This window comes from Phyllobates terribilis, unplaced genomic scaffold (assembly GCF_046119375.1).
Source record: "Phyllobates terribilis strain yellow unplaced genomic scaffold, ASM4611937v1 Scaffold_2__4_contigs__length_985480577, whole genome shotgun sequence".
Classification (NCBI taxonomy): Eukaryota; Metazoa; Chordata; class Amphibia; order Anura; family Dendrobatidae; genus Phyllobates; species Phyllobates terribilis.
In genome coordinates, this window is record NW_027362762.1 from 251962952 (window position 1) to 252035040 (window position 72089).

The following is a 72089-nucleotide window of genomic DNA, read 5'->3' on the forward strand; positions in this document are numbered from 1 at the left end:
ATTTATACAGCTTGGTACCCAAATAACAACATTAGATGAGCAGATGAAGCAAGTCATGCAGATTTTACGAGGAGATTCAATTTGCTGCAAAGTTATTTGATGCAAATTGAATGTTCCTGATGCTTATGCATTATGCTTAAAAATTAATACTCGCCTCTGACCTGTCCCAGCAGCACGCCATCCAGTTTTCATTGCCTCTTTTTTTTTCCTTCCTCCTTTGCCTGCGTTCTCTTCGGCTTCTTCACTCAAGGCCATGGGTTAAAGAGGACCTATCACCGCCTTTTTTATTTTAATATATTACTGGTAAAAAGTAATAAACTCAATTCTAAATATGTGTCATTAAAAAATCAGCGAGCAAAGGATTTTTATTAATATGGCAATATTATGAAAATTTTAGGCTACTAAAGATCTGAGATCTTGCGAGAAGCGATCTCACTGCTTAGTGAGGGGATAGACCAGGATGTGTTCTCATACATGTGGTCCCGGGGACATTGCTGCACTGTCTGAGAAGACCAAAAACCACTGCTCCACCAGTGCTTAGTATATTATTACAGTTATCCCTACTTGACAGCAGCTTCATTATCTGTCACTATCCCACTGGTCTTTGCTAGATCACAGCATTTTCAAGTCAATCAGAGCACAGACCAGTGTGAAAATGGTAGATAATAAGTTAAACAGGCAGGGAAAAGTCTCCTAATAAAGTAGTAGTATGGACCTGGAAGCAGCGTGATTCTGGTCTATCTGCCGGCGCATGCACATTGGAAGCATGCATAGGTGCAGAGGGATCAGTGAGAAGTCATGCCATCCACAATATGGCAGCACTCTTCTATTGAAAAATAGGTACAAAAACACAAAGACTTTTAGATAGATACTGACTTTCAAAGCACTCAGTATCTTTTTAAAATATGTAAAAATATATATAATTATATTTTTTATATTTCAATAAAAGTAGATTTTTTGGTGTTAGATCATCTTTAAGGCATATCTAGTCCTTTTGGCCTCATGATGTGCACTATGATGGAACAGTAAGTAGGGACTTCAGTTGTCTAGTCATGCTGGAAGAGATGGGAAGCTGAGGGATAGAGGGACAGCTGAGTAGTTAGCTATTCTTACTTTTCCTTTATTCAGTAGTCTGGACCTCTATGGTTCAGAAAAATCGCAGCCGCAGCTAACCACCATTTTCTTAAATTCATGCAAAGGGAATTATGAAAAATCTGTACTCTAGATTTGAAAAATATTTGTAAAAGATGAGAATTAAGTTCTACTCAAATGAATCTGCTCTAAAAAATACAATATATTGTTCAAATAACACTTCTAAAAATCTATCTAAATAGCGATGTCATATAATGCAGCCACAACTGTACTCTGTAAAAATAATAGAAAATATAAACTTGCGGCACTAAAAAAAGATTATCTTGACATCACTTGGGGCCTCGTCAGCATCAAAGGGACCGAAGAGTGACAAAAATTGAAGACAAAAGAGAAGGAGTAGCGAGCCAGCAGCGGACTGAGCCGAGTAGCACAAGGACATGTGAATGGGAGGTGAGTATAATGTTTTTTTTTATGTTTAATATGTCTGGAGATATATCAGGTTTACAAAAATTGTAAGGAACGATGAATTTGTTCTTATCACTTAATCTATCAATATGTTAATAAATGTTAGAAAAAACCTCACAGTTACTAGGCAACTAAAAATTATCTGCAGATGTTGTGCTGGTCAGATGTTAGTATAACCTCTTTATCACCATGTTCCTAATAACAATAGTGTGAGAGACATATTCAGAGAAAATGAATACTGTACTTAATGCAGAAATTACAGCATACAGAAAATTACACATATTCAGTGACTTTAAAGGGGAATGTGAGATAGATTGATTTTAGGACAATCCACTAATGCCATATTTCCTTTTACTGAGCTATCAAAATGCCGGCAAAATACATTTTGACCGGTTTGCTCATCTCCATTGTTTGCACTTCTTAAAAGGCTTTCTATTTTATTTCTCCACATGGACCTAAGATATTTCACAGACCTGATGTATTGTTTTCTCAACTTTAACAAATGGTCTAGATAATACTCTTTGCTGTTACTTACAGGAACATTTTGCTGGACAGGAGGCGTCACCTTTGTACAGTCACACATTTAAATGTGATTCTAAAATGATAAACTGTAGCTTTTAGGTAAAAGTGACAATGTTGAAAAAAGTAACCAAAAAGATCTATTTGCATGATATAAAATTGTCTTTGGTGCTTTACAATGGCACGTGCATACAATCCACCCACAGATAAATTGACTTTCTATAAAACTGTCCTTATTGTGTATATAAAGGTCTGAGATAGGGACATTAGATTGTGCGACTCACTGGGCAGTTCCCAACATTGTCTTGTAGCACATTTTACTGGTCTTGAATTTCACCAGGGTAACATCTATATGGAGATAAGTTAGAATTAAATAAAAGTTGAAGAGTAACTGTAAAGGCCAAAAAACTCTTATCCAAGCTTCATCTGAGTGTCAGCTTAGTGTTATCTGATTCTCTCATATGAGAGAATCGGAGCACACTATGTGGAGAAGATGGAGAACAACATTTCTCCATTGTGTCAGTGCACAGAAATCAAGAAAGAAAGAGTTGTACGGTGTTAGGGAAGCGCTAGAACAACTAGTGAGGGTGGGGATTAAGGTTATCACCTAACACCGCTCCTTGGCTCAACAGGACCAGGTGAGTGGTGTCTGATGTCATCCGAATGCAGTCCGATGTTTTCCATGAACCTGTAGACTTGAATGGGGAGTGGCATCTGATTTCAAAGTGAAGTCACAGAATGCTGAATTTTTTTTCACTGACAGATAGCATTTATCCTATGTATACGCTTGTGTGAGTGAACCCTAATTCAAAGTCTCTAAAACTTTTAACATGGTAGAAGTTTTGATTTTGTGGTTGGGGTTCTTAAACCCTCACTGATCAGTGAAATGAAGGGTCAGAAGCAATTATCTGAGTGCTGCTTTTCTCAGAGACTGAAATGGGACTGAGGGCTCATTCAGATAATAGGTATAGATTTTAGGTATATGTGCTGCCTGTTTTAAAATCAGACAGCACCCTTAAAGTTGACTGAGCAATGCTATACAATAGGGCTGTTCAGATGGCAGTTTTTTTCACATAGACTTACAGAAGTGGTCAACTAAGCGCTGCACTCCTTGAATAAATGGGGTTAGCAGAAGAAGGGCTCATAGACTTTCTCTTAGACAAGCTTAGCTGATCACTTCTTTATCAATAGGGCCTCAGCACTTGGGACAACAATTATCAGTATTTTTTACATAACATTTAATCTTTAATTATAAATAAAAACTATTTGTTTCTGTAACAAAACCATATTTGACTGGTAAATCAATAAAAATATCAGTCTTTAGAAAATTGCACCCAGTAGCTTTATGAAACCACAGGTAATGATTTCACCAATTTCATGTGAAATGACTCAAAAGGTCACTGTAATTTCACCATATGTTCCCTTAGTGAGTGGTATATCTTTATTAGCATAAACTGGTACAAAAAAAACAAAAAAAATACATTTTTCAGAAAGGTTTGGAAAGTTCCAATCTCCAAAGCTTATGAATGTAAAGACACCGAGATGCAGTTTATTCAGCTCTAATCAAAGCAGTTTTATGACTGTAAAATTGCTTCATAAAATCAACCAGTTGTGGTTCGGGATCCATTCTGTAACCAGGATTAACGTTTAATGAATTCTGAAGCTTAATGCTTTATTTGCCAAATGAGTTTTACTTCAAAAGAATATGTAAAGATATGCTACATATAGCCATCTTATTATTTAGTCAACAACTAAAGCTATTCTGCGTTTTCTCTTAGGGATAGGAAACGTAATTTGGATCCCTGGGAACAGCTGGCGTTTCGCATAGCATTTACAGCACTGGTATTACAGGAAACTTTTCAAAAGCAAAAAACAAGTTACAGAGGGAAGCATCAAAGGTCTATGGGGACGTATCAAATAAAATGAAATCAGACTCAAAAGAAAATTTTAGTTAAATGTCTTAAGTACGAACAATCAAAACAAGGACTTATGTAATGTATTAATGTGTTTGATGTAATAATATGCTTGATTTCTTACTAGCTGCGTGGTTCTCCTCATTTTGTTTTTATTTGATCTCTTTTCGATTAAAAGAGGAAAAATTCCCACTCCCAGACAGTTTGAGGATGAAATCATACAATATTTTGCTTTTGTTTTTTTTTCAGTGTTTTTGTTGGTGTTTAACTAATTCCATTAGGTTTAAAGCTTTTTTTTAAGCCTAAAGTTAGACTCTGAAAAGTCTACAAATAAACTGTAAATGTTATTCCTCCTAAATAAGTCATGGTTTGAACATGGGGTTTTCAGGCATTTTTCCTTTATTGTTCTCTATAGCATCGTAGAAAAAAGATGCATGTTTGAAATATTAAAAAATCTAAAATGGCCTGAAAAATAGTAGAAAAAGTCACAAAAAAGTATGGCATTGATTGTTAAGAGTTTAGGAATGCTGAAAATATAGATTATGATAAAAAGTCTTTAGGAGATATGGACACTTTGGGGCATTTGTTTTATTCTTAAATGCATGTATTTGAGCTAAAATCGTTTTTGCAATTGGGTTTCATTAGAAATGTAACCATTTAGTGTCAACAGCGGCTATGCACAGCCTCTTTGGACGTAGCTGCTGCGGAATACGTTTTCTAAAGGTAACATCTGTAACTCTTAAATCATTTGCCTTCTATAGTCTCTGTATTGCTCTGTATGTTGCTGGATACAGAATGAGGTAAATGAGAATCTGCCAGTAAGCTTGCTATTACAGGAAAATATATAACTCCTATCTTCCTTCTGAGTTCCTCTTAGTTGATAGTCATAAATCAGCTGAGTGGAGGTCAGAGGAAGAAAGATAACACTCTCCTGTTAGCACAAGATCACAGGTGGATTCTCAAGTGTCCATATTTTCAAGTGTCCATAGGTTTCATAGTTTAGTGCATTTAAAAAGGTGATCTGCAGACACAACTAAGATAGATAGATATATAGACAGATGGATAGAAAGATAGATAGATAGATAGATAGATAGATAGATAGATACAGTTATATGAAAAAGTTTGGGCACCCCTATTAATCTTAAGCTTAATGTTTTATAAAAGTTGCTGCTTTTGCAACACCTATTTCAGTTTGATATATGTAATAACTGTTGGACACAGTAATGTTTCTGCCTTGAAATGAGGTTTATTGTACTAACAGAAAATCTGCATTCAAACAAAATTTGACAGGTGCATAAGTATGGTCACCTCACCAGAAAAGTGACATTAATATTTAGTAGATCCTCCTTTTGCAAAAATAACAGCCTCTAGTCGCTTCCTGTAGCTTTTAATGATTTCCTGGATCCTGGATGAAGGTATTTTTGACCATTCCTCTTTACAAAACAATTCCAGTTCAGTTAAGTTTGATGGTCGCCGAGCATGGACAGCCCTCTTCAAATGATCCCACAGATGTTCAATGATATTCAGGTCTGGGGACTGAGATGGCCATTCCAGAACATTGTAATTGTTCCTCTGCATCAATGCCTGAGTAGATTTGGAGCGGTGTTTTGGATCATTGTCTTGCTGAAAGATCCATCCCCTGCGTAACTTCAACTTTGTCACTGATTCTTGAACATCATTGTTAAAAATCTGCTGATACTGAGTGGAATCCATGCGTCCCTCAACCTTAACAAGATTCCCGGTGCCGGCATTGGCCACACAGCCTCAAAGCATGATGGAACCTCCACCAAATTTTACTGTGGGTAGCAAGTGTTTTTCTTGGAATGCTGTGTTTTATTGCCGCCATGCATAACGCCTTTTTGTATGACCAAACAACTCAATCTTGGTTTCATCAGTCCACAAGACCTTCTTCCAAAAAGAAATTGGCTTCTCCAAATGTGCTTTTGCATACCTCAGCCGACTCTGTTTGTGGCTTGCTTGCAGAAACGGCTTCTATCGCATCACTCTCCCATACAGCTTCTCCTTGTGCAACGTGCGTTGTATAGTTGACCGATGCACAGTGACACCATCTGCAGCAAGTTGATGCTGCCGCTCTCTGGAGGTCGTCTGAGGATTGTCCTTGACTGATCTCACCATTCTTCTTCTCTGCCTTTCTGATGTTTTTCTTGGCCTGCCACTTCTGACCTTAACAAGAACTGTTACAGTGTTCTTCCATTTCCTTACTATGTTCCTCACAGTGTAAACAGACAGGTTAAATCTCTGAGACAGCTTTTTGTATCCTTCCCCTGAACAACTATGTTGAATAATCTTTGTTTTCAGATCAATTGACAGTTGTTTTGAGGAGCCCATGATGCCACTCTTCAGAGGAGATTCAAACAGGAGAACAACTTGCAAGTGGCCACTTTAAGTAGCTTTTCTCATGATTGCATACACCTGGCTATGAAGTTCAAAGCTCAATGAGGTTACAAAACCCAAAAAAGTGCTTTAGTAAGTCAGTAAAAAGTAGGTAGGAGTATTTAAAACAAGAAAATGATAAGGGTGCCCATACTTATGCACCTGTCAAATTTTGTTTGAATGCAGATTGCACATTTTCTGTTAGTACAATAAACCTTATTTCAAGGCAGAAACATTACTGTGTCCAACAGTTATTACATATATCAAACTGAAATAGCTGTTGCAAAAACACCAATTTTTATAAAACATTAAGCTTAAGATTAATAGGGGTGCCCAAACTTTTTCATATAACTGTTGATAGATAGATAATAGATGGATGGATAGATAGATACATAGATTGATATATGGATAGATAGATAGATAGATAGATGGATGGATAGATAGATAGATAGATGGATAGATAGACAGATACATAGATTGATATATGGATAGATAGGCCGATAGATAGATAGATAGATAGATAGATAGATAGATAGACAGATACATAGATTGATATATGGATAGATAGGCCGATAGATAGATAGAGAGATAGATAGATAGATAGATAGATAGATAGATAGATAGATAGATAGATAGATAGATAGATAGAAAAATATATGGATAGATGATATGGATAGATAGATAGACAGAAGATGGTAGAAAGATAGATAGATAGATGGATAGATAGATGGATATAGATAGACGGATAAAAAGATAAATAGATAGATCGATAGAAAATAGATAGATGATAGATAGATAGATAGATAGATAGATAGATAGATATGGATAGATAGATACATAGATAAACAGAAGATGGTAGATAGATAGATAAATAGAGATAGATATATGGATATATAGATAGATAGATAGAAAGATAGATTGATAGATAGATAGATAGATGGATATATAGATAGATGGATTAAAAGATTTATAGATAGATAGATAATAGATAGATGATAGATAGATAGATAGATAGATAGATAGATAAACAGAAGATGGTAGATAAATAGATAGATAGATAGATAGATAGAGATATATGGATAGATAGATAGATAGATAGATAGAAAGATAGATAAATAGATAGAAAGATAGATAGATAGATAGATGATAGATAGATAGATAGATAGATAGATGCAGTACATAGATTGATATGAGATAGATAAATAGATAGATGCAGTAGATAGATAGATAGATAGATAGATAGATAGATAGATAGATAGAAGATCCTGACGGAAAGCACCAGAGCAGCCTGATCTGCACTGACAGAGTTTCAGCCTGGTGAATATGCTTCATCTATTATTTTAGACTACTATCTGCCTTCCAAACAATTTTTATTTAGATTGGACAATCCCTTTAAACTTTTGAAATCATAAAATCCGACATAATATGCACAGAACAAGGGTAGGAAATCTAGTATCATGAAGATTTTAGCAGACGCAACATCAAAACTATATGGCAAATTTTTTGGAATCTGAAAAATCAAAACAATAAAATATAAAGTTAAATTCTTTGGTTGTATGGAAAACATCATTTTTGATTGGAATTTCTTTTTTCAATTTTGTTCATTCTTTTATGTTGGGCACAATTAAAAGATATAACGCGTGTAAATTTCAGTAATTCTTATAAACATTTACAATGGTCATTATATATGAGGAGAAAATCATAGAAGACTGATTCAAAGACAAAAATAATCTAAGTATATTACCATGGTCACATACAGATGCCATTGTACGTGTATCCTGCTATTGCCTCTGTAGCATTGCTCTGCAATGAGTCAGGGCCGACGCTCTTAGCAAGCATTGCCGGAATATGTGACTTCACAATGCCTTGTTATGTCTCAGTTGTCATTGATGCTGGAGAGTGTCATTTGTTACAATAATAAGTGCTACATTGTATGTATTTATTTTTTTATGGGAAGTGGGGTGGCTCATTTTTTAGCACTATTACCCGTAAGCACAAGGGTCCTGGATTCTAAGATGATTAAAGAGCACCCTACACATTAGTTTGACTGCTCTCCCTGTGTTTTGCATGGGTCTCCTCAAGTTGTCCTGGTTTCCTTCGATACTCTGAAATCATATTGGTTATTCTGCTTCCTATAAAATATGCATTTTTTGTGTTAAATTAGACTGTACTTGCCTTTTGGAAGAATAATTTATGTGAATTGTGCCAATCACTTTACAGCACTATTAATTATGTTGGTGGTACCTAAAGAACAAGAAATATATGGGCAGCATGGTGGCTCAGTTTTTAGCAGTGTCGCATTACAGCACTGGGGTCCTGGGTTTAAATCCCACCAAGAACAATATTTGCAAGGATTTTGCATGTTGTCCCCCTTATTTGCATTGCTTTCCTCCAGGTTCTCCGCTTTCCTCCCACACTCTAAAGACATACTGATAGGGAATTTAGATTGTGATCCCCAATGGGGACAGCAACGTAATGATAATGTCTGTAAAGTGTTGCAGAATACGATGGTGTTATATTAACAAACATAATAATACTAATAATAAAAATGGAAAAATAAGACAAAATGTGGTAAGATTGTAATGCAATAATAATAATAATAATAACAATCTACACTAGCAATAATTTTAATGTTAACATTACCTGAGACAGACCTTGTAATTTTAAGAATGCTCCAGCAGCCACTGGTGTTTCGTTTCCGCAGGTGTCACTGACAGAATAACCTGAATGGATCAATCAGTGCCCAGAAATTGTGTAAGACAGTTTAAAGGGTCATTGCGTTGGTCTAGTTGATTGGCCAATCACAGGAGCTGGTCAATGGACCACTCAATGGACAAGTATGGGCAATAGGCTCTCCCAGTGCTTATTATAATCCCGTGTCCCCTGTCAACTCTGCCAGATACTCATTACTTTTTAGATAATACCATGATGCACTTTTTGGATTGCTACCCTGTGTTCTGATTTCACTGACTTATTGATCAGTCTACTCATAAACCCTTGGATGCTCCCACTAGGATGTTCCCATGGACTGCTGACTCCACTCTGTATTTTGATTTTGCTTGACGCATGGCCTCTGATGCAAACTTTCCCTGACTATGGTTTTAGATCAGATTTTGTTCTTGTCCCAACTCTTTCATTTCAACCTGACCTAATCTCTTAGCACACTCCTTCAGTCAGCAGCTTCCCTGCGCACCCAACCCAATGGCCCCGACAGTGAAGTCCAAGTGCCTAAATAGAGGTTAGAAGATGAAAAATGAGGAACCCCTGGATCCTGCTACTCAGAATGGCTGGCAGCAAGTCTTTTGATGGAAACCTCATTAAGTTGATCATTTTTTTTGCAAAAGGAATATGTATTGTGTAGGTGGAAATGTATACTACCGGGTAATGTTATATGGGGTTTATTAAACAATTTATGTTTTAGGTAGATGTGATTTTCACAATGCTGAACCTATTTATTTTTAATCTTATATAGCTGAACACAACATGTAGAAATATATACAAGGTATTAGGTGTCTAATGGTGAGATGTCCTCTTAGTTTGCATTTCTAGCAGGCAGTCATGCAGATCATTGAAATGCTTCAAAAATATAAAGCGTCTTCCGTACAGAATATATTTATGTGTGTATATAAAGGTCACTGAATAAGAGTCAAAACTGAAAATAGCATTTCCTCCAAATCAGAGCAAAACATGGGTCCTCTGACTCATCTCTAATTGCCAAGAAGAATGAAAATACAAAGAAATACACGTCAATAATGCTATTACACCGACATGGCATTGTGTTTTCTTCTGGCATTGCGCCACTATAAATGATATGATGATTTACCACCAATTAAAAGTTCACGAGGGCACATACATGGATAGGTGCACGCACAATGTTTGTGGAAACGACACTATGTATACCAATTCATGCACATTGCGATATAAACTACAAACTGGTATATATACATGGTCAACCTGACAGACATGTTTGCCGGTAAAATAAAGCACAAATAAAGAGTGCACATGCGTTATACTGTGGCACGTGTGACATATCAGCAAATCTGCTGTCATGCTCTCACAAAATGAACATATTTAGAAAAGGAGCTAAAACAGATCAAAATGGTTCACAAATGATTGTAAATTTGATATATACAATATAAGCAGCGTGTAACCTAGCAACAATGACAGTTTTCAAGAACAAAACTTTTATTCAATGGCCCCATGGTGCCCTTGCATGAAGAAATATAGCAAATAGCAAAAATATTAAAATGGGAAATACTTAAGAAAATAATATTGGATTCTGAAAAATCACATTTTGCCTATGTGCACACTGTGTTTTTGATGAGTTTTCGAGGTTTTTAATTCTCGCGGAAATGCACCAAAAACGCTGGGTAATCCGTCTGCCAGCTAATGCAATGAGAATCCTGAAGCGCTGTACACATGATCAGGAATTTTCCTGCCAGGATTGTCATTGTGTTTAAATCTGCAGCATGTCAATTCTTTGTGCATTTGTGCAGCGTTTTTCACCCATAGACTTGAATTGAGTCAGTCAAATTCGCAGCAAAAACGCAGGTATAAATATATTTGCGGATTTGCTTCCGATGTCTGCTGCGTATTTGACAAGTCAATGAGTCAAAAACGCCGCAAAACCGAACAAAGAATGGACCGCAGGAGACTACTCCTCCCATCATCCCACGGCCATTCCCGCTGATAACAGCGGGAGCAGGCGCAGCTGAAGTGAGAAGTAGTCTCCTCAGGCAGCAGCTGTGCGCTGTGTAAAAAAAAAGTAAAAATAAATCAATATTAAAATAAACACACCATATTCTCACCTGTCCGCCATCCTCACAATGTCCCATGGTGACCCGATCACTCGGCAATACACTGACCGGAGCATGATCGCTCCCGACCGTGTACATCGCTGCGCCGCCGGGACTGAGTTCACCGGAGTTCATCAGCTGAAGATCAGCTGAGAGCTCTGGGACCTCATTTACGATATCGGTGCTGCGTGGGAGTTTTCCCAAGCAACACTGATGCAGTAAATGAGGGCATCGGGGCTTATTAGCTGATCTTCACCTGATGAACTCCAGTGAACTCAGCCCCAGCAGCACAGCAATGTACACTCACAGGAGTGGTTACACTCCTGTCAGTGTTTACAGTGCTGTCTTCTACAACAGTGAGATCAGTGTTTGCTGATGTGACTTCTGTAGAAGTGACCCGGACCGCCGTTGGACACTGGGATTACACCATGACAGCGGACAAGTGAGGGATATGGTTGTTTTTTATTTTTGGCTTCTTACAGGAGATGAGGGCTTTGGGGACTGGGCGTTAGGTGAGTGTACGGTGTTTTTATTCTTAAATAAAAGATTAAAACCATGTGTAATTTTATTTAAATAAAGAACTGTATTCTGGTCATATCTTTATCGAAAAACGTCAAAAACCTTACTACGGGGTGAGTAACGGGGGTGTCTTATAGACGCCCACATTTCTAACCAGGGCTTCATGTCAGCTGCAAATAGAAGGCTGACATAAACCACAACCTTATTACCCCATTCGCCACCGCTACATGTCAGTGGGAAGAGAGGAGGCTAAGCACCTGATTTCGCACATCTTATGGTTGAGCCAGTTCTGGGGCAGCTGAGAGCTGATATTATTGGCCGCAGAGGGGCCAGGATCCATGGCCCATTCCCTGTCTATTAATATCAGCCTGCATCTGTCTGTTTAGCCTTTGATAGTTAAATTTTATAGGGGGACCCTACGTCAATTTTTTTTCTGGGGTCCCTCTGTAATCTAGCCAGTAAAGGCTAAGCAAACAGGTAAGGGCTGTTATTAATAGCCAGGGAACATTTTTGGCTAATGGCCCCTTCCCCGGCTAGTAATATCAGCTCCCAGGGGTCGGCTTTCCCTCTGCTGGTTATCAAAATGATGCTGGAACCCACGCCATTTTTTTTAGTAATAGGTTATGTGCCAACGATCCGGATTTAGCAGCGCTTTGGACGCAGCATATTGCACGTTCTAATTAACACAGGTAAATCCACATGTGTTCACAGAACCATGTGGATTTACCGCATTCAATACATTCTAGTGGTCAAATTTCTATTGCGGAGACTAGCGACTCCGCAAGAGAAATTGACATGCTGCGGTCCTGAAAGACGCGCCACATGTCAGTGTCTGCGGGTGATCCGCAGCCTCAGATGCACACATTTTTCTAGAAATCCCATTCACTATGCTGTAACATTTGGACGCTGCGGGTTTGACTCTGCATAACTATGCAGCTTGAAACCCGCAGCGGCTCCTGATTGTGGTCAATTCATCTTCAGCAAATCAATTTCTGCAGATTTTGAGCAATTGAAATGTCATTATATGCGGTGGATCCGCATATATTGACAACAAAAGAGCGGCATTAGAATACAACATTTTGGACGCAGCTAGAATACGTTGTGTCCAAAGTGCTGATGATTGCTGATCATGGGGATGCAGTTGCCCAACTTTACAGACATCATTGCTGTCCCCATTGAGGCTTATATTCTAAATTCCCTATCAGTATATCTTTGGAGTGTGGGAGGAAACCAGAGAACTCAGAGGAAACCCACACAAACACAGGGAGAACATACAAACTACTTGCAGATGTTGTCCTTGGTGGGATTTGAACTCAGTACCCCAGCGCTGCAAAGCTACAGTGCTAACCACTGAGCCACCGTGCTGACATGTTTATGCAAATGAGCTTGCAAGCTCAGGAGCATGGCCTGTACTTTCAGCTCTCTGGCTTTTCTTCCTTCCCCTTTCTTCTCTTAGCACTCCTCACTACCTGAGATCTCGTGCTGTAACTGTTATTCCTGGCAGTGATGCATGAGCAGATCAATCCTCTGGCTCTCGTAGAGCTATCAGGACCTTATGTGCATGCACTGACCATAGGAATAAAGGCACCTGCATGAGAGCAGGTCACAATGAAGAATTTATAAATTTGGTTGGAAATTGGAAAAGTAAAGACATATTCCCCCCTCATTTAATCCATCCTGCTTGTCTGGAACAAAACAGTCTTGACAGCAGCCAGTGGATAGCAAATTACCCTGAAAGATTACATTCGGTGGTCATAACCTTATAGCAATTTTTCAGAAAAAAAAAATAATAATAAATAAAGTATATTTCCCTTTTGATAGTGGTTACATCAGCCCTGCAATAGACATAGGTCTTCTGAAACAACAGTGACTATTTAATTCTATTTGTAGATTATTATTACTCTACAGGATGAGGTTTTAGTCTAAAAACACAATAAGCTGCTTTGTTGCGGGTTAATTAATGGAAAGGTCTTAGACAGCAAGCCATACTTTACCTACTAACTCCAGAGAAGAATATCCGGTCTGCTATATTAAAAATAAATCTAATGATTGATTATACTTTGCACACTTAACCCGTAAAAGAAAGGAACAAACTTGTACTTGAGAAACCACATGGACACTTGAGGGTGTGATACTTTATAATGTGTCCAATCAACATATTTATTTTTATTGAGTTCTTTTGTATTTCATATGATTTGGTTTTAATGGTCCTGATATTGTTTTTCCTAATCTCAATGTGGAGCTGCAATGACTTTGAGAAATCACCCAACACCCACTTGTAATGAACCTGTAGTTCAAGAGCAACCACCTGTGCAGTATTCAAATTATCTTCTGGCTTTATCAGCTCACTGAGAAATCACTGTGGGTAGGAATTAATGAAACATTTTTCTTTATTTGCAATCCATTAAAATGCATAAGGACACATTAGTCCAGAGGGACCAGAGCTTGAATTCACAAATGCTGAGGCCAGATATGTATTGTGCCGAACATGGACTTGATTGCTGTTTTTTGCAGCACAAAGAGAACACTTTAGACTCTTGTATATGTAAAATAAGCAATAGCTGTAATGGGCACAAAAAAGCACAAATACTGTATATTAAAATTATACATTTATCCAATCACACATCTCATAGAGGCTTGTTCAGATAAGTGTATGATTGGTCTGTGTATTGCCCATGTAAAGCATATGGATCAATGCATGTGAATTAAGCTAAGCAATTTTTTATATGGATTGAGTGTCCTTGCAAATAAAAAAAACAAGCCATAGTCACTTGTTTTGTGGATGAGACTCGCCCATAGAACTTAATGGATGTGAAAAAACAGATCGATTTGTGAACCTCCAGTCCGTCGAAAGGACAGCTGTCTTTGGTAGCTGGGTGAGAGCTCTGCAAATCTCTTATCTTCTGGGCATGGCTTGTGATTAGCCAGGCTGGCGCAATGTCATTATCGCGACATGATGCATAGATGGCATCACGCCAGCCCGGCTAATCTTAAGCTTCTCCAGTGATTCCTGAACAATGTATGATATTTACAGAGCTCATGTCCACTGGCTAGAGACTACTGAGCTGGCAGATGGACCAAAGTCCTGCAAATTGCTTTGCCCAACTCTAATAATAACTCTATCTATATGGAATCCATTTCTAATTGATCTATTGCTATGATTACATATAAAAATAAATTATGGATGAAAAATTGTCAATTTTTCCAGACAAAAAAATAAAAAAAATTTCATATGTTCTTCTGAATTCGGTATCTATATTTGTTTGCGTTCATACTTGACATGTCGATTGACAATAATGTATATGACAGACTTGTCACAGATATTAGGGCAGCATGGTGGCTCAGTGGTTAGCACTGCTGCTTTACAGCACTGATTTCTGGGTTCAAATCCAACCAAGGACAACATCTGCAAGGAGTTAGTATGTTCTCCCTGTGTTTGCATGGGATTCCTCCAGTTTCCTCCCACACTCCAAAGACATACTGATAGGGAATTTAGATTGTAAGCCCCAATGGGGACATGAATGACATTGTCTGTAAAGTGCCGTGGAATATGATGGTGCTATATAAATGAGTAAAATAAATATTAAGTTCCATTTATCTGAATAGTTACTTCAGTAAACCTTATTTGGATAAATGAGATAGGCAATAAATCAGCAGCAGGTAAAATAGATATGCCATCAGCCATTTTCTATGTATGAAGTATTTAGCAACAAATAGTACTGTGCTACAGAAAATAGTGTTGAGCATGAATTTCACTAAATAATAGTGAACCTTTTACTTCTCCAGCTGGGGCCTTCCTGACCTGACATGTTTTTGGAGACCAGTAGAAGCTCAGTATACAATGGTACATGAAAATGAATGAATTAAGTAGTTTAAAATGAATACAAATCAAACAAAAAACCCTGTGTCTGTGTGAAGTCGGACAATGAAATTCAATGCCTGTGGCACTGAGCGCAGACACATTTTGGGTTTGACATGCTTTTGGGAACCTTAGCGCTGAAACTGCTCTACCATAAAGAATAAAAGGTACATGACATCATAACTTTGTTTGGTCTCAGAATCTCAGCTTGAAAATATTACTGTGTAGGCTGCATGAATGTAATGAATTATTTAGCATATAATTAGGCCATTCTTACTGCTTGGGTGTAAAAATGAGCCCTTTGGCTCCAGTCGCAATTTTGTCTTAGACAAACAACTTTGCTGTGAAATAGTGTGTGCATATATATTTATATCGATATATGTACACTGTGTGCAGAATTATTAGGCAAGTTGTATTTTAGAGGATTATTTTTATTATTGATCAACAACTATGTTCTCAATCAACCCAAAAGACTCATAAATATCCAAGCTTAATATTTTTGGAAGTTGGAGTGGGTTTTTTTTAGATTTGGCTATCTTAGGAGGATATCTGTTAGTGCAGGTAACTATTACTGTGCAGAATTATTAGGCAACTTAATAAAAATCTAATATAATTCCATCTCACTTGTTTATTTTCACCAGGTAAACCAATATCAGTGCACAAAATTTAGAAATAAACATTTCTGACATGCAAAAACAAAAACCCAAAAAATTAGTGATCAGTATAGCCACCTTTCTTTATGATGACACTCAACAGCCTTCCATCCATAGATTCTGTCGGTTGCTTGATCTGTTTTCGATCAACATTGCATGCATCAGCCACCACAGCCTCCCAGACACTTTTCCGAGAGGTGTACTGTTTTCCCTCCCTGTAGATCTCACATTTTATGATGGACCACAGGTTCTCTATGGGGTTCAGATCAGGTGAACAAGGGGGCCATGTCATTATTTTTTCTTTTTTTCGCCTTTACTGGCCAGCCACTCTGTGGAGTAGTTGGATGCATGTGATGGAGCATTGTCCTGCATGAAAATCATGTTTTTCTTGAACGATACCGACGTCTTCCTGTACCACTGCTTGAAGAAGTTGTCTTCCAGAAACTGGCAGTAGGTCTGGGAGCTGAGCTTCACTCCATCCTCAACCCGAAAAGGTCCCCCAAGTTCATCTTTGATACCAGCCCATACCAGTACCCCACCTCCACCTTGCTGGCATCTGAGTCGGAGTGGAGCTCTCTGCCCTTTATTGATCCAGCCTCTGGCCCATCCATCTGGCCCATCAAGAGCCACTCTCAATGCATCAGTCCATAAAACCTTTGAAAAATCAGTCTTAAGATATTTCTTGGCCCATTCTTGACATTTTATCTTATGTTTCTTGTTCAAAGGTGGACTTTTTCAGCCTTCCTTACCTTGGCCATGTTCCTGAGTATCGCACACCTTGTGCTTTTTGATACTCCAGTAACGTTGCAGCTCTGAAATATGGCAAAACTGGTGGCGAATGGCATCTTGACAGCTTCGCGCTTGATTTTCCTCAATTCATGGGCAGTTATTTTGCGCCTTTTTTGGCCAACACACGTCTTCTCTGCAAGACATCTCACAATTTTAGACTTTTCAGAGCCCGTCAAATCTCTCTTCTGACCCATTTTGCCAAAGGAAAGGAAGTTGCCTAATAATTAAGCACAACTTATATTGGGTGTTGATGTCATTAGACAACACCCCTCCTCATTACAGAGATGCACATCACCAGATTTACTTAATTGGTAGTTGGCTCTCAAGCCTATGCAGCTTGGAGTAGGACAACATGTATAAAAAGTATCAAAGTGATCAAAATACGCATTTGCCTAATAATTCTGCATGCGGTGTATATATATATATATAGATACATATATGTGTGTGTGTGTAATTATGGGAAGGAGATTGTCTACATAGATATTTCTATAACAATTTATTATTATTAATATTAGTAGTAGTAGCAGTTATAGTAATAGCAGTAGTAGTGTATAGACCCTGTTACTTGTTCACATCTGATTTAGGAGTTTCATACATCATTTTTTGTACATGTGCTATCTGTTACTTTTGCTCATAGATTATAAACTCATTAAAATCAATGAGCCTTTTCATGTGTCCTTTTTTGGGGACTAATTTTCCATCATCCCCCCCCAAACAAACAAACAGACATATATCCTACTATGATCTGTGTTGCGAAACAAACTCCCCAATGCAAGTCAATGGCACCATGATCAAAAATGGATCGTATACTGATGTCATCCATACGCTGTCCGTATTTTACTGTCTGAGCAGGAGAATGAGATGGTGCAGAACATTTTTAAGAATTTAATATTATCAGCAGTAGTATTATGTAGACTCTCTTAATTGGTCACATAACATTTCAGGCACTTTCATACATCATGTTGGGGATAGATTAATAACCCATTACAATGTGCCTTTTCACATATTTTTTTTTCTTTCATAAGAGAAAAATGGAGGGAACAAGTATTGTAATAACTGTTAAAAAATGGACCCAGTAAATTATAAAACATAAAGACAATTTTTCATGCATGCGAAAAAAAACTGATGTGTGAAACCGGTCTTAGTCTTTTTATGCTTGTATTTATGGATTTGCACAACTAACCTATAGGACTATGACTGACAGGTTTTTGCCTGTATTCTTTTGTGCAGCAAGTACATATAATAACTTTATTTGCTATACAGCACTGTAAAGAACTTCTCAATGATTTGCCGATAGATAACTACTACTAAAAATGTAAGTGTCCTACATTCCATGTATTGATAGGAGACCTATGCTTCTTCTCTTCATTTATTTATTTCTTTTAATTTATAGTTAAAAGATAACTTTTTCATGTAGACTATGATGTATTTATATTTTGTTTTATGTATGGACTTCATGTGATAGGACATCAATCTAATTGAGTTGTTACGAGCTTATATAAGAAGATGCCTATGCAGACTCATGCACATGGCTGATGCACAAAGGCCATATGGTCTCCATACAATACTATACAAACCCTGTGCCCCTGCACATAAGCTATAAATCCCTTGTTACCACAATGGAAACCCTAGGGCATGCACAGCAATTGCATTACTGCATCAATAATAATCATCTACTCAATAAAATGTAATTTCTAAAGTATTTGGCTGCATTTTTGTATGGAATGTATAATAAAGAAGAACTAGTATTTTCTATTATTAGGAATGAATTTCAGAGAGAATGAGGAAGATGTGCACATTTTTGTTATATGTTAGTCCCACCCACAAGTCCAGGCCACACAACACCGAAAGTACCTCCACTAATAATGTCATTAAACATCACCATCATACATCCCTACACACAAGGGTGCGTGAACCTTGGAACCTTGCTTAAAATAAATACAAATGCTTATTTCCTGTAATTTCTACATAGAGGTAAGAGTTTCGTTGTTTTCTTTTACAATGTTCTGAGACTATGCTCCTGCAAAGGGTATTTGGTGCGTTTTTGATGTGGCAGGATTTCTGCAGCATTTCTGCACCTGTTAGCTTAATTTTGTCACCCAATGCATGCGGTTTGCAATCTTGTGGTCACATACTGACTAGTCTCATATGGCTTCTTTAAATAGAATAGATTCGACAGAAGCCAGATGAGACTAGTTGGTATGTGACGCAAGTGCGCAAATCATATATGTGGTTACATGACCTTCCAATTGCACAGATAGTGGAGGGGAAATGTGATAGTGCATGCATCGCAGATTATTACAAATCTGAATTTTGCAATCACATAGGGTGACTGCAGACTTTTCTTCTAAGGGCTTGCTCACACGAGCATATACATCGGACGAGTGCTATCTGATGTTTTATGGGGCAGTGCAAATCATACCGATTTGGCATGAGAAAAAAATCAGGATGCTGCGATTTTCAGCACTAATTGGATAGCACGTGCCCATTCAAGTCTATGGGTGTGTGGATGACATTTGAGTGCAGTCAGATTTCCATGAATACAGAGAATGGAGAAGATGAAGAAATTTTGTTCTCTATGTTCACCTCACATTGTGCTGCAAATTTCTCATCTGAGAGAATCGGATCACACTAAGCTGACACTCAGATCAAACCTGGATCAGAGTTTGATCGGAGTGTCATTACCATAATCGATCCAGTTCTCTTGCATGAGAGAATTTATGCTTGTGTGACTGCAGCCTTACACCAGAAAACCTCTTAAAATGCAGTATTTGATTGTACTATCTGTCTTGTTAACACAAGTTTCTAGAGATAATTCCTTACTATTTGGGACTGTTTACACACAGTATTTTTTTTCAGCCAAAAAGAAGGCAATTGACAGAAAAAAATGCAGTGGTAATCCCACATTAAAATGTGCATTTTATTATGCATTTTTTGTCTGTTTCTTGATGCCTTCTTTACTGCTCTGCCTAGTTGATATACATAGGTAAAATAAATGCACGGTAAGTCAAAAAAGCAAAAATGCAAAGAAAATAAAGAAACATTTAAGTAAGGTTTTAGAAATGCAGAAATTGTAAAATGCTGTGTTTTTTCCACTCTAAAGATGAACGGAAAAAACAGCAAAAACACTGTGTGAACAAACCCCATTACTATTATTATTATTATTATTATTATTATTATTATTATTTTTATTATTACACAATATCCATTGAAAACATTTTAATTCTTAGCATTAGAGTGATAGTATCCGATATTGCCGGTCACCACTTACACCTTTCCTACAGTTTCTTATATTTTATCTGGGATAATCCTGTCCCTAGTGTAAGCTTTACAAGTCACCTTGGCTATCTTTGACCTGTGGTCTTGTGCATTTATATGGTAAGTAGAAAATAGCAGAAGAAAATGAGTCAGAAGAGGGGAAGTCGAGGGGTGGGGTAGATGTGCGGAGAGAGGGAGGGATAGAGACAGCGATGCACTCATCTACTTAATAAGGAATATATTTGCTTTGCACAGTGTCTCATGCTCGCTACTCGGATCTAGGAGAGATGAAGACATGGAGTGTTAATATTATATGGAAGCAAGCAGCCATCTTCACACACTGCGTAAATGCAGTAATGCAGATTTGGCAATCCTAAAACAGAAAGACTAGAGAATAGAAGAGACAGAACTTTCCATGTGCCTGGAAGCTGTAATGATGTGATAGAGGATGTTAGTGGTGAAGGGGTTAATGACCCATGCAAATGATATAATTTGTCTTGCACATGGTTGAAATAATTTCATACAGATTGTCAAAATCACTGAAAGGAAGACAAGTGAAGCAAAAGCTCTGTTTTTATTTTAGTGCTAGTAATACAATTAACAGAGCTTACAGAAAAGCTTACTACTAAGAATTGCGAGCCAATGGTGCAGAAAATACGGAGTCCTGTGTTGGGTTTTGGAAGTATATTGTCCTGTTTTCTATATTTCATAATTTCTTTAAAAAATAAACAAGGCCGAGGCTCCGTTCACATCTGTGCCAGTGTTCCCATTGTAGGAACAGAAATATTAAAGCATGGCAGTGCTAGCCCCTTATGGTTGCCAAACTCTACTGGCAGCCAACATTGACTATAATGGGGCAGAATATAGTGGAACAAGTAGCACAGGATGCAAAAAAACTCATAATGGGGGCTCCGAATCAGAAGTGATAGAGTGATGGTGATGATGATGTCTGTAATGCACTGTGGAAATTACTGGCGCTAAATAAGTAAGTAAAATAAATAAAAATTATGCCTAAACAGTTCCTATGGTAATATTTCATGTTACATTTAACAGAATTCTGGCACTAATATGGCCAAAAACTGTTCTCTATGACTTGCATTATATTTATTATGTATGTAAGGCCCCCTTCACAAGTCCATTTTTTATGTCCGTGTGTGGTCTGTATTTAAGGACCGCAAATACGGACACACGCACCCCCATTGTATTCAATGGTGATGTGCACATGTCAAGTTTTTCACACAGATCTTGTGTCCTTGTGAAAAACCTGCAAACATGTCCTTTTTTTTACGGCACCACGGACAAAATGCGTGCCGCACATGTGCATACTGATGATACACGATGACATCCATGTGACATCGATGTGACACGTCCCGGAATTAAATGTCGCAGTGGCAGGGGAAAGGAGTACAGTTAGTTATTTTCCCAGCTGTGGTTGCTGACTACAACTCTCATCATACTCTCCTGGTCTCACTGTGATAAGTGAGACCAGGTGATGCTGATGAGAGTTGTAGTGAGCACCCGCCATCTGTGAATAGCGTGCATGAGATAAATTAATATGCTTGGGGTCCCCCCTAATTTTTCACAAAAAAGCTGACTGTAAAGCTGTCTGCATAGCCTTTTATGGTTATTAAAAAGCAGGATCCCACAAAAAATTACGTGGGGTCCCCCCTATTTTTAATAACCAGCAAAGGCTAAACAGACAGCTGCAGGCTGATCTTAATAGGCTGGGAAGGGGCAAGTGGGAAGAGCCGAGGCTAAGCGCTAGAATAGGCACATCTAATGTATGAGCCATTTCTGGAGTGGCTGAGGGCAGGTGTTATTAGTCTGGGAGGGGGCCATATTGGCCCCTTTCGAGCCAATTAAGATCAGCCCGCAGCTGTCTGTTTAGCCTTTGCTGGTTATTAAAAATGAGCTGTAAGCTGATATTAATAGGCTGGGAACCTTTATGGATATTGGCCCCTTGCCAGCATATTAACATCAGTCTCCAGCTGTCTTTTTACCCTCAGCTGGTTAATAAAGTTTACGTGAGACCCCACGTTATTTTTTTTATTTTTTATTTATTCAATCAATAAGTACAAATACTGAAAAATAAGCATGAAAAGCACTGATCATATATGACACTGACATGTTTCTATCTATCTTCTATCTATTATGTTCCTCATCACTAGTGTTGAGCCACCCCCGTAGTGTTCGAGTTCGGTTCGGTTCGTCGAACACCCGTGTGTTCGCCGAACTGTTCGTCGAACTGTTCGTCGAACACCTTCGAACACCGTTAAAACCAATGGCAGGCAAACAAAAACACATAGAAACACATAGAAAACACCTTCAAAGGTGTCCAAAAGCTGACAAACTGCTCAGAAGACACAACTAACACATGGAAAAGTGACAAGTACATATAGTCATGCGAAAATAAAAGAGGTGGAGGAGTAAAAGGAGGGGGAGACACAGATATAGGCATGTCATGCCCTTCTAAAATCCAAAAAGTGAGAAGCCGAGACGGCCAGTACGCTCCTGCCCGTGCCACCTCCGTGTCGCCGGGTTTGTGACAGAGCCGCGGTGAACCCTGACGGCCAGCCCCCCTCTCCCAATACTGGTGCCTGTCCGCTGGTGGGTCGAGAGAGCCCCCCTGTGGTGGAGGCAGCTCTAAGCTTTTTAATTTAAATTGTCCCTCTAATTTGAATGAATACACTTTAAATCCATTTACAAGGATCTATTGGAGGGCAAGTCTCATGCCAGCAGCCGCGTAATTCCAGCTCCAGTAGCGTCCACTAAAGCTGCTGCAGTTAAAAAGCTTTTATAAGGATCGAGCTCGGCTGTCCACCGCAAGGCATCCTAGTGCCAGTCCCAGCCCCTATGCCTTGGGGTGCCTCCTGATGCTCTTCACTAAGTATCCCGTGGTCCCGAAGCATTTCCTTTGAAAAAATTAAGTGTCCAAACTACAGGTGGTGTAGCTTGCTTAACAGCCGGGATAATCCGCTGACTAGCAGACACTGCTACTAGGCACAAAGTATTTCCTGGGCTAGATGCAGTTAAAAATTTGTAAGTAGATACTCTCGTTGGATGCTGAGAAAGCATTCCATAGAGTCTCCTGGCACGCCATATATGATTCTCTTAAAAAGCTTGGGGTAGGGGTCTAGGGGACCCTTTTATAGCCAAAATCACGGCCCTGTATCACAATACGTCACCTAGGCTGAAGATAAATGGAACTGTAGCACCGAGGGCTCGGTTGCTACAGACGTATTGCACCTCACCCAGAGGTGTGATATCTCACTCTCAGATAAGGATGGAGTGTGGATCAGGACCCGACACCTGCATGCATTACACCACATTGCCGTGGGGCAGGGCGACCAATATGCCCCTGAGATGGGCACGACAGTCCCTGTCCCTGGCTGGAGTGGGGGGAGGGAACACTGAGGAAGGGGAACCCTGCAGTGCAGGAGCAGGGAGGAAGCAGTTCCTGGGTGCATTGAGAAGGGAGTATAAAAGGTGGGCACCATCTTAGTTCAGTGCAGAGAAGTCTGAGCAGAAGTGGCAGGGAGCAGGGGCTCTGCATGAGCTCTGCTCCGGAGGCGGGCCTAGTAACAGAGGCCCAGGCCTGCAAGAGGGAGAAGGAAGGAAGAGGAGCGGAGAAGGCTCCAGGAACGAGGAATGAAGGGATCCCAGGGGTGCGGACGGGCGAGTCGCCACCGCACGCCCGAATCCACCTGCGTGGAGGGGTCAGGCCAAAGGGGGAGACCGGTCCCCGAACTAGTTGAGGCAGGAAACGACCCTCAGCTAGAAACCGGAGGCTCTGACATTTTATGTGGCGCAGCCCCTTGCTCCACCCGCTAGGAAGGCACCACATAGGGTCAGGGAAACTGGCGCCAAGTTTACCAAGAGGAGGCCCGAGGCAGCCGGACAGAAGTGTTGGTAAGAAAGGCCAGACAAAGGACACACAAAGGGGGTCCTGTGAAGCGCTCCAAAGTTATCTGGGAGTTGTCTGAGCCCCTCACCTGGTGAGCACAGTACGACGTGGGCAGCCGTTACCTGCAGACGTGGTCTGGATAATAAGAACTGTGAGTAAAGGCCCTGAACTGCATCACTGACTCCGTGTCGTTACTGCTGCTGCCCTGTACCATCACCCCCATCCTCCGCATACACTGCCCTGAGGCTATACTCCTCCCGTGGGGAGTTATGCTACGCTCTGCTGCACCCACAACACCAGCCTTAGCGGTCTGCCCTGTAGCGGCGGTTCACTCTGACCGCAATCCACGGGTGGCGTAGTCGGACATTTAAACATCAAAACCACATAAATAGTTCCGCCACTGGTTTGACCGCCCTGAGCCACGGAACCGGATCGCCGCCACGAAGACTACAACCACCAGCATCCACCAAAAAGTGTCCGGCTCCGGGTGTCCCAAGGCCCAGGGGGTGCGTCAGAACATTTTCATCACCTTTCACAATCACCAATGGGACAAGGCAGGGATGTTCTCTGTCCCCTCTCTTATACATCCTAGTGACGGAGCACCTGCTCTCATCAATTCGCCATAACCCCAATATTAGGTGGATTGAGGTGGGAGGCACCGAGTACAAGTGCTCTCTATTTGCTGATGATGTCCTAGTATATATCACTCAATCACATATATCCATCCCTGCTGTTATGGCTGAAATAGATCACTTTGTTACATGGTAAAATTTTAAAATCAATGCAGCGAAGTCTGAGGCCCTCGATGTCTCCCTCCCTAAATCCATATAGGATTCCATCCAGTCCAACTTTCCCTTTGCCTGGCCCTCACAGGGTATCAAATACTTAGGAATTCCTATTCATAGAGACCTCTCCCATCTATGTTATCTTAATTTTGGGCCCTTTATTGAACAATTCCATACAGACCACGGTTGGCAAGTTAGAACTGTAAGATTCACTACGTGAACCACTGGTGTTTTGTGGAAAAGCACATGTACACCGCGTTCCAAATTATTATGCAAAAAGTGTTTAGGAGTGATAAGGGAAGAATTTGTTTGTTTGTCAGTTAAACTCATTGATGGTGATGTGTGTCAGGGCTCTTTATATCACTGTAAGCAATTGCAGACACCTGTGCTAATTAGTTTGGCAGGTGTGTCCAATGAAAGGCAAGACTACTTAAGAAGGCTCTCTCACATTATTAAGCAGCCTACATTTTCTGCCAAAATGGGAAAGAAAAAGGATGTGTCGGCTGCTGAGAAGCAACAAATTGTGGAGTGTTTAGGTCAAGGCATGACTACAATCAACATTGTGCAATGATCAGGATGAAGTGTCTTGGCAATCAAGAAGTATGTAGCTGATTCACAGTACACACGTGTGCGTGCTGATAAGAGCAAATTGAGGACTCTTTCCTACAGGCAATTACGTCAGGTTGAAACAGCAGCGGCAAAAAAGCCTTGTCATAGCAGCAGACAAGTTTTTGAAGCTGCTTGTGCCTCCAACGTCCCCCGAACAACAAGATGCAGGGTCCTTCAGAGGTTTGCAGCTGTGCATATGCCATCCTGTCTACCTCCTCTATCCACTTCACACAAGCAGAAACGGCTCCAGTGGGCCAAACATTACATGAAGACTGATTTCAAAACTGTTTTGTTCACGGATGAGTGCCGTGCAGCGCTCGATGGTCCAGATGAATGGAGTGGAGGATGGCTGGTTGATGGACACCCCACGCAAACACGGCTACAGCGCCAACAAGGAGGAGGTGGAGTAATGTTTTGGGCTGGAATCATGGGGAGAGAGATTGTCGGCCCCTTTAGGATCCCTGAAGGCGCTAAAGATGAACTCCATAATGTATGTGGATTTTCTCAAACAGCACTTCCTGCCATGGTTCAAGAAGAAGAACCGTGTATTTCACAGCAAGATCATTTTTCTGCATGATAATGCACCATCTCATGCTGCACATAAAACATCTGCATCTCTGGCTGATATGGGCATAAAAGGGGACAAACTTATGGTGTGACCCCCATGCTCCCCTGACCTCTACCCCATTCAGAACCTTTGGAGCATCATTAAAAGGAGTGTCAATGATGGCGGGAGGCAGTTCACATCTAAGCAACAGCTCTGGGAGGGTATTCTGTCCTCATGCAAAACAATTGAAGCAGAAACCATCCAAAACCTGACAAATTCAATGGACGAGAGAGTTCAGAAGCTCCTTTCGAACAAGGGGTCCTATGTGAAAATGTAACATCACCTAGAATAAAGTTTTGAGTTGAAAACTGTTTGATTTCAGTTTCTAACAACCTGCTAATGTTTATAATTTCAAAAATGACCATTTTTTTGGTCTTTATTAAAATGAAAAGGTTGATCGAAAAGTTTGGGGGATCTAAGAGTGTGGCAACCCAGTAGTCATGATTACTTCGAATTCTGACAATATGAGGGTCATGCTGCAGGTAGTGCAGCAAGAAGGCACTTATGTGTCTTGCGCATCTCGGAGCCCCAAAATTATTTTCCGGGCTAGATGCAGCTAAAAATTATTTTTAATTTTAAATCTGGTGAAGCTTATTATAGATGGCCTAATAGGATCAGTGCTGCACACTGCTACAAAGCCCAAATTATTTTCCAGTCAAGATACAGATAAACATGATTAGTAATTTGAAAGCTTAAAACGGTTGGTAGGGTGATTTTAACCAATCATCAAGCTTTTACTCTCCCCAGGATGACACAGGGGTAGAAAAGTCGTTTCGGATCCATGATTTGTTCATCTTTATGAACGTGAGTCTGTCTACATTATCAGTGGAGAGTCGCGTGCGCTTATCTGTCAGCACACCACCAGCAGCGCTGAACACACGTTCAGACAGAACGCTGGCTGCGGGGCATGACAAGATCTCCAAGGCGTAAGTGGCTAGCTCCGGCCATTTATCCAGATTGGAAGCCCAAAAAGAGCAAGGGTCCAGTGACACAGTCGTGGCTTCAATGTTTACTTGGAGATACTCCTGTACCATCGTCTCTAGGCGTTGACTATGTGTCAGACTTCTTGTCTCCTGTGGCCTTGCAAAGGATGGGCTAAAAAAGTGGTGAAATGATTCCGCAAAATTGATGTTACCAGCAGATACTGTGGTTCTGTTACGGTTTGAGTGCTGAACACTTGACGGTCCCACGGTTGGCAAGTTGGAACTGTGAGATTCACTACGTGCACCACTGGTATTTTGTGGAAAAGCACATGTAAGATTCTGCAACAGTCTCTGCTGATACTCCTGCATGCGTGCATCCCTTTCTATGGCAGGAATAATTTCTGCAAATTTACTTTTGTACCGGGGATCTAACAGTGTGGCAACCCAGTAGTCAGGATTATTTCTAATTCTCACAATTCGAGGGTCATGTTGCAGGTAGTGCAGCAAGAAGGCACTCATGTGTGTTGCGCATCCAGGAGCACCAAGTCCCTGTTGTGTTGGTGGCGAGGTAACAATCATGCTTCCTTCCTCTGTCCTCTCCCCCCAACCTCGCACAACAGAAATGTGATCAAGGTCTCCCTCATCTGATGAGTCTTCCATCAGTTCGTCCTCCACTTCTTCCTGGGCTCCTGCACCTTCCTCACTAGATTGGCTGCTACCATGCGCCCTGGTAAAACCATCTCCCCCACCCTCACATGCCTGCCGCCTTGGTGCTGCCGACCGTCTGGACCTTGCAGATGTTAGCCCTTCCGCATACAACTTCTCCTCCTCTACTTCCTCCACCTCCTCTTGTGCCACCACCTGACTCCGAATTCTGTTTAACATGTGCTCCAGCATGTAAATCACCGGAATAGTCATGCTGATAATGGCATCGTCAGCACTAAACATCTTCGTCGCCATTTCAAAACTGTGCAGAAGGGTGCATAGGTTCCTGATCTGAGACCACTCCTCCAGCGTGATTTGCCCCACCTCTGAATCTCGTTGGCCCAGGCTATACGTCAGAACGTATTGCACCAGGGCTTGTCGGTGCTGCCACAGTCGCTGCAACATGTGCAGAGTTGAATTCCACCGGGTAGGCACATCGCATTTTAGCCGGTGAAGTGGCAGGCCCAACGACTTCTGTAGAGATGTAAGTCGCTGAGCTGCGGGATGCGAACGGCGGAAGTGAGCACACAGCGACCGTGCCCTCTGCAGAAGGCCATCTAGTCTGGGATAGTGGGCTAAAAATTGCTGGACAACCAGGTTCAACACGTGAGCCATACAAGGCACGTGTGTGACATTGCCCCGGCGAAGGGCCGCACCCAGGTTTGCAGCATTGTCGCACACGGCCTTCCCTGGTTTCAGGTCCAGTGGAGACAACCATTCATGAAATTGGTTCTCCAGAGCTGACCACAACTCCTCAGCTGTGTGACTCACATTTCCCAGACATTTCAATGTAAAAACCGCCTGATGACGTTGAGCCCTACTGCCAGCATAGTAAGGAGGTGTGCAGGATCCCTTCTGCACAGTTAGAAAGCTTGTGGCATGACCAGACAGGCTTTGGGTGCAGGTGGAAGACCGAGAGGAGGTTGAGGAGGCAGAAGCAGTGGAGGAACTTTGACATAAAGAGGATTGACGCACAACTCGTGGGGACGGCAAGACTTGGACAGCAGCCCCTTGTCCTGCTGTCACCATAGTTACCCAGTGCCCAGTCAGCGACATGTAACGCCCCTGTCCATGCCTACTCGTCCAAGTGTCTGTGGTGAAATACACCCTGTCACACACAGAGTTTCTCAAAGAAGCGGTGATGTTGTGTGCGACATGCTGGTGGAGCGCAGGCACACCTTTCTTTGAGAAGTAGTGCCGACTGGGCATCTGGTACTGGGGCACTGCGACGGACATAAGGTCTCGAAAATCCTCTGTGTCCACCAGGCGGAAAGGCAGCATTTCTGTAGCCAAGAGCTTGCAGATGGTGAAATTCAACCTCTTAGCTTTCTCATGGCTAGGAGGAAATGGTCTTTTACTTGTCCACATCTGAGGGACCGAGGGCTGGCTATTGTGCTTAGACGGGGTTGATAAGGGTGTCCCCGGCAAACTGCCGGTCTGTGAGGAAGATGCAGGCGGACATGATAGGTTGCCTTGATCCAAAGGTGGTGCTATCGATGTCGGACAGCGCTCAACACCAGCTGGTGTTACCACCTCCAAAGAAAATGATGACCTGCCAATCACGCTGGCTGTTGCGGGTAAAGAGGTGGCAGGTCTGCGCCCCAAAACAGGTGTGACTGCTGTCCCCCCAGTCACAGAGGATGAAGAGGCCGCGGATGCACAAGATATGGCAGACCGTGATTGGCCCGGCCGGCTAGGCCGCATTGTAGCACACTGAGCTTCCCACTGCAACTTATGCTTCATGTCCATGTGCCGGTTCATGCATGAAGTACTCAAACTATGTATTTTTTGGCCTCTACTTAGCTTTTGCTGACAAATGTTACAGATAACACGAGTTGGGTCATCTTTATCGATCTGAAAAAATGCCCAGGCTATGCAAGGCTTAGCACCCATGCGACCTGAAGAGCCACCACGACTTGTGGTGAGAGGCAGAGTTGTGTTTGAGGATGCAGTTGTTGACGTGCTTCCAGTACTACGTCTCTGTCCAGGAAGGCGCAACCTGACCTCGTCGTCACTAGCATCTTCCTCCACCTCCTCTGCTGACCTCATCTCTTGGCTGACTGTGGGTTGACAGTAAGTGGGATCTCCGACCTCATCATCATCACCCTGTGCGTTATCACACCCGTCGTCCTCAGAGCCAACCTGTTCCTGCCCTGACAAAAAACTAAAGTTGTCACTCCAATCAGGTATTTGAGTCTTATCATCGTCTTCATCATTGTCTCCACCAACAGGAGTTACAGTTTGGGAATGAGGGTCTACATTATGGTCAGAACCTTCTGCGTCTGGTCCTGGATCCGACTCATAAAGATTCTGGGCATCAGTGCAGATCATTTCCTCGTCTGGATTCACAGAAGCGCTGGAGTCGACCTCTGATTCCCAGGCTATAGTATGAGTAAACAGCTCTGCAGACTCAACCATCTGTTCTACCTCATACTCAGACGGGCAGCTGGAGATTTGGGAGCTGTGAGGAAGCAAGTGCGATTGGGGTGACACCTTTGAGGACTGGAGTATTTGTGATGTTGAAGTTGATGTGGAGGAGAGCCCACTTAAAGGAGCACTTGATATCCGTTGAAGCACCTGCTGTTTTTGTGCCTCATCTGGAATTTGTAGCGATTGGCGTGGCCGTAAGAAAGGGATCTTATCACATTGTCCGCTAAAAGAAGTAGACATTTTAGTTTGGCTGGAAGATGGTCTTTCTTCTGCACCTACCCCACGGACACAACCTTTTTTCCCCTTCCCAACACGCCTATTCAGCTTTCCACCAGCAGCAGGCCTTTTTCCACTCATTTTGGTGGTTAACTAATTCACAACTCTGGAGTTGTTTGCACAAAAAAACAATGGATGGTAACCGAGCAGAGCTGAGTGGCCAAACTGTGGTATTAGGCCAAAACTATTGGCTGGGCTAGATGCAGAAAAAAATTATTTTTAATTTGCAACCTGATGGAGGTCAGTATAGATGGACTAATAGAACAAGTCCCACACGCTGCTAGAAGCCCAAATATTTTTTCAGAGATAAATGAAGAAAAAAATTATTTTTAATTTGCAACCTGATGGAGGTCAGTATAGATGGACTAATAGACCAAGTCCCACACACTGCTAGAAGCCCAAATATTTTTTCAGAGCTAGATGCAGAAAAAAATTATTTTTAATTTGCAACCTGATGGAGGTCAGTATAGATGGACTAATAGACCAAGTCCCACACACCGCTAGAAGCCCAAATATTTTTTCAGAGCTAGATGCAGAAAATTTTTTTATTCAATTTGCAACCTGATGGAGGTCAGTATAGATGGACTAATAGACCAAGTCCCACACACTGCTAGAAGCCCAAATATTTTTTCAGAGCTAGATGCAGAAAATTTTTTTATTCAATTTGCAACCTGATGGAGGTCAGTATAGATGGACTAATAGACCAAGTCCCACACACTGCTAGAAGCCCAAATATTTTTTCAGAGCTAGATGCAGAAAAAAATTATTTTTAATTTGCAACCTGATGGAGGTCAGTATAGATGGACTAATAGACCAAGTCCCACACACTGCTAGAAGCCCAAATATTTTTTCAGAGCTACATGCAGAAAAAAATTATTTTTAATTTGCAACCTGATGGAGGTCAGTATAGATGGACTAATAGAACAAGTCCCACACGCTGCTAGAAGCCCAAATATTTTTTCAGAGATAAATGAAGAAAAAAATTATTTTTAATTTGCAACCTGATGGAGGTCAGTATAGATGGACTAATAGACCAAGTCCCACACACTGCTAGAAGCCCAAATATTTTTTCAGAGCTAGATGCAGAAAAAAATTATTTTTAATTTGCAACCTGATGGAGGTCAGTATAGATGGACTAATAGACCAAGTCCCACACACTGCTAGAAGCCCAAATATTTTTTCAGAGCTAGATGCAGAAAAAATTATTTTTAATTTGCAACCTGATGGAGGTCAGTATAGATGGACTAATAGAACAAGTCCCACACGTTGCTAGAAGCCCAAATATTTTTTCAGAGATAAATGAAGAAAAAAATTATTTTTAATTTGCAACCTGATGGAGGTCAGTATAGATGGACTAATAGAACAAGTCCCACACGCTGCTAGAAGCCCAAATATTTTTTCAGAGATAAATGAAGAAAAAAATTATTTTTAATTTGCAACCTGATGGAGGTCAGTATAGATGGACTAATAGACCAAGTCCCACACACTGCTAGAAGCCCAAATATTTTTTCAGAGCTAGATGCAGAAAAAAAATATTTTTAATTTGCAACCTGATGGAGGTCAGTATAGATGGACTAATAGACCAAGTCCCACACACCGCTAGAAGCCCAAATATTTTTTCAGAGCTAGATGCAGAAAATTTTTTAATTCAATTTGCAACCTGATGGAGGTCAGTATAGATGGACTAATAGACCAAGTCCCACACACTGCTAGAAGCCCAAATATTTTTTCAGAGCTAGATGCAGAAAATTTTTTTATTCAATTTGCAACCTGATGGAGGTCAGTATAGATGAACTAATAGACCAAGTCCCACACACTGCTAGAAGCCCAAATATTTTTTCAGAGCTAGATGCAGAAAAAAATTATTTTTAATTTGCAACCTGATGGAGGTCAGTATAGATGGACTAATAGACCAAGTCCCACACACTGCTAGAAGCCCAAATATTTTTTCAGAGCTACATGCAGAAAAAAATTATTTTTAATTTGCAACCTGATGGAGGTCAGTATAGATGGACTAATAGAACAAGTCCCACACGCTGCTAGAAGCCCAAATATTTTTTCAGAGATAAATGAAGAAAAAAATTATTTTTAATTTGCAACCTGATGGAGGTCAGTATAGATGGACTAATAGACCAAGTCCCACACACTGCTAGAAGCCCAAATATTTTTTCAGAGCTAGATGCAGAAAAAAATTATTTTTAATTTGCAACCTGATGGAGGTCAGTATAGATGGACTAATAGACCAAGTCCCACACACTGCTAGAAGCCCAAATATTTTTTCAGAGCTAGATGCAGAAAAAAATTATTTTTAATTTGCAACCTGATGGAGGTCAGTATAGATGGACTAATAGAACAAGTCCCACACGCTGCTAGAAGCCCAAATATTTTTTCAGAGCTAGATGCAGAAAAAAATTATATTCAGTTTGCAACCTGATGGAGGTCAGTATAGATGGACTAATAGAATGATGCTATGCCCAAAAGATTTTACTTCACTAGGTGCAGTAAAAAAATTGGTATTCTATACACAGGTGGTATATCTTGCAACACAGATAGGCTACTCCACTGACTAACACACTCTGCAATAGGCCAAAAAGGATTAGCTTTGCTAGATTCAGCCAAATGCTGTGAAAAAAACTTGCACAGCACTGGCACAGACCTGCCTGGCAAAAACTGATAGGAACTGATGTAACCTAGTCCTGAAAAGGACTCCAATTACAATTAGTCTTTACTTCCACAATCTATCTATTTAAGAGCACAGACCTGCCTGATAAAAGTCGTAGGAAATGCTGTAAAAGGACTGCAATCACAACTATTCCCTACTCCCAAGCTATCTGTATATTTGTGCGAAAATTGGCTTGAAATTAACAAGGTATAGCGCACACAGCAACAGCGGTGCCGTCTAACACGCAGCTGCAGCAGTGAGAAAATGGTGGCGACGGGGAAAATGGCTTGGTCTTATAGGGCAAGGACATGTGACATACACTGCCAATCACACATGCCCTTGCTTGTGTGAAAAAAAGCACTTCGCTCCGTGTGTGCGCTGCTGATAGGCTGACAGATTGCACCTCCCCACTGCAAATGCGGGAAAGAGAAAAAAAAATGGAGATCTTCATTGTTCCTGCAGAGATCCATCCCCTGCCCCTCCCCCCGCCCCGCTGTACACTCAAACTGCGTATTAACATTAATTTTCATCATTACTGAGAAAAAATCCAGTTATGATTTTGGTGCACGAACAGTTATCGAACATAACCTCGAACAGCCGAATTTTTCTCAAATTGTTCGTGTTCGCCGACCGGCTCGAACACCGCCCAAAACAGCTCGAATTTGAGATTGGCGAACAGTTCGAGTAGAACAACGCTCATCTCTACTCATCACTATCTCTATTTTTGAACATCTTTAATACATAACACTCTTTAATGTCTATGCTGCATTTCATTCTACACTGTCACACTGACAGCACACTAACAGCACACTAACAGCACATGGACACATGGATACGGACAGCACACGGACACACGGATGTCATATACGTACACAGGGATGGCACATAGACACGAACATCACCAGTAATGATTTTTCCAGTACTGTAATCACCAGGACAAGTGGAGGGGCCTAAGACACATTCTGTGACTTGCATGTCAAGAGAATACGACTTCCTTGAAAAGGGCAATTCACCGAAAAATGCATTAAAAGTAAAAAACATTGCAGAAAAAACGCAGCCGTACTAACCAACAGCAGGCCACAATACCAATGCACTACAGGATGCAGTAGACCCTCCATAATAAAGGCAGGGCAACACAGGTGCAAAATACAGATGATACAACCATTCAGACACCTACCATCCATTGAGAGGGTGGTTGCTTGGTATTGTAAATGCACATGCATGTATAGGGCGCCAGTCACACTGATAGGTGTAGTTCAGTGTCTGGCTTATAGACTATTAGTGACACCCATATTATTAGATCAGACGGGCTGCCCAGCACTATCAGGCGGGCTGCCCAGCACTATACAAGTGCACCCCACAAGGACAGACATTCAAATTTGCATAGTCAAAACTAAAAGGTCTGGCTACATCCTGCAGAATAATGAGATGAAAAACACATATAAAATACATGAGGTATAGGCCGATATTTGGGTAAAAATACATAATCTCGCAATCCTTTTGCGAGTCCCTAATCTAAAATCAAAACACTTTACAAAAAAGGACATTGGCTGAGTAAATTTGGGTGTCTGTCCTTGTTGGGTGCACTTATATAGTGCTGGGGAGTCCCCCTGATCTAATAGTATGGGCATCACTAATAGGCTGCAAGCCGGACACTGTGTGCTAGAGTTATCTATTTGACTAATGTTCTATATAAGCCTTTTCCGTGTTCATTTATAATACTGAGCAACCACCCCCTCCATGAATGGTAGGCATGTGAGTGGTTGTTTTATCAGTAGTTTGTACCTGTGCTGTCCTCGCCTTTGCTGCCTTTTGTCTGTAATGTTTGTTTTTTTATTTTTTGTCCTTTTCAGTGAATTGCTTTCTTTGCATTGCTGTAACATATATAGCATCCCATTACAACACCATTGTGATACCATATACACTATTGATAAATTCCACTATATATTTTCGCATCTCAAAAATGTCATTTCGGTAGTCAAATGAAAGAATATACTTGATTTGATTCTAGGTGAAAGTAGAGATTTCATGGGAATCTCATAATACAATAGCAGTAACAGATCCCACTCTTTAGCTAGAGGATGGGGTCTGGATGGAACAGAGAGGAAAGAAGTCTATGGGTTGACATACATTGACAGACAGTAGACAGTGAGTGGTAAACATTTTTGAAAAAATGGGGAAACATATGTAATCATGTTACCAGAAATATCTCTATAGTGACAAGGTCCTACATAATATAAAATGCAAAATAATAACAGCCAAGATGCCCATAACTGTCACATCCACAGGATACTTATTACAATGATAACATCCAGATAACATAATGGAATGCTACACCTAGATAACGGAAAGCTGAACAAGAGTAATCAGTGCATGAAAAAGTAGTCACTGCAGTTGTGCCACTGTAATATCCCCCCTTTCCTCCTGCATTTTTCCCCAGATGTCCTCGCTGGCTGAAGATGAGGACAAAGTAGAATAATAGTCAAATAATTCCCTAATTCGCAATTATGCCATTAATTTTTCCATCCATGTCAACAACTGCTTTTATTATTAGTTAATAGCGTGCTGACATATTTATCAGAGAAACAATAGGTAGGTGAATATCCGCCTACTGTCCGATTGTATGTTTAGAATGTTGGCTGGCGATATGAGGGATTCATTATACAGTAGATTATATATTTTATGCAAATATTATTAAAATTAATGGTTACTTTCACAATTTGTAATATATTATAACAAATAGGCTGAAAACAATGTCAAACCCGCAGCTATCATTACATTTAATATAGTTGTGTTAACATTTACTAAAACATTGAGTGATTCCGAGAACTTCGGAATTGATAAGTGCTCTTATCAAAACATACTGGAAACCAGTAGAGTGTAAAATTACACAAGATTGGTTTCCAGAGAACACTGCCTAGATCTGCTGGTCAGCATTGTTGATGTACAGTGGGATCTTCCAGTATTAAGTATGTAACAAATTCAATTAAACTCCTACATTTCTATTAGCATATTGGGAATTTTTTACTAACTTATTAATTTAGCCCTGCTTAAAGGCAGAAAATGTTGCCATTATATTCCAGATTATATAAAGAAAAAATATTATGAGTAAATGAAATTATTGGAGCCATAATGAAATAACAAGGAATTACGGAAAAGAAAAATTATAATCGGAAACTGCTTTTATCACATCAAATGCATTAAACTTCTCTGAACCAATGTCCTTTTTATCCTAATGTACTAAATTAAATATCTGCTCCTTGTAGAATTTGATTCATCTAAACTAGATTAAAATCAAATCATGTACAAAATCAATTTCACTTAAAGTACAATAATCTCGGCCCACTGAGGCCCCCTTCTAGTAATCACTATAAACGCTGTATATTTCCCTTTATTTCCTCCCCTGTCTTAAGCAATGTGTGCATACTTTTCAGAGAAGATTAAAATATGACCTTAGATTTCCTTTTCTGCTCCACACAGATTTAAATATCAAACCACAAGACTTATTTTCCAGAAGAAGATACAGTTGGTTTATAACAATATCCAATGGATGAATATAAAATCAAACAACAAGATATGGAAGTAAGTCTCGATGAGCATAGCCAGAAAATAGTAGCAGGCTTCAAACACATCACATTTTAGGAAAATTGCAACTTAAAAGAAAAAAAACTGTATCTTTAAAGGGGTTGTCCACTACTTTTATATAGATGGACTATTCTTGGGATAGGCCACCAATACCTCCACCAATCAGCCTCTTCTGGTACCAGCGGCAGTCAGATGTGATCAGTTACAGAGCTGTCTTGCACAGATCTCTCAACTGTGGCCATGTGCGGCACTGAAAATCCACATCTATTCACCTGAATGGGAGTGGATCTGTAGTACCCCGCTGCAACCACTCTACAGTTGTGCTGTGCTGTTCCGCTACAAATCACACCCTTCCGCTGCCAGCAATGGAAGCAGCTGATCTGTCGGGGTGCTGTGTATCGCACCCCCATAATCTGATATTGATTACTTATGTGCTTAATTTCACATTTAGTGCTGCTTAACAAGATATATACCGTACAGACCAAAAGTTTGGACACACCTTCTCATGTAAAGATTTTTCTGTATTTTCATGACTATGAAAATTGTATATTCACACTGAAGGCATCAAAACTATGAATTAACACATGTGGAATTATATACTTAACAAAAAAGTGTGAAACAACTGAAAATATGTCTTATATTCTAGGTTCTTCAAAGTAGCCACCTTTCGCTTTGATGACTGCTTTGCACACTCTTGGCATTCTCTTGATGAGCTTCAAGAGGTAGTCACCGGAAATGGTTTTCACTTCACAGGTGTGCCCTGTCAGGTTTAATAAGTGGGATTTCTTAACTTATAAATGGGGTTGGGACCATCAGTTGTGTTTTGCAGAAGTCAAGGGTATACACAGCTGATAGTCCTACTGAATAGACTGTTAGAATTTGTATTATGGCAAGAAAAAAGCAGCTAAGTAAAGAAAAACGAGTGGCCATCATTACTTTAAGAAATGAAGGTCAGTCAGTCTGAAAAATTGGGAAAACTTTGAAAGTGTCCCCAAGTGCAGTTGCAAAAACCATCAAGCGCTACAAAGAAACTGGCTCACATAAGGACCGCACCTGGAAAGGAAGACCAAGAGTCACCTCTGCTTCTGAGGATAAGTTTATCCAAGTCACAAGTCTCAGAAATCGCAGGTTAACAGCAGCTCAGATTAGAGACCAGGTCAATGCCACACAGAGTTCTTGCAGCAGACACATCTCTACAACAACTGTTATGAGGAGACTTTGTGCAGCAGGCCTTCATGGTAAAATAGCTTCCAGGAAGCCACTGCTAAGGACAGGCAACAAGCAGAAGATACTTGTTTGGGCTAATGAACAGAAGGAATGGACATTAGACCAGTGGAAATCTGTGCTTTGGTCTGATGAGTCCAAATTTGAGATCTTTGGTTCCAACCACCGTCTCTTTGTGTGACGCTGAAAAGGTGAACTGATAGACTCTACATGCCTGGATCCCACCGTGAAGCATGGAGGAGGAGGTGTGATGGTGTGGGGGTGCTTTGCGGGTGACACTGTTGGGGATTTATTAAAAATTGAAGGTATACTGAACCAGCATGGCTACCACAGCATCTTGCAGCGGCATGCTATTCCATCCGGTTTGCGTTTAGTTGCACCATCATTTATTTTTCAACAGGACAATGACCCCAAACACTCCTTCAGGCTGTGTAAGGGCTATTTGACCAAGAAGGAGAGTGATGGGGTGCTATGCCAGATGACCTGGCCTCCACAGTCACCAGACCTGAACCCATTCGAGATGGTTTGGGGTGAGCTGGACCACAGAGTGAAGGCAAAAGGCCAACAAGTGCTAAGCATCTCTGGGAACTCCTTCAAGATTGTTGGAAGACCATTTCCGGTGACTATCTCTTGAAGCTCATCAAGAGAATGCCAAGAGTGTGCAAAGCAGTCCTCAAAGCAAAAGGTGGCTACTTTGTAGAACCTAGAATATAAGACATATTTTCAGTTGTTTCAAACTTTTTTGTTAACTATATAATTCCACATGTGTTAATTCATAGTTTTGATGCCTTCAATGTGAATGTACAATTTTCATAGTCATGAAAATACAGAAAAATCATTAAATGAGAGGGTGTGTCCAAACTTTTGGTCTGTACTATATATATATATATATATATACATATATATATATAGATATATACATATATCTATATATATATATACACGCAAATATAGATAGATAGAAATATATAAATATAAAAAAGGTAGGCAGCACTCCAATAGTTACCAAAACAAGAGGACTTTATTTAGCCAAATCGTCGCCAAGTCCTCTTGTTTTGTTAACTATTGGAGTGCTGTCTACCTTTTTTATCTTTATATATTCTGAAAAAATCTGGATATTTTGATTGGGAGGTATTTGCACCCACTTAGCATGTGTTAAATGTGCTGTTCCATTTTCTATTTTTGATAGATATAAATATAGATATATTACAGTAAATCAATTTATATATAGCAAATTAATCTTGTAAAGCAGCACTATTTGCACATGGCAACATGGTGGCTCACTAGTTAGTATTGCAGCCTTGCAGCGCCGCTGTGTTCCTGGATTCAAATCCCACCAAGGACAAGATCTGCAAAGAGTTTGTATGTTCTCCCTGTTTACATCGGTTTCTTCTGGGTACTTTGATTTCCTTCCACACTCCATAAACTTCATGAGAGCAAATACAAAGGAATCACCACAAGATGCAAACCATTAATCTGCCTTAAAAATAGAAAGAACAGGTTTAACTTTGCCAAAAGAAATACTAAAGAAGCTAGCACAGTTCTGGAAAAGCATTCTTTGGACAGATGAAATTAAGATCAACCTGTACCAGAATAATGGGAAGAAGAAAGCATGGAAAAGGCTTGGAATGGCTCATAATCCAAAGTACACCACATCCTCTGTAAAACATGGTGGAGGCAGTGTGATGGCATGGGCATGCATGGCTTCTAATAGCACTGCATCTCTGGTGTTTATTGATGATGTGACTAAAGACAGAAGCAGCCGGATGATTTCTGAAGTGTACAGAGTTTTACTTTCTGCTCAGAGTCATCCAAATGCAGCAAGGTTGATTGGATGGTGCTTCACAGTACAGATGGGCAATGACCTAAAACACACTGCAAAAGCAAATCAGGAGTTTTGAGGCAAAGAAGTGGAACATTCTGAAATGGTCAAGTCAATCACCAGATCTCAACCCCATCGAGCATGCATTTCACATAATTAAGAGAAAACTTAAGGCAGAAAGACCCCAAACAACAACAATTGAAGTCAGCTAACAATTGAAGTCAGCTGCAGTAAAGGCCTGACCAAGCATCGCAAAGGAGGAAACCCAGTATTTGGTGACGTCCATGGCTTCCATATTTCAGGCGGTCATTGCCTGCAAAGGATTCTCTACAAAGTATTAAAAATGAACACTTTATTTATGGTAAAGTTAATTTGTCCAATTACTTTGAGCCCCTGAAATGAGGAGGCTTGGTAGAAAAATGTCTGCAATTCCTAAACGTTTCACAGCATATTTTTTGTTAAATTTAATTAAACCTGTAAGTCTGCACTTCAATTGCATCTCAGTTGTTTCCTTTGAAATAAAAAGTGACATGCAAAGCCCAAATCATGAAGAATCGGTTATTGCCCAAATATTTCTGGACCTAATTGTATTTATATGCATGTAACAGACTATCTTTATAACATTCAGAAGATTATAATCATGCAGTATTTTAAGTATTAGAGCTGTATATGAAACTTGTGGGGATTAAATTTGTATTATCATATACTGTAGACATAGAGCAAGGCTTAATAGGAATATTTAATCAGTCATCATTGCAGTAGCATTCAAAACGTATATATTTCCAGGCCAAGCTGCAATACATTGTCACTATATAGGCTACATGCAACAACAGTTACTCAGTAATAAATTAAGCTGAGATGTATCCATCATTGACTTGAAGAGTCTAAATCCCAAGATTGGTATGTTGTCCCACCTGCCACACAGACTAATGTGTTGGCAGATGTGTTCTGAAATAACCCCTTTAATCAGTGATATTACATGCACAGATAAATACATACCTGAATATCAAGCCTCATGATTATGGCTGTACATGAGCTCTCTTTCATACCTAGACATTCAGATTATCATATAAAATCTCTCTGATTTTATATAACAAATTGTGACATGCTGCATGGCCTATTGAGGTTCCTTGAGTCGTTTTCTGGGGAACAATGTCCTAGTAAATTTTTGTTGATTGAATGATTTAATTTCGTAAATTACATTTATGCCATTACATTTTCAACTACACATATTATCAAACTGATTTAGAGATTGCAAAGTCCAAGTAATTAAAGTAACCCCCGCTCTCTTTTGCAAGCTAGATAGTACTGTTAACTTTAAAAAAGTATTCAGATCTTTGAAATTGTGGAAAAGCCATAAATGTCTGATAGATGTGGGTCCCAGGAGAGAGATCTATACCTATCTGCAGAATGGTGGTCCCCCGACTACTTGTCCTGCCTGCTGCTGTGACCACTTTCAGTAGAGAGGTGGCCGCTCCTGCACAAGTCTTCAAATTGATTTATATGGGAGTTTGAAAATAGCACAACCCACATGGATATGTCCTAAATATCTACGATGAGAATGCTACTTTAAATGACAAGTTCTCCCAAAAATTGTGTTTATCTTTCGTAATCCTAACATATTTGCGGGCCCTCATGGTTTCACCAAAGAGTTACGTTACCAATCCTTCAACCACAGAAAACTTAGCATAATTCTCCATTTTGATAATTGTATAAATTACATCATTTTTTACCTAGAGCTAAGGAAACTGAAGCTTCAGTTTTATGATCACCAGGTGATCAGTGAGCTTGAATGTTGTGTAAAATGAAATAAAATCATTTAAGTAGTTACAATATGCATAGCACACCAATTCAGAATTCCTAGCGTCACATAATAAAACTTAATTGCCAACATATTAATTTATATTCAGGGATACTTTGCTGCTGAGCTGGTGTATCTAAGCTTATTATACAAGAAGCTACACACCAATACATTCTTATTATGAAATGATTGTTACATTTAATTATAAATTCATTATTTTTCTTAAATGTTCTCCTTCAAATATATTAATTAATTAACTTGAATTAACAATTGAATCGTTATTTTTTATTAAAACGGACTTATAATTGTAAAGCAGACTTATAAGCTGTAAGGGGTGTATATGGTGCATCTAGAGATGATCGGATCTCATGAAATTTGAATTTGCCATCTGGGCAGAATTTACCGAAGAATTTGGTTTGCAGTGAATTTATTTTCCGTGAATTGAATATCACTTACGGTAATATCTCTCAAGGTCCAAGAACATGTTAAATGAAAGGCATAATTACCTCTCCAGGCCCAAGTGCTACCTCCGCTGCTTGCTGTTCCCTGTACAGTCCTCAGTGCCTCTTCTTACTGCCACCATGAGCTGAAACCCCGGGCCGTGTCATACTAGACTTCCGACCCAGGACATACGCAATGTAAGATCGCGGTGCACATCATGATTTCATGTCATTGCAACCTTATGAAGAGCATGCACAGGGATGTCCTAGGCCTAGTCGAAACTGGAAGTCCTGGCCTAATGTGGAGATCCAAATAACAAAATCCTCCTTGGATTCCACATTAAACAAAATCTTTATTCCAACAGAATTAAAAAAATTACTTCCTTTAGTGGGCCCAAAGTAGAATTTGATGCATTCCCTAATTTTCAGACTGCAGAATTGTCATTTTTGAATTAGTTTACTTTTTAAATATATTATTTATTTTTTTCCCTTTAAATTAATAATTTGCAACAACCTGAGGAACAAATTTTCATTAGACAGCAGATTGGACAGCATACACTTGAGGGGTTTACAGCCAATGAAAAGTAATCCATGTGATCTTTAAACAGTAAGTTATATAATTTAATAATAAATTCCTAGTAGCCGAGGAGTCCTGATCTTCTTGTTGCCTCGCTCGTCCTGGGTCTCGGCCATTGCACTTTTGGTGCTCTGCCCAACACAGGACAGCATTTTTTGCTTCAGCACATAACCAGAGCTGATGACTGTTACCGAGTTCAATACGAATTTAAAAGTTAATGATCTAATTTACTACTTAAAGATCAATTAAATTTATACTTTATTGTCTGAACCCCCATTTAAAGATAATGGTCACTTCTGGTCATATCATTAGCATAAATTAGTGTTACGTAGATTAGGGTTCGTCTTCCAGAGAATATAGTTAAAGCTCTATTTTTACCATTCTTTTTCTAATCCCCTGTAAATCTACAAAGATAAATTAAATAATTCTCACAGCACAGAATCCTCAAGTAGGACGAGCATATTGAAGTTCGGACAAAGGCAGCTGCTACCAGTCCAATGGTATTTATTTATTCATCCTGACCCTATATACATTAAGTAGGGATTTTATAAAATGCCTAGCAATTCTATAGAATGGCTTGTCATTTTTTTTGCACACTATGTAATGATTGTCAAAAAGCAGAACACTTTATGTTCTTCCATAATATAAAGTAGAAGTGAAGGTTTGGGTCAAGAACAATCATCATTTAAGCATGTATTAATGCTGTCAAACAAATGCAAAGCATGCACACACAGTGACTCAAACATAACATTCGAGCATGGCGCAAATTTTCAGCGAGCACCCGAGCATGCTCACCGAAAGGGTTAACAGAACATGCTCGCTCATCACTAAATATGAGCTCATATAATGTGTAGGACCTTATGTATGTGATCATAGTTATTCATCATCCAAAGGGGTACAAGAGCCCTTTCTGTAGCTTTGTAAGTCTCAGATTTATTAAAGAAACATTTACCATATTTTTTGTCAGAAGGTAAGTTAAGAAGCTATAGTGCATTTGAAGCATTGCAAGTAAGACAGAATATCTACATCTTACAGCGCCCAACAGAACATGGCTTAGGGGGCACATAGAGTCCAGCAAAGCTTTTTGCTGTATACAATAAGTTTAATACAATAACATTTTTCTTTTCTTGGCACATTTAAACATCCATGATTGGACATATGCATCCATAAGCATTACTGAACCAATGGCATGGCACAATAGATTAACTTCAGTGATACATTGATAGGCAATAATTAGAGTTGAGCAAGAAGATTTGCAGGACCCTGGTCCATCAGCCTAGTGGTCGCAACAGAGCCCTGTAAATCTCATCCTACCTGCAGATATCCCTGGCACCTCTTCTGAAAAATAGGCATCTCTAATGATGATGAGGCACCAGGCCTACTAATCAGAAGAGGCACCAGGGATGATAGCAGGTATGAGGTTTACAGGGCTGATGGACCATGGTCCTGCAAAATCTTTTTGCTGAAATTTGCATTAATTCATTAATTATTTCAAAGATTTATAGATACATTATATTAGCATAATGTTAACTTTGTATTTCTAAGCACTATATTAGTGATCAAATTGCAGTTTCAAATCCCCTACTAGGACAAGAAAAGTTTAATAAAAAGTTCATCCCGCCCAATAAAAAAATTATTATAAGTCAATCAGAAAATTAACTGCAACCCAAAAAACAAACAACCCCCCCCCCAAAAAAAAGTCATCGTACATAAGGCTTGATTGGCTATATCAATAGAAAAAGAAAAAAAGGAATGGCTGTTGAAATGTGACAACACAAAGCTCTATTTTTACCATTCTTTTTCTAATCCCCTGTAAATCTACAAAGATAAATGAAATAATTCTCGCAGCACAGAATCCTCAAGTAGGACGAGCATATTGAAGTTCGGACAAAGGCAGCTGCTACCAGTACAATGGTATTTATTTATTCATCCTGACCCTATATACATTAAGTAGGGATTTTATAAAATGCCTAGCAATTCTATAGGATGGCTTGTCATTTTTTTTGCAAACTATGTAATGATTGTCAAAAAGCAGAACACTTTATGAAATAACTAAGCCTATGAACCCCAAACTAATTGGAAAATAGACAACTAAGACGAAAACATTGTATGAAGACACTGCTATCTGAAAGTTAGCATTGCATCATTTCAGTCTTTTATTTATTAGGGTTAAGAAATGTGCAAATTATAATAGATAGAAACAATAATACTCAAAAATATTGTATACTATTGCTGCCACAGTTATTCCTCAGACTTTTGATATAAATAAGCAACCTGGACTTGGTTTGCAAGAAGCAAGACGCTCTCTGAAGAGTCAAGCTGCTCCACTCCAGGCCACATGTCATTTTCCATAGATCTCCCCGTTTTCTTCTCTGTATACAGTAAGTAATAGGTACGGGATCATGCTGTGTAGCAATGCTGCAAGGCGACATCAAAAGAACACTTCACAAGTAACCCTTACATCCTCAAACTTTAATGGCCACAGTCATGAAATTCTATAATTTTTATCTGATTTTATGGAGGAGAGTCTGCAAGTAGAGATCTGTTGAAAGAACATAGGAATACACAAGTACGTATTTTGTATTCTTTTTTTCATGTGTTCGACATTAAAAGTATGATCAGTTTAATAACCAATATAGGCAAAGTAAAACACAAGTAAAAAACATAAGAGCAAACTTGTAAATTACCAAAATTAATTTTCCTTGTGGATAATTTACAACCTTCTTTAATGAGCATCGTACTATCATTTACATAATTTACTGTGTAAAAGTAGAATGACATGCAGAAAAATATAAGAAAACTCAATAATTTTGTAATAAAGTGTATAGAAGCAAGTGATATTTGTCCCTGGGAGAATGTAATTTTTGTGAAGCAGCAATATACAGAAGATATATTTCCTTCTTAACTGAGGATACTTGATGAGGGTCCATTTACTTAAGTGAAGGTGAACCTTTGGTGAACCCGTGTTTGTCTATTAGCAAATGTCAATTCCATAATTTAGTTATATTACCCAAACTTCTCAAGTAGGAGCGATTTTTATAGTACAAGGGACCATATTCCCTACAGCAGCATCTCCAGCACCAACAATATAGCAGAAGTTCCATTTACTTAGGACAGAGAGGAGAGACTCGGCTGATAGAAGATTATTAGGGAAGGGCTGTTTATGTCCTTCCATAATATAAAGTAGGAGTGAAGGTTAGGGTCAAGAACAATCATCATTTAAGCAGTTGCTAAGGCGGCAGAACTTCTAGTTAACGCTTTCTTTCATTTACTGCCTTTCTTGTTCTGAGATTCCCAGCTCAGCCATATTAGCTTAATCCAATAACATGATGTCATTTGGCATACTGTCTCCATTGTCTAATAAGACACTTTCTGCTCACTGGCCATGATTTCACACACTTGGATTTCCATGACCAGTTACATAATTGACTCTACTATTAATTGTACTTCTGTGTGTTACTCTGAATATTTTCCCATGTTTTCTGAAACATCAATAGACAGTAGGGGTCGCAACCTTTGCTGTATGTAGTTGGGTTTATGACCTAACTGTACTGAAATAGTTTTCGAAACACACTTACTTGTACCCTACAGCCTTCTCTCTCTACTCATCGCTGGTAGGGTTATAAAAAAATCAAATCTTGAATTATTTTAGGATTGTCAGCTATATTTATCTCCATTTGCCCGTAGGGTATTTTGAACTATATATTTTAAACCCTAAATTCCAATTTGTCCAGAATATTTGGCAACACAAAAGAAGGCAAGAATAATTTACTAAGATTCATACTGTATATAAGGATTGATGGCTCCAAGCAACTCCTTTTTTCCAACCAACCCATTCATACTTAAAGAAGGTGTCCACTACTTCGACAACTCCTTGTCATACCCCACACTTGACCCAAATAAAATAAAAAAACTTATACTTACCTCCTGTGCTGGCGCCATTCCCAACGGTGTCAGCACTCGATCTCCCCGGGTCTCCCATGCTGTTGTGACATGTGACGCTGGCACCCAATCAGCCCTGTTATCACTGTCGCCGTCTCCTGTTGAATTGAACATGAAGAGGAACTCAGAGAGCAGCCGCAGCCTGGACTTCCTCTTCATGTTCAATTTGTCTGAAGGTGGGGACAGTGATGACAGCGCTAATCACGTGTCGCAATAACAGCACGGGAGCCCCGGGGAGAACGAGTGCCGACACCATGGGAATGGTGTCAGCACGGGAGGCGAGTAAAAGCTTTTTTATTTTATTGGGGCCAAACATTTAGATTAAATGGGGGTTGTCCAAGTAATGGAAACTCCTTTATGCTTCTAGCATTTACAGTATTCTACATTCAGTTTATTTAAGGACTCCCATTAACTTTGTTAATTTCCCAAGCCTATGTAAATGTTAGTGTAGTGTAGTGTCAGTGTGTTTTTGATACTCAACAATTGCAGTTTTCTCCGGTATCCAGTGCCATTACACCCATTTTCTGCATCATGTGATGGCGAATCAGACTCTTCGGATCACACTGCTAATGGTGAGCTATAAGCTTCTTTCACATTGTACACCTATAGAGCCTTGTTCTGATGCCCAATAAACTTACCTTGCAAAAGCCCCTTAAGGTTCACACAGAGTGCAATGGAATCTAGAGAGTCTGAATTGCCAGGAAAAGATGATGATAGATAAATATATTAACACTATTAATGCTATACTAAACTTATATTTTTCAGGTTTGTGTTGTACCTTGCTATATAGCTTTACATCTAGATATAAATACAGTACACTATCATATTACAATGCTGTGTGATTCTGTATTGTGGGGGGTGTTTACCTTAATATTATCCAAATGAACTGTTGATCCATCACTAATGAAAGTTTCCAATCTTAACGCTCTCTGTGCAAAATAAATCATGAACAGCCAGACTTTCAGGGACTACTGACACAGCAGGTTTTCTACATCAACAGGCAGCAGAAGATGCATATTAATTAGAGACTTATTGTAATTAGAGTCTTATTGTAATTATTTCGCCTCTGATCTTGTAAAGAAAACTGCAGCTGAAAAACACCATGAATATGGAGGACAAATTGCTTATAATCAGAATATCTTCAATATTTCACCTACTACTTGACAAGCTTAGATCTATAAAGAGGCCACTTCAAACAGTCACAAAAAGTTTTCTTCAAAGACCAAATCATTTTAAATATATTATGACCTGCATGAATGAAAATCTTTTTAAATACAGAAGGTGTCTTGGACCTAATTTCTTATACTATACTGTATGTATAAGACAGTTTTTGTGCCTCGCTTGACAAGGTTGTGTGGCTTAGCTGAAAATGGATGTGGCTTCTCACAAAAGGATGCATGGTATAATACTACACACTAAATATTTTTGTCAAAATCTTATACAATATAAATAACAACAATATTCATCGAATAGATTGTGCAACAATGTCTAAAGATGTTCCAAATTTATCAAACAGCATTAGCAAATGTGATAAATCTTATTTAGTAAATATTCTCCAATTATTTTTTCAAACAAAATGTCAAACAGATAGAAAGCCTTAAAATTTAATATATATGCTATATTTATATATATATATTCTTGTAGAGACAGTATAAATTCTGACTTATTATGCATGTGTATATGCACAGTTGTGACTGAGGGTGTTGACACCTTTGAAATTGTTCCAGAAAATGAAGTATTTCTCCCAAAAAAATATTACAATTACACATGTTTTATTATACAGTTGTTTATTTCATTTGTGTGTATTGGAACAACACAAAAACAAAGAGAAAAAAGGCAAATTGAACATAATTTCTCACAAAATCCCAAAAAGGAGCCTGACAAAATTGTTGGTACCTTTCCAAAATTGTTGGTACCTTTCCAAAATTGTGAATAAACAAGTTTGTTTCAAGTATGTGATGCTCGCTCAAACTCACCTGTGGCAAGTAACAGGAATGGGCAATATGAAACCTATTACCTGTTACTTGAAACCAGATGAAAAGGGAATTGATGGATTTTACAGGTGGATGTAGACATGCCCTGTCCCACTCAGCCTCTCCAGCTCTGTCCATTTTCAGTTGCCTGAAACTGGCGCCAAAAAGACGACACATTTTTGCACAACAAATGTTGCGAGTTTTCAAAGTGTTTTATGCCAGTTTTCTGGTATAAACCCTTTGATGAATAGAAGTCAATAGTGTTTTATTATTGTGTTTTTGCATATATAATAATCTTTATCTTACATTTATTTGACTCACTCATATAGTGCCATTAATTTCCACAGTACTTTTCAGACACCATCATCACTGTCCCTATTGGGGCTCTCAATATAAAGTCAGAATCAGTATCTTTTTGGAGCATTAGAGAAAACTAGAGTACTGGGAGGAAACCTGCGCAAACATGGGGAAAGCATACAAACTCCTTGCAGATGTTACTGTTGGTGGGATTTGAACTCAGGACCCCAACACTAGAAGGCTACAGGCAACCACTGAGTGTATAACAGAATCTATAATAGTAGCCAATTTCTCGCCAAAGACCATAGTTTACCCCATAATCTCCATAGTCTCAACCTCATTGATGAATAAGAGTGAGCTACAATATCACATGCATAAATAAAGGTGAGCTGAGTATCGCATACAACTTGCAACCATGTTTTTCTCACTCTAGATAAATACTTTAAACTATAATAGCATAATTTCAAGATCCCTAGAAAAGAAGTATATAACAGCATCTAATCTCTTTTTGTTAGGAGTCATTGTAAAGGGAAAGATTTCAAGGTTGTTTCCATTTCCTTCCTGTCCCCCTAGTATAAACCTGTGACAGCTATCATATTGTTTTGGAAATATAAAATGCACATAACGTGCCGCGGTGACAATCCAGGATACAGATCCAGGACCTCTGAATTATGTACTCTGATTTTAGCCTCTGTGCTCTTCGGGCTGTTCTTGTGGTTCATTGCTTTCTTAGCTAAATCCTTTCTGCTACCTGTGATGTGCTCGTGGCAGTTAACAAGCCTAGGTGCAGCGTATTCCCCTGTTCCTTCCTGCGGATTTCAGTCTTGTTTAAAGCAACCACAAAGACATTTGCGATGCTGGTTCTCATAGAGTTACCCTTGCTTCAGTTTCCAGGTGCTATGTGGTTTATCATTTCTATATGATGTTGCATACACCTTTTGAATTGAGAAGTCTTTTACATTTTTTTCTTCTCTTTTTAAAAATAATTTCTCTCCTTTTTTGTTTTGCTCAGTTTATGCTTTAATCATTTTCCATCACTGATATGGCACCACATATTCCATAGTGCTATTCTCATTCTCTATTACTTATACACACTAAGACGAATTTAACTGGAATCCAATTAATTTGTCAACATGTGTTGGAAGTATGTGAGGAATTGGAGTACTGAGGAACCGCTGAGAACATACAAGATGTTGGCCCTGGATCGAGTTGACGCTAGGACCGCCAAGCTATTATGCTCAGTTTATCCAAATTCTTAACACAAAGGGAACCTGTTATGACCCCAAATGCTATTAGCCTGCAGATGTGATGTCAGTTTATAGTGTTCCAATGTTGTCAGGCCGCTTTACTAAAAGTCCGGCTACTGGAAGGAAATTAACTTTATTTCTCCTGTGAGCCGCTGGATTTCAGTGGTAGAGTCGTGAACAAATTGACAACATTGATGTGCTGCATAGTGAGCTGGCAATCAAAGTGTCTGAGAGTGCTTACAGTTGCCATAGAGAGCAGTAACTATAGCCGCTCTGGGCACGACTCTGTATCTGAAAACCAGAAGCTCCCGGGAGGAATAAAATTATTTTTTTCCCGGTAGCCATGCTTTCATAGTTCTGATCTCCCTTTCTCGAATGGCACACCAGCATTTTGTGGAATGAATATATACTATCATAAACTTATTGTAAATAATGTATTGTTAGCAATACTGAATACATCTCACCTCCTCCTCCTTCCTACACATTGACTACTGCACAAGGCAAACAGCATGCACATTCTACTTGTGGCTGCAGTAAAGCACATCTCTGAAGTACCATTAACAAAACCGGCCAGCAGCTCAGGTAAGACGACAGCCCCCACAATCTTCTACAGAATATCATATTAAAATGAAAAACAGATAGGAAAAAAAAACATTTTAAGTATTTGTTTTGAGATACTACTAAAAATATAAATTTCCTTTAAAATTCCACTAGAATAGCAGCACAAGTCAGATACAGGAGCATCATGTGTGAATTGGGTCCTATCTCCATCTGAGTTAATACTACATTCATATAAGACAAAATAATGTTCCTTGAACCACTGGGGTCAAAACAAATATATATTCCATCAGAATTAATTATCCTTGAAGGGAAATTGTCACTACAGTTTACTTCTGTAAGCCAGGGATATGGTGGTAAACTGCATATTAATATAGTTCTGAAAATGACCTTTTTTATATGATCAGGTTTACTTTCCTGGGGGAAAAATGAATAAAATTGCCATGTACCATTTTCCCAGCCACCAGGGCATAGCTGCCGAGCGAATCTGTGCCTTTGCACGTGAGGCTGCACCAGATGGGAGGTCAAGAAAGCCAGAGCAGGCATGCTAACAATGAGGAGACTGACTAGTTCCCACTACAAACTGCCCCAAGAGTTGTTGTCTACTGTCCTGAATGGTCTCTAGGGAAAAGTAAGATTCAGTCTCCAGAGGAGACGAGCCTTCTTTACCATAAGAACTATTAAACTGTTCAACAGCCTATCTTAGGAACCAGTCACAGTCGCAGGAACCGTTAACAGTTTCAATAAATACATTTGTTAAATGTTTACATAAATGCGTAAAATTCTTGACCTAAATGATACAGGGAAAATATATATTTTTGCACAGCAGATAGAAAAATATTTAGATTTGAGAGTCCTCAGTGGTTGATACCTTTTAATGGCTAACTGAAAAGATGGTAACAAGTTGCAAGCTTTCGGGACTACTCAGGTCTCTTCATCAGGCATAGTACTGATGAAGAGACCTGAGTAGTCTCGAAACTTGCAGCTTGACTCAGAGTCAGGGGGTAAAAAAATGTGTTATTTTAGGAATAATTTGTTCATGGATTATGTTTGTACCTAAACACTTCCATCACATGGTTGAACTTGAAGGACATGTATCTTTTTTCAAACGTACTATGTAACTATGACTGGTAAAAGTGTTACACGGCAGTTTCATAAGTACTTTTCTCCCTAGATAGTAAACCTTATATTTAAAAAAGGCTGCCCTAAGTTGTATTAATAAGCAGCATAATACCATGCCCTTAGTTTACCCAGCTGTAGTGACAGGTTCTCTCTATGGAGAATGAATGCTACCTGAATATTTAATTTATTTATTAATTTATTTAGAAACTTATTTGTTTATTAATTTGCTGAACAACTTTCTTTTTTTTCTTTTATTTCAACATTTGTGTGTAATCTTCTTAACTTTTATTATTACTGTGCTGGTGATAGATTTTCCTCACCTCATAATTCTACAGAGCAATCATTCACATAGTTTGCAGTACAAAATATCAAATAAGTTATTGAACAACAGTCCAGATTTATCAAAGTAAGATAAATGTTTAATGCACATTTTGATCTAAAATGTGTTTTATCTTATCCTGCCATAAGACATACTGTATAAAAGACAAGTTTGAGAATATGCTTCAGGCTGCTTAGACTTTGTGGCATGTGTTTAAAAAAAAAAGCTTTACTTTTCTCCCTGTTTATCTAATTTCTGTATTATTTGAAAGTTTCTTAAGTTTTTTTTCTGATGTTTTAAAGTTCAAAAATGCATAGATAATACACAGAGATATTTTTCTTGGGGCATCCCTTTTCTAGAAAATTATGCCTATAGTGTGAATGTTTGCATATCTCCCAGCAGGTATTAATTTCCCGGAATATTACTTTTATATAAATAGAGGCACATGCCTATTTCACAGCAGTGTACAACATTTAAGTTGAACAAAGACCGGGGTAGACTCAAATTATTTATAACAGGTTACCTGCTGGACCGAAGATATGTTTGTGTGGGGTGTCTGCAAAATAGTACAGTGCAAAAGCACTCCTACTTTTATGACTAATTAAAATAATTACAATATCCAAGATACATTATATAGTATTGTAGACTAGAAAAAAATATTATACGTACAGTGGTTTCCTAAAAATGTTTAAACTTGAGTGTCTCTCCTTCCTAGGCTAAAGCTTGGGAACCATAAAGTGTCTCTCCACTCTTCACCGTCACCCTCATCGCATCTTCTGATACCAAACTTCTTGGTAAATCAACTTTTTAATGAAAAAATATGCAGACGGGTTAATTAAAATTTTGCCGCTCATCTCTATTCATTAGGTTAAAGTCACCCTTTTCTTATTGACCTACTGTACATGTAGCCATTCAGTACCATAAGCATGTGGAGTCTGTTTCGTTTGAAGTGCTGGTTAAAGGAAGGAGACTTGAGTGACGTGTTGAACTAAATGCCCAAGTTTTTTTTTGCCACCTCTCCAAATACAAAAGTACAAATACAGTATCATAATCAGGTTTACACCACTTTCTTATTGGCTGACTTTGTGCCAGAATTATGGCCTAAAATTCTAGCACATTCTTTTGGAATACTGTATCACCCATTGGCACACCATCATGTTAACTATACAATAAGCCACAACCATTTTAAATTAAACTATGCCCCCTCATCAGCCAAGCCGCATAAAGTATGCAAAACTCATAAAAAAGATGATGCAAGACATAAAAGATAGTACAAGACAGAATTCTGGCACATTTTTCTTGATGAATCTCCTCCTATGTCTATAGGGTCTAAGAGCATGGAAAAAAATGACAAATAAAAATGAATGCTAACAGACAGATGAAACTCTGAATTTCCAGCATTTAATAATGCAACAGTCTTAGATTGCTGTGTAATTGTTTTTCCATCTTATTGGATAGATGTGCAAATATAGTTTGTCTTGTAAACATTCCCTAGTTTGCATAATTTATGCATATTTTATCTATAACCTTCAGGATCACCAGAGGATCAGTGAACAAAGACTCATAAATATTAGTAAGGTCCAGCCATAAAAATCCCTACAAGATTCCTGAGGGAACATCACACTTGCACATCATGGACTTCTGGGGTCTATCATTTTTTAGATTATTTTAGTTCTATCTTGTATGCCTTTTAGTTGATTGGATAGCAACAAGCTGAATAATTATTTATCTTTATCCAGTTTTATAATAAACCTCTAAGAAGACCTTTGCCTTGGAAGCAATAACCATACATAAAATAAGGTCCTGATCTCATGGACCAAACCTGAAAATAGCAGAAGATGTATTTTTCTGCTCTGTGAAAGGGAAGAGAACAGGATTGTGAGTATAATAGGTGCAAGGGTTGCAATTGCATCGGGGCTCTAGAGTCCAGGGGGTCAAAAAGTCTCTTTGGCCCATATGAAAAGACTGGAAAAGAAGATCATGACTAAGACCTAACGAGTCGAAGCACGTCGATCTTGATCACTATGGAGGGTGCATGCTAGTTGCTTTTGTCTGTATCCACTGGATTATCTTTTAAATTTTACTTAATAAAGAGAAATTAATTTTTATTAACAATATCATCGCTTGATAAATTTTCTTCTTTTCTTGCTGTGCTTGTGCTCGACCCATACCATGGCGGTTCTGTGCGATGATCTTCTAAGGAACACAAACTTACCGGTGAGCTGGTTCTCCTTACCCCTATTTCCTTTTCTGTTTTCATATGAAAAGACTATTACTATAATAGACCATCAACAGTTGGGGGCCATGTTGGACATTTTGCGTTGGGGCCACGAGCTTTAAGCTTTGACACTGGGAGAGAACTAAAGTAGTGTACTCACATGAGAAATCCGAGGAGTGGTCAATTTAATGTGAGATCAGATCAGAACTGACAGTAAAACTGATGCAAAAATGCATTACAGTCAGGATTTCTCTCCATTCGCTCTCAGGCCAGAGCTGGATCCAAACATTACATGAAACATTGTGATCCAGCCACTGGACCGGCACCTGCATCTGCTCGGTGCAACAACCGATGTGCTGGAGAAGTGATGATCCCATAAGAAACAATGGTATCAGTTCCTTCATCAGTTTCCATTGGGTGTTTCAGTTAAATGATCATTAGAAACAATAATGCATGCCATGTCTGAACCCAAAGCTAGAGCAATGGGAAGTGTCTTATTTGGTTGTTTTTGTTTTGTTTTGTTTTTCCACTGGAGATATACATTTTTCCTTACAATATATCAAGTTACATTTTTAAAATTACAATCTGTTACAAATATTCCTAATTCCTATGAAAGCATCATTTTGTTAACCTTCAGAATATAAAACATATAAAATGAAAAGATATTTTTGGATTCAGCCGCATTGATTAACACGTTACAATATTGCTTGTATTTCCAATTATTTGTAAAAGGTTTGCTGTTCACAACAGAAAAGTAATCAATCATGCAATTAAGAAAGGTAGGACTTTTATTAAAACCTTAGATGTCCTTTCTGGAAAAAAAGGAGCAATTTCTGATGCATCAAGATTCTGTTCTGGTGGAATCAGCAAGTTTAGGAGCATTCAAAGCAATATACAACCTCAGTGTCCTTTGAAAGTAATGCAAACAATGTTGTTTCAGTAACTTAAAAGGCATTGTTTAGTTTTCCTCTAGACATCCCTCGAGGAGCTGCTGTCTGGATGTTTCCCACTTCTCCAGTCTGCTTACTGAACATTGTATATTAACTTGGCACCAAAACTACCCCTTCCAGCCATTTTGTTTTCCTTTACAGATATTGATTCATAATAGGGAAACTTGCAGTTAATGGGCCTTTTAAGCTTTCTCTAAAAGTTACTTAAATGTTTGCTTGAAGACAGCTTTTATCTGAGATCTGCTCAGTATATTTATTTTTATTTCCCATTTTTAATATAAAGCACTAACATTTTCCACAATGCTTTACAGGAAATTTTCCTTAGTTCACTTTTCTTTAATTCAATGGCTCAGTGAAGCTTACAATCTAATCTTCCAATCTATTGTAGAGGCAACTTTACAGAACCCTAACATGCATATTAGTCATATCGGTGAACTTCAGGAAAATACAGCATAAAGAAATTACATATTATCTAAGAAAAATGTTTTCCTTGTTGGATTTATACTCGGTACACCGTTACCTAAAGGCAGCAGTGCTAATCACAGAGAATTGTTACCAATCTAGTAAAGGTTTATTTACCTGATGTAGTTTTTAAATTTAAAAATTATGATTATGAGTAGTGATGAGCGAGCATGCTCGTTATTCGAGATTTACGAGCATGCTCGGGTGGTTTCCGAGTATCTTCGGCGTACTCGAATGTTATGTTCAAGTCACTCCGTGTGCATGATTTGCGACTGTTTGACAACTTTAATACATGTGAGGAATGCCTGTTTGTTTGGCATTCCTCACATGTATTAATGCTGTCCAACAAATGCAAAGCATGCACACACAGTGACTCAATCATAACATTCGAGCATGGCGCAAATACTCAGTGAGCACCCGAGCATGCTCACCGAAAGGGTTAACAAAACATGCTGGCTCATCACTAATTTTGAGCTCATATAATGTGTAGGACCTTATGTATGTGACCATAGTCATTCATCATCCAAAGGGGTAAAAGAGCCCTTACTGTAGCTTTGTAAGTCTCAGATTTATTAAAGAAACATTTACCATATTTTTTGTCAGAAGTAGTGTTGAGCCACCCCCGTAGTGTTCGAGTTCGGTTCGGTTCGTCGAACACCCGTGTGTTCGCCGAACTGTTCGTCGAACTGTTCGTCGAACACCTTCGAACACCGTTAAAACCAATGGCAGGCAAACAAAAACACATAGAAACACATAGAAAACACCTTCAAAGGTGTCCAAAAGCTGACAAACTGCTCAGAAGACACAACTAACACATGGAAAAGTGACAAGTACATATAGTCATGCGAAAAGAAAAGAGGTGGAGGAGTAAAAGGAGGGGGAGACACAGATATAGGCATGTCATGCCCTTCTAAAATCCAAAAAGTGAGAAGCCGACACGTTCAGTCCGCTCCTGCCCGTGCCACCTCCGCGTCGCCGGGTTTGTGCCAGAGCCGCGGTGAACCCTGACGGCCAGCCCCCCTCTCCCAATACTGGTTACTGTCCGCTGGTGGGTCGAGCGAGCCCCCCTGTGGTGGAGGCAGCTCTAAGCTTTTTAATTTAAATTGTCTCTCTAATTTGAATGAATACACTTTAAATCCATTTACAAGGATCTATTGGAGGGCAAGTCTCATGCCAGCAGCCGCGTAATTCCATCTCCAGTAGCGTCCATTAAAGCTGCTGCAGTTAAAAAGCTTTTATAAGGATCGAGCTCGGCTGTCCACCGCAAGGCATCCTACTGCCAGTCCCAGCCCCTATGTCTTGGGGTGCCTCCTGATGCTCTTCACTGAGTATCCCATGGTCCCGAAGCATTTCCTTTGAAAAAATTAAGTGTCTAAACTACAGGTGGTGTAGCTTGCTTAACAGCCGGGATAATCCGCTGACTAGCAGACACTGCTACTAGGCACAAAGTATTTCCTGGGCTAGATGCAGTTAAAAATTTGTAATTAGATACTCTCGTTGGATGCTGAGAAAGCATTCCATAGAGTCTCCTGGCACGCCATATATGATTCTCTTAAAAAGCTTGGGGTAGGGGTCTAGGGGAGCCTTTTATAGCCAAAATCACGGCCCTGTATCGCAATACGTCACCTAGGCTGAAGATAAATGGAACTGTAGCACCCTGAGGGCTCGGTTGCTACACAGGTATTGCACCTCACCCAGAGGTGTGATATCTCACTCTCAGGTAACGATGTAGTGTGGATAAGGACCCGACACCTGCATGCATTACACCACATTGCCGTGGGGCAGGGCAACCAATATGCCCCTGAGATGGGCACGACAGTCCCTGTCCCTGGCTGGAGTGGGGGGAGGGAACACTGAGGAAGGGGAACCCTGTAGTGCAGGAGCAGGGAGGAAGCAGTTCCTGGGTGCATTGAGAAGGGAGTATAAAAGGTGGGCACCATCTTAGTTCAGTGCAGAGAAGTCTGAGCAGAAGTGGCAGGGAGCAGGGGCTCTGCATGAGCTCTGCTCCAGAGGCGGGCCTAGTAACAGAGGCCCAGGCCTGGAAGAGGGAGAAGGAAGGAAGAGGAGCGGAGAAGGCTCCAGGAATGAGGAACGAAGGGATCCCAGGGGTGCGGACGGGCGAGTCGCCACCGCACGCCCGAATCCACCTGCGTGGAGGGGTCAGGCCAAAGGGGGAGACCGGTCCCCGAAACTAGTGGAGGCAAGAAACGACCCTCAGCTAGAAACAGGAGGCTGTGACATTTTATGTGGCGCAGCCCCTCGCTACACCCGCTAGGAAGGCACCACATAGGGTCAGGGAAACTGGCGCCAAGTTTACCAAGAGGAGGCCCGAGGCAGCCGGACAGAAGGGTTGGTAAGAAAGGCCAGAAAAAGGACACACAAAGGGGGTCCTGTGAAGCGCTCCAAAGTTATCTGGGAGTTGTCTGAGCCCCTCACCTGGTGAGCACAGTACGACGTGGGCAGCCGTTACCTGCAGACGTGGTCTGGATAATAAGAACTGTGAGTAAAGGCCCTGGACTGCATCACTCACTCCGTGTCGTTACTGCTGCTGCCCTGCACCATCACCCCCATCCTCCGCATACACTGCCCTGAGGCTATACTCCTCCCGTGGGGAGTTATGCTACGCTCTGCTGCACCCACAACACCAGCCTCAGCGGTCTGCCCTGGAGCGGCGGTTCACTCTGACCGCAATCCACGGGTGGCGTAGTCGGACATTTAAACATCAAAACCACATAAATAGTTCCGCCACTGGTTTGACCGCCCTGAGCCACGGAACCGGGTCGCCGCCACGGAGACTACAACCACCAGCATCCACCAAAAAGGGTCCGGCTCCGGGTGTCCCAAGGCCCAGGGGGCACGTCAGAACATTTTCATCACCTTTCACAATCACCAATGGGACAAGGCAGGGATGTTCTCTGTCCCCTCTCTTATACATCCTAGTGACGGATCACCTGCTCTCATCAATTCGCCATAACCCCAATATTAGGTGGATTGAGGTGGGAGGCACCGAGTACAAGTGCTCTCTATTTTCTGATGATGTCCTAGTATATATCACTCAATCACATATATCCATCCATGCTGTTATGGCTGAAATAGATCACTTTGTTACATGGTCAAATTTTAAAATCAATGCAGCGAAGTCTGAGGCCCTCGATGTCTCCCTCCCCAAATCCATATAGGATTCCATCCAGTCCAACTTTCCCTTTGCCTGGCCCTCACAGGGTATCAAATACTTAGGAATTCCTATTCATAGAGACCTCTCTCATCTATGTTATCTTAATTTTGGGCCCTTTATTGAACAACTCCATACAGACCACGGTTGGCAAGTTAGAACTGTAAGATTCACTACGTGAACCACTGGTGTTTTGTGGAAAAGCACATGTACACTGTGTTCCAAATTATTATGCAAAAAGTGTTTAGGAGTGATAAGGGAAGAATTTGTTTGTTTGTCAGTTAAACTCATTGATGGTGATGTGTGTCAGGGCTCTTTATATCACTGTAAGCAATTGCAGACACCTGTGCTAATTAGTTTGGCAGGTGTGTCCAATGAAAGGCAAGACTACTTAAGAAGGCTGTCTCACATTATTAAGCAGCCTACATTTTCTGCCAAAATGGGAAAGAAAAAGGATGTGTCGGCTGCTGAGAAGCAACAAATTGTGGAGTGTTTAGGTCAAGGCATTACTACAATCAACATTGTGCGATGATCAGGATGAAGTGTCTTGGCAATCAAGAAGTATGTAGCTGATTCACAGTACACACGTGTGCGTGCTGATAAGGGCAAATTGAGGACTCTTTCCTACAGGCAATTACGTCAGGTTGAAAGAGCAGCGGCAAAAAAGCCTTGTCATAGCAGCAGACAAGTTTTGAAGCTGCTGGTGCCTCCAACGTCCCCCGAACAACAAGATGCAGGGTCCTTCAGAGGTTTGCAGCTGTGCATACGCCATCCTGTCGACCTCCTCTATCCACTTCACACAAGCAGAAACGGCTCCAGTGGGCCAAACATTACATGAAGACTGATTTCAAAACTGTTTTGTTCACGGATGAGTGCCGTGCAGCGCTCGATGGTCCAGATGGATGGAGTGGAGGATGGCTGGTTGATGGACACCCCACGCAAACACGGCTACAGCGCCAACAAGGAGGAGGTGGAGTAATGTTTTGGGCTGGAATCATGGGGAGAGAGATTGTTGGCCCCTTTAGGATGCCTGGAGGCGCTAAAGATGAACTCCATAATGTATGTGGATTTTCTCAAACAGCACTTCCTGCCGTGGTTCAAGAAGAAGAACCGTGTATTTCACAGCAAGATCATTTTTTTGCATGATAATGCACCATCTCATGCTGCACATAAAACATCTGCATCTCTGGCTGATATGGGCATAAAAGGGGACAAACTTATGGTGTGACCCCAAGCTCCCCTGACCTCTACCCCATTCAGAACCTTTGTAGCATCATTAAAAGGAGTGTCTATGATGGCGGGAGGCAGTTCACATCTAAGCAACAGCTCTGGGAGGGTATTCTGTCCTCATGCAAAATAATTGAAGCAGAAACCATCCAAAACCTGACAAATTCAATGGACGAGAGAGTTCAGAAGCTCCTTTCGAACAAGGGGTCCTATGTGAAAATGTAACATCACCTAGAATAAAGTTTTGAGTTGAAAACTGTTTGATTTCAGTTTCTAACAACCTGCTAATGCTTATAATTTCAAAAATGACCATTTTTTGGTCTTTATTAAAATGAAAAGGTTGATCGAAAAGTTTGGGGGATCTAAGAGTGTGGCAACCCAGTAGTCATGATTACTTCGAATTCTGACAATATGAGGGTCATGCTGCAGGTAGTGCAGCAAGAAGGCACTTATGTGTCTTGCGCATCTCGGAGCCCCAAAATTATTTTCCGGGCTAGATGCAGCTAAAAATTATTATTAATTTTAAATCTGGTGAAGCTTTAGTATAGATGGCCTAATAGGATCAGTGCTGCACACTGCTACAAAGCCCAAATTATTTTCCAGTCAAGATACAGATAAACATGATTAGTAATTTTAAATCTGGTGGAGCTTATTATAGATGGCCTAATAGAATCAGTGCTGCACACTGCTACAAAGCCCAAATAATTTTCCAGCCAAGATGCAGATAAACATGATTAGTAATTTGAAAGCTTAAAACGGTTGGTAGGGTGATTTTAACCAATCATCAAGCTTTTACTCTCCCCAGGATGACACAGGGGTAGAAAAGTCGTTTCGGATCCATGATTTGTTCATCTTTATGAACGTGAGTCTGTCTACATTATCAGTGGAGAGCCGCGTGCGCTTATCTGTCAGCACACCACCAGCAGCGCTGAACACACGTTCAGACAGAACGCTGGCTGCGGGGCATGACAAGATCTCCAAGGCGTAAGTGGCTAGCTCCGGCCATTTATCCAGATTGGAAGCCCAAAAAGAGCAAGGGTCCAGTGACACAGTCATGGCTTCAATGTTTACTTCGAGATACTCCTGTACCATCGTCTCTAGGCGTTGACTATGTGTCAGACTTCTTGTCTCCTGTGGCCTTGCAAAGGATGGGCTAAAAAAGTGGTGAAATGATTCTGCAAAATTGATGTTACCAGCAGATACTGTGGTTCTGTTACGGTTTGAGTGCTGAACACTTGACGGTCCCACGGTTGGCAAGTTGGAACTGTGAGATTCACTACGTGCACCACTGGTATTTTGTGGAAAAGCACATGTAAGATTCTGCAACAGTCTCTGCTGATACTCCTGCATGCGTGCATCCCTTTCTATGGCAGGAATAATTTCTGCAAATTTACTTTTGTACCGGGGATCTAACAGTGTGGCAACCCAGTAGTCAGGATTATTTCTAATTCTCACAATTCGAGGGTCATGTTGCAGGTAGTGCAGCAAGAAGGCACTCATGTGTGTTGCGCATCCAGGAGCACCAAGTCCCTGTTGTGTTGGTGGCGAGGTAACAATCATGCTTCCTTCCTCTGTCCTCTCCCCCCAACCTCGCACAACAGAAATGTGATCAAGGTCTCCCTCATCTGATGAGTCTTCCATCAGTTCGTCCTCCACTTCTTCCTGGGCTCCTGCACCTTCCTCACTAGTTTGGCTGCTACCATGCGCCCTGGTAAAACCATCTCCCCCACCCTCACATGTCTGCCGCCTTGGTGCTGCCGACCGTCTGGACCTTGCAGATGTTAGCCCTTCCGCATACAACTCCTCCTCCTCTACTTCCTCCACCTCCTCTTGTGCCACCACCTGACTCCGAATTCTGTTTAACATGTGCTCCAGCATGTAAATCACGGGAATAGTCATGCTGATAATGGCATCGTCAGCACTAAACATCTTCGTCGCCATTTCAAAACTGTGCAGAAGGGTGCATAGGTCCCTGATCTGAGACCACTCCTCCAGCGTGATTTGCCCCACCTCTGGATCTCGTTGGACCAGGCTATACGTCAGAACGTTTTGCACCAGGGCTTGTCGGTGCTGCCACAGTCGCTGCAACATGTGCAGAGTTGAATTCCACCGGGTAGGCACATCGCATTTTAGCCGGTGAAGTGGCAGGCCCGACGACTTCTGTAGAGATGTAAGTCGCTGAGCTGCGGGATGCGAACGGCGGAAGTGAGCACACAGCGACCGTGCCCTCTGCAGAAGGCCATCTAGTCTGGGATAGTGGACTAAAAATTGCTGGACAACCAGGTTCAACACGTGAGCCATACAAGGCACGTGTGTGACATTGCCCCGGCGAAGGGCCGCACCCAGGTTTGCAGCATTGTCGCACACGGCCTTCCCTGGTTTCAGGTCCAGTGGAGACAACCATTCATGAAATTGGTTCTCCAGAGCTGACCACAACTTCTCAGCTGTGTGACTCACATTTCCCAGACATTTCAATGTAAAAAAAGCCTGATGACGTTGAGCCCTACTGCCAGCATAGTAAGGAGGTGTGCAGGATCCCTTCTGCGCAGTTAGAAAGCTTGTGGCATGACCAGACAGGCTTTGGGTGCAGGTGGAAGACCGAGAGGAGGTTGAGGAGGCAGAAGCAGTGGAGGAACTTTGACATAAAGAGGATTGACGCACAACTCGTGGGGACGGCAAGACTTGGACAGCAGCCCCTTGTCCTGCTGTCACCATAGTTACCCAGTGCCCAGTCAGCGACATGTAACGCCCCTGTCCATGCCTACTCGTCCAAGTGTCTGTGGTGAAATGCACCCTGTCACACACAGAGTTTCTCAAAGAAGCGGTGATGTTGTGTGCGACATGCTGGTGGAGCGCAGGCACACCTTTCTTTGAGAAGTAGTGCCAACTGGGCAACTGGTACTGGGGCACTGCGACGGACATAAGGTCTCGAAAATCCTCTGTGTCCACCAGGCGGAAAGGCAGCATTTCTGTAGCCAAGAGCTTGCAGATGGTGAAATTCAACCTCTTAGCTTTCTCATGGCTAGGAGGAAATGGTCTTTTACTTGTCCACATCTGAGGGACCGAGGGCTGGCTATTGTGCTTAGACGGGGTTGATAAGGGTGTCCCCGGCAAACTGCCGGTCTGTGAGGAAGATGCAGGCGGACATGTTAGGTTGCCTTGATCCAAAGGAGGTGCTATCGATGTCGGACAGCGCTCAACACCAGCTGGTGTTACCACCTGCAAAGAAAATGATGACCTGCTAATCACGCTGGCTGTTGCGGGTAAAGAGGTGGCAGGTCTGCGCCCCAAAACAGGTGTGACTGCTGTCCCCCCAGTCACAGAGGATGAAGAGGCCGCGGATGCACAAGATATGGCAGACGGTGGTTGGCCCGGCCGGCTAGGCCGCATTGTAGCACACTGAGCTTCCCACTGCAACTTATGCTTCATGTCCATGTGCCGGTTCATGCATGAAGTACTCAAACTATGTATTTTTTGGCCTCTACTTAGCTTTTGCTGACAAATGTTACAGATAACACGAGTTGGGTCATCTTTATCGATCTGAAAAAATGCCCAGGCTATGCAAGGCTTAGCACCCATGCGACCTGAAGAGCCACCACGACTTGTGGTGAGAGGCAGAGTTGTGTTTGAAGATGCAGTTGTTGACGTGCTTCCAGTACTACGTCTCTGTCCAGGAAGGCGCAACCTGACCTCGTCGTCACTAGCATCTTCCTCCACCTCCTCTGCTGACCTCATCTCTTGGCTGACTGTGGGTTGACAGTAAGTGGGATCTCCAACCTCATCATCATCACCCTGTGCGTTATCACACCCGTCGTCCTCAGAGCCAACCTGTTCCTGCCCTGACAAAAAACTAAAGTTGTCGCTCCAATCAGGTATTTGAGTCTTATCATCGTCTTCCTCATTGTCTCCACCAACAGGAGTTACAGTTTGGGAATGAGGGTCTACATTATGGTCAGAACCTTCTGCGTCTGGTCCTGGATCCGACTCATAAAGATTCTGGGCATCAGTGCAGATCATTTCCTCATCTGGATTCACAGAAGCGCTGGAGTCGACCTCTGATTCCCAGGCTACAGTATGAGTAAACAGCTCTGCAGACTCAACCATCTGTTCTACCTCATACTCAGACGGGCAGCTGGAGATTTGGGAGCTGTGAGGAAGCAAGTGCAATTGGGGTGACACCTTTGAGGACTGGAGTATTTGTGATGTTGAAGTTGATGTGGAGGAGAGCCCACTTAAAGGAGCACTTGATATCCGTTGAAGCACCTGCTGTTTTTGTGCCTCATCTGGAATTTGTAGCGATTGGCGTGGCCGTAAGAAAGGGATCTTATCACATTGTCCGCTAAAAGAAGTAGACATTTTAGTTTGGCTGGAAGATGGTCTTTCTTCTGCAGATGTTACTGTTGCTTTAACACCTACCCCACGGACACAACCTTTTTTCCCCTTCTCAACACGCCTATTCCCCTTTCCACCAGCAGCAGGCCTTTTTCCACTCATTTTGGTGGTTAACTAATTCACAACTCTGGAGTTGTTTGCACAAAAAAACAATGGATGGGAACCGAGCAGAGCTGAGTGGCCAAACTGTGGTATTAGGCCAAAACTATTGGCTGGGTTAGATGCAGAAAAAAATTATATTCAATTTGCAACCTGATGGAGGTCAGTATAGATGGACTAATAGAACAAGTCCCACACACAGCTAGAAGCCCAAACATTTTTTCAGAGGTAGATGCATAAAAAATTTTTATTCAGTTTGCAACCTGATGGAGGTCTGTATAGATGGATTAATAGAACAAGTCCCACACACAGCTACAAGCCCAATATTTTTTCAGAGGTAGATGCAGAAAAAAAATATATTCAGTTTGCAACCTGATGGAGGTCAGTATAGATGGACTAATAGAGAAAGTCCCACACACTGCTAGAAGGCCAAATATTTTTTCAGAGCTAGATGCAGACAAAAATTATTTTGAATTTGCAACCTGATGGAGGTCAGTATAGGTGGACTAATAGAACAAGTCCCACACACTGCTAGAAGGCCAAATATTTTTTCAGAGCTAGATGCAGAAAAAAATTATATTCAGTTTGCAACCTGATGGAGGTCTGTATAGATGGATTAATAGAACAAGTCCCACACACAGCTAGAAGCCCAAATATTTTTTCAGAGGTACTGTAGATGCAGATAAAAATTATTTTTAATTTGCAACCTGATGGAGGTCAGTATAGATGGACTAATAGAGAAAGTCCCACACACTGCTAGAAGGCCAAATATTTTTTCAGAGCTAGATGCAGATAAAAATTATATTCAATTTGCAACCTGATGGAGGTCAGTATAGATGGACTAATAGAGAAAGTCCCACAAACTGCTAGAAGGCCAAATATTTTTTCAGAGCTAGATGCAGATAAAAATTATATTCAATTTGCAACCTGATGGAGGTCAGTATAGATGGACTAATAGAACAAGTCCCACACACAGCTAGAAGCCCAAATATTTTTTCAGAGGTACTGTAGATGCAGATAAAAATTATTTTTAATTTGCAACCTGATGGAGGTCAGTATAGATGGACTAATAGAGAAAGTCCCACACACTGCTAGAAGGCCAAATATTTTTTCATAGCTAGATGCAGATAAAAATTATTTTTAATTTGCAACCTGATGGAGGTCAGTATAGATGGACTAATAGAACAAGTCCCACACACAGCTAGAAGCCCAAATATTTTTTCAGAGGTACTGTAGATGCAGATAAAAATTATTTTTAATTTTCAACCTGATGGAGGTCAGTATAGATGGACTAATTGAGAAAGTCCCACACACTGCTAGAAGGCCAAATATTTTTTCAGAGCTAGATGCAGATAAAAATTATATTCAATTTGCCACCTGATGGAGGTCAGTATAGATGGACTAATAGAGAAAGTCCCACACACTGCTAGAAGGCCAAATATTTTTTCAGAGCTAGATGCAGATAAAAATTATATTCAATTTGCAACCTGATGGAGGTCAGTATAGATGGACTAATAGAACAAGTCCCACACACAGCTAGAAGCCCAAATATTTTTTCAGAGGTACTGTAGATGCAGATAAAAATTATTTTTAATTTGCTACCTGATGGAGGTCAGTATAGATGGACTAATAGAGAAAGTCCCACACACTGCTAGAAGGCCAAATATTTTTTCAGAGCTAGATGCAGAAAAAAATTATATTCAGTTTGCAACCTGATGGAAGTCAATATAGAGGGACTAATAGAGAAAGTCCCACACACAGCTAGAAGCCCAATATTTTTTCAGAGGTAGATGCAGAAAAAAATATATTCAGTTTGCAACCTGATGGAGGTCAGTATAGATGGACTAATGCAACAAGTCCCACACACAGCTAGAAGCCCAATATTTTTTCAGAGGTAGATGCAGAAAAAAATATATTCAGTTTGCAACCTGATGGAGGTCTGTATAGATGGATTAATAGAACAAGTCCCACACACAGCTAGAAGCCCAATATTTTTTCAGAGGTAGATGCAGAAAAAAATATATTCAGTTTGCAACCTGATGGAGGTCAGTATAGATGGACTAATACAACAAGTCCCACACACAGCTAGAAGCCCAATATTTTTTCAGAGCTAGATGCAGAAAAAAATTATATTCAATTTGCAACCTGATGGAGGTCAGTATAGATGGACTAATAGAATGATGCTATGCCCAAAAGATTTTACTTCACTAGGTGCAGTAAAAAAATTGGTATTCTATACACAGGTGGTATATCTTGCAACACAGATAGGCTACTCCACTGACTAACACACTCTGCAATAGGCCAAAAAGGATTAGCTTTGCTAGATTCAGCCAAATGCTGTGAAAAAAACTTGCACAGCACTGGCACAGACCTGCCTGGCAAAAACTGATAGGAACTGATGTAACCTAATCCTGAAAAGGACTCCAATTACAATTAGTCTTTACTCCCACAATCTATCTATTTAAGAGCACAGACCTGCCTGATAAAAGTCGTAGGAAATGCTGTAACGTAGTCCTTAAAAGGACTGCAATCACAACTATTCCCTACTCCCAAGCTATCTGTAGATTTGTGCGAAAATTGGCTTGAAATTAACAAGGTATAGCGCACACAGCAACAGCGGTGCCGTCTAACACGCAGCTGCAGCAGTGAGAAAATGGTGGCGACGGGGAAAATGGCTTGGTCTTATAGGGCAAGGACATGTGACATACACTGCCAATGACACATGCCCTTGCTTGTGTGAAAAAAAGCACTTCGCTCCATGTGTGCGCTGCTGATAGGCTGACAGATTGCACCTCCCCACTGTAAATGCGGGAAAGAGAAAAAAAAAATGGAGATCTTCATTGTTCCTGCAGAGATCCATCCCCTGCCCCTCCCCCCACCCCGCTGTGCACTCAAACTGCGTATTAACATTAATTTTCATCATTACTGAGAAAAAATCCAGTTATGATTTTGGTGCACGAACAGTTATCGAACATAACCTCGAACAGCCGAATTTTTCTCAAATTGTTCGTGTTCGCCGAACGGCTCGAACACCGCCCAAAACAGCTCGAAGTTGAGATTGGCGAACAGTTCGAGTAGAACAACGCTCATCTCTAGTCAGAAGGTAAGTTAGGAAGCTATAGTGCATTTGAAGCATTGCAAGTAAGACAGAATATCTACATCTTACAGCGCCCAACAGAACATGGCTATATCAATAGAAAAAGAAAAAAAGGAATGGCTGTTGAAATGTGACAACACAATTTCTTTCCACAAATAATTATTTTTTATTATACAAAAGTACTAGCACATAAAATAAATCTATATATGTTTGATATTTCCCTATTTAGACTAACCCATGGGATATGGTAGCATGAAATTTATACTAAATAATGTGCAGCATAAAAAGTGTGGAAAATACAGTGGTGGAGTGCTGTTTTATCTTCTATTCCTTCCCAGCAATTTAGCTATGTATAAATCTATCCAAATGGTATGCACATGTTCATTACTATGTAAAAATAACTTGCTGTTCAGTCTTTTGTTTTTTCAACTGCTGCAGGTTTCCAAAGATGCCAAGCAGTTAGAAGAAGTAAAAAAAAACATTCTTCTGGCATTTTCTGCTCTGAAAACTCTCTATATTTTATAAAAGAATGGGAAGGCGTATAAGATGCCCAGCAGCCATCTGAGTGTCTTTTTGAGTATGGAGTTGGATGTTGAGTTAAAAATGTGTCCTGAAAATTCATGTAAAAAAGATGCCCCAAATACATTGGAAAAACTTTCTGAAACAATATCAGTGGCCAAAAGCCTTAAAAAATAGTTCAGGAAATGATAAAAAAACACCAAAAAAGATGCTTTCAGAATTGTCATTCTCTTGAAAAACTCAACAGGTTTTGCAAGATGGAAAAGATGTTGTGCATATACCCTAAAACTGCTACACATAGTACAGGGTAGTGTTCATGTTTTTCACTGGGATTCATGAAGGGGTCAAAAATTTTGATTGTCCATGAATACAATGTCATTTTTTTTAATTATACAATTTTTTAAAAATAATTATATGACGCTATTTTTAAAAGATACACAAATAATTTTTCAGGTAAAAGTCAAGAGCTATCTTGGGTGTACTTTATTTTTCTTCATAAAAGTAGAGTTGACTATATAATTTTCTATAAAACACAAAGGATGTCACATCTACTGATACCTGTACTCATATGTTCACCAGGCAGTACATATCAGTAGACTCTAAGTCACCTGCCCCTCTCACCTCCAAAAGAAGAAGTAAGTGGAGGGGCGGTACATATTGGTAGACTCCATGTCACCTGCTTCTCTCACCTTCCAAAGAAGAAGTATGCGGAGGGGCGGTACATATTAGTAGACTCCATGTGACCTGCCCCTCTCATCTCCAAAGGAGAAGTATGCAGAGGGGTGGTACATATTAGTAGACTCCATGTCAACTGCCCCTCTCATCTCCCAAAGCAGAAGTATTCGGAGGGGCAGTACATATTAGTAGACTCCATGTCACCTGCCCTCCTCATCTACCAAAGGAGAAGTATGCGAAGGGGCGGTACATATTAATAGATTCCATGTTACCTGCCCCTCTCATCTCCCAAAGGAGAAGTAAATGGAGGGGTGGTACATATTGGTTGACTCCATATCACCTGCCCCTGTCACCTCCCAAAGAAGAAGTATGCGGAGGGGCAGTACATATTAGTAGACTCCATGTCACCTGCCCCTCTCACCTCCCAAAGAAGAATTATGCGGAGGGGCGGTACATATTAGCAGACTCCATGTCACCTGCCCCTCTCATCTCCAAAGGAGAAGTATGCAGGGGGGTGGTACATATTAGTAGACTCCATGTCAACTGCCCCTCTCATCTCCCAAAGCAGAAGTATGCGGAGAGGCAGTACATATTAGTGGACTCCATGTCACCTGCCCCTCTCATCTCCAAAGGAGAAGCATGTCGAGGGGCGGTACATATTAGTAGACTCCATGTCAACTGCCCCTCTCATCTCCCAAAGAAGAAGTATGCGGAGGGGAGGTACATATTAGTACATTCCATGTCACTTGACCTTCTCCCCTCCCAAAGAAGAAGTATGCAGAGGGGCAGTACATATTAGTAGACTCCATGTCACTTGCCCCACCCCCTCCCAAAGAAGAAGTATGCAGAGGGGCGGTACATATTAGTAGACTCCATGTGACCTGCCCCTCTCATCTCCAAAGGAGAAGTATGCAGAGGGGTGGTACATATTAGTAGACTCCATGTCAACTGCAACTCTCATCTCCCAAAGCAGAAGTATGCGGAGGGGCAGTACATATTAGTAGACTCCATGTCACCTGCCCTCCTCATCTACCAAAGGAGAAGTATGCGGAAGGGCGGTACATATTAGTGGATTCCATGTTACCTGCCCCTCTCATCTCCCAAAGGAGAAGTAAGTGGAGGGGTGGTACATATTGGTTGACTCCATGTCACCTGCCCCTGTCACCTCCCAAAGAAGAAGTATGCGGAGGGGCAGTACATATTAGTAGACTCCATGTCACCTGCCCCTCTCACCTCCCAAAGAAGAATTATGCGGAGGGGCGGTACATATTAATAGACTCCATGTGACCTGCCCCTCTCATCTCCAAGGGAGAAGTATGCAGAGGGGTGGTACATATTAGTAGACTCCATGTCAACTGCCCCTATCATCTCCCAAAGCAGAAGTATGCGGAGTGGCAGTACATATTAGTGGACTCTATGTCACCTGCCCCTCTCATCTCCAAAGGAGAAGCATGTCGAGGGGCTGTACATATTAGTAGACTCCATGTCAACTGCCCCTCTCATCTCCCAAAGAAGAAGTATGCGGAGGGGAGGTACATATTAGTACATTCCATGTCACTTGCCCCTCTCCCCTCCCAAATAAGAAGTATGCAGAGGGGCAGTACATATTAGTAGACTCCATGTCACTTGCCCCTCCCCCTCCCAAAGAAGAAGTATACGGAGGGGCGGTACATATTAGTAGACTCCATGTCACCTGCCCCTCTCACCTCCCAAAGAAATATGCGGAGGGGTGGTACATATTTGTAGACTCCATGTCACCTACCCCTCTCATCTCCCAAAGGAGAAGTATGCAGAGGGGCAGTACATGTTAGTAGACTCCATGTCACTTGCCCCTCTCCCCTCCCAAAGAAGAAGTATGCAGAGGGGCAGTACATATTAGTAAACTCCATGTCACTTGCCCCTCTCCCCTCCCAAAAAAGAAGTATGCGGAGGGGCAGTACATGTTAGTAGTCTCCATGTCACTTGCCCCTCTCCCCTCCCAAAGAAGAAGTATGCGGAGAGGCGCTACATATTAGTAGACTCCATGTCAACTGCCCCTCTCACCTCCAAAAGAAGTATGCGGAGGGGCGGTACATATTAGTAGACTCCATGTCACCTGCCCCTCTCATCTCCTAAAGGAGAAGTATGCTGCGGGGAGGTACATATTAGTAGACTGCATGTCGCCAGCCCCTCTCATCTCTCAAAGAAGAAGTAAGCAGAGCAGGACTAGCCCAATCCCAGCAGGGAACTCAAACTTCTACTACCCTGATTACTCATAATACACTGCAAAGCAAAACACTGTCAGATAACTTATTATACCCCTATCTAGCAGAGACTAATAGGAGACCTAAGATGGAAGATCTGGTGGCCTTCCTTAGGCCCCTGGCTGTCATTATAACACAACAGTCCACAATCACGTAATTGGGGAATAGCATGACACATGTCACCATTATGGAACATTAAGTAACACTCTCTCAACACGTATATATAACTTTGAAGGGGTTAAATGATAGAGACAATATGCTGGTCTGCGGTGTCATTGATAAAATAGAGCTCTTAGGGTGCCGCATTTTAATATAATCTTCTGGTCTGATCATAGGCTGGCACAGTCCTTGCTAAATATGAAAATATCTCCTGTACTACCTTTTAACATTTGATATATAATTTCACAAAAATAGTGCCCTGATGACTTTGAAATGATAATGACAGACTTTTAACAGCAAATATTTAGAACGTTCGGAAACTGATTTTGGCTTTCTGAAAGAGTTGCACAATGAGATTGAGGAGTTACACTGGCAGAAAACCAGAGTTCATCTAAAAAACACGCCAAACTGCCTGACATTTTTATTTCCACTAACCGGAAAACATGCTGTTCCCTATAATTATAGAGTGTATTAGAATTATGATTTGTGAATGTGTTGTATAATGTATTCCATCTGCTGAACATAAAAACGTAACATTATATCAAGAAATATTTTGCTCTCTTAAGATAAAAAGTACACTTAATAAAAAAAAAAGAAACAAGTTCATCTTTGTGAAATTACGAAGATATCATGCTATAAAATGTGCATTCAGGCAAGGTTGCTACATAACTTTCCAATAAACTGCAGAGAATTTCCAGTGATATATTTATTTTATGCATATTTGGAAGGGGGAGAGGTGTTTTCGGCAAATTCATGTTGGAAATGGTTAATGTATGCAGAAGTGTGAAAGTCACTTTATATTCCAAATTTA